Here is a 72089-nt window from a genome sequence, read left to right as displayed (position 1 = left end):
TCTTCTGAGTATAAGAAGTCTCAACTATCTTAGAATTATCGAAAACCTGAGAAAAAGCCCAAATTGGAAACTCCGAATTTTAGATGTTATAGTATATATAGGACACCTCCATAATTCATGCCAGTCTTTGACCCTTGACTGTCCAGGCTCGTTTAATAATCACAGGGACAGTCAGGAAGCATCTAAATAAAGAACTCGCATATGAGTTATTAGAATGTATGTGCCAAAAAGTGAGGAGTTACTACTGTTGGTGTGCCATTTAGTTTGCAAAATTATACATTTTTTAATATATTTTTCTTATTAATTATATAACTGTTTGGGTGTTAACTATTATATATTTTTGTTAATATCCCTTCATGCATATCTCATTATCTTTATTGCTGTTTGATCTTAACGCCCCAAAGAGCGCCACGCCTCCAAACTCTTATGGGGGCACCTCCTCGGGGCACCTTACCTCATGTATCCCTCTGTGGTCACAATTTCGACCTCGTTCATTGCGCACACTCCTCAATGGACAAGCCTCGCTCATGAGCCATCCCTCTCTTTCACGTACGAGCACCTCACTCGAGATTGATTAGGCCAATCGCGCCTCATTGGGCACATCCTCATGGCCATTGCGCCTCCAGGGCACCTAACACGTCAGGGCACCTCCTCAGGGCACCTTGCCTTGGTTGGGCACCGGCCTCATGGGCCACTAAGACTCCTTGCGATAAGGACATGGCCGCCCATGCTCTACAAGGGCCAGCACTCCTATGGGTCAGCTGGAGCTTGCACCTCCCTCCTCAGTGTCGCGCCGCCTGCACCCAAAGGTTGGAACACCTGATCTGTCGTTCTTCCCCCTCAGGGCAACCTCTGGCAAAGCCCAAGCAGGTTGGCACCCTACTCGCTTTCCCCCAGGCACCTCCTCAGGGCACTCCCTATGGGCCACCTCCTCAGGCACCTCCTCAGGACACGCTCCCAGGTGCCCGACAAGCACTTTCGCTGCGCATTGATTGAGCAGCGCTCCGTCAGCGGGCAATCCTCCCTCCCTCTCACGCACCTCTGCACCTCTATTTCCAGACGGGTTTCTCAGAAGCGCCAGGCACCTCCACTTTTTTTCAGTTACAATGGGGCAACACCTCCTTCAGTTTCAGTTGGTTAGACACAACCAGTCGCTGTACTAGCTTACTTCCCCCACGTGTTCCCTGGCAGTTCTGCTCCTCATGTGTATACTGGAGCACAAGGCTCCTCATGGTACATAGTGTCCGCAAAATATAGACTAACCGTTTTCATCCCAAGCAGAGGCTCTTGTGAAATAAATCTGAGTACACTTCAGGCGGCCCCCCCCAGACTCTCGTGTCCCGAACCACAGAGCCCTGCCTCGTACATCTCGCTGATGAATGTTTCGGGCACCTCCTCATGGGCATGACACTTCCCCAGACAAGGGCAGGCCCACTCCAACTCTATGCTGGACACCTCAGGCTCAGAGGCCCCCTCCTCAGCTTTTGGCAGAGCATTCTCCTGCTCATTCTAGGCCAAACGTGTATTCATTGGCGCGCAACTTCTAAAACAACAGTCAGAAGACAAACCTTCCACCTGGCAGAGCCTCTCCATAGAAAGGCAACCACAACTGTTCCAACTACAGCACTCACATGAATTGTGACACACTCCTCCCAGCGGTAACACGTGATTTGAGACTTACCTCCTGCTATAGTTTTTTAAGCAAGCCGGGCACCTCCTACCAGGGGCCAAAATCCTCCCCATCATTCTTTATAGTGTGTTGATCTCCTCGTCTCAACTGCTTAGAATGATAGATGGGCGTCACCATTCTCTTACAGTCTTTCAAGTGCTCCAGCTCGGACCTTCTCATCTATATTGAAGCAGCAGCTACCACCGTATCGTTTCCTTGTATGCACTGGAGAGGCACCCCTCTCGTCTGAGTTGGTTAGTTCCCTCCTAGTGAACTTTAAAGATGAAGGCCCTCGCCTCGTGCACTCTTCCTCACAGAGATACTGGGCCCAAACACATCCTTCCGAAGTCTGGGGGCACCGTCGATATTGAGCCCTCTTATGGGCACCTCCTCCATGGGAACAGCCCTCCTTCAGCGCTAAGGCAGCCTCCTCAGTGGTTGGCAGTCGACCTCTGCTCCGTTACAGTCCAGCAGTTCTTCTCATGCAGACACATACCACCTCACTACCAGAAAAAAACTAGGCACTCTCATCCTCAAGTGCGAGCTCAACATAGGACCCATTGGCTCATTCGTTGACACAGCGTAAGACTTGTCATCTACAACAATGTTATATAGCTGCGGAATTTCTAATTCACTTACATTTCTCGTGGAATTACGCGCCTCAGTGGCTTCTCGCGGCGAACACAAACACTACAATCTCCTAGGTCCAGACACACGCAAATAAAGTGACTCTTTTTTGTGGTTCCTTCACTTTGGACCCAAAGCCCTACTTGTGCATCTCAAAGCGAATAGGGCTCTTCGAGTTTTCCATTCGAGAGCTGAGCTCGCGTCACCCAAAAAGCTGTGACTATAAGGGATCATGACTCAAAGGTCTACGGACCTTTGTCTTGATGAGGACCAAAGGTTAACTTCAAAGTCTAAACATTGAGCGGCCTCACTTCTAAGCTCTCGGAGCAACCAAGCTTACTCTTCTCATCCAATCAGTCTCTATCTCTAGGGACCCAAAACTACATTAGTTCCTAATAGGCATATTGTTCGTTCGGCAATCGCAAATACACATTTCATTCCTCAAGCATTGCTTTGGAACGCAAATACTTTCATTCCTAATTTAGCACCCTACTGTCGGATGAGGTAAAATGGCCTTATTTCAGTGGTACAGCCAATTAGCCATTTATTGGTTTCTTTCCGCTCTTCTGAATTCTGACTCGTCATCATTTGATTTAGACAGTTCATTAGATCATTGTGATTTTCTTAAGTTTAGCATTACAACTTACTAGTTGGCTAAACCTAATATATAAGCATGTTGTTATAGTCTGAATTCAATAGTTTCAACTTAGGGTGTGTCTGGTTTACAACAGATAGCTCATTCATGACCAATAATCACTGTGGCCAGTAATGGCAAAGCTTGTGGCAATCTTTTTGTCTCCGGTTTAGAGGATTTACTTTTATGTACGCTTTGTGATTTAACGATTTTACGTAGGACCAGGGCAGAGTTGCATCTGTGTCGAATAAGATGTCGTGGACTGATTAATGTAGAGTTCGCGTGAGCGCCCTTGACATTGTATTAACGCTCGTCGAGTAAAGATGTAGATAGTTTTTTAGGGTTCGATGTGTGTTGGCAGATTGTGTGTAGTAGAGGTTCAACTCTGAATGCTTGTAGTTATGCAGAGTGTGTGCACGTTTTGTAGTTCAATTCCTCTCAGATGTTTCAGCCTAAGATCGCACGGTGCTCTTGGTTGTGTGCCCAGATCTAAGCTCTTCAGGCAAGACCATGATTGGGTTAAATGAGACCCATTCTTAGGGAAGTCTGTCTGGCTACGGCTGAATTTCAAAACTTCGTCGACTTTGTAAAACACATCTGACCTCATGGAGCTGATTGGTTGTGGGGACTGTGAACCACTGTGCCTTATGGATAGAACCACATAGTTGAAATGAGGAATGTCACAAAGGGATTAAAAATATATACAATTTGTCTTTTCAGCATCTATCCCTGCCTTTCGAAGAGACAGAGTCTCTACCTCCCTGTGACAAGTAATGGGATGTGAGGCGAGTATAGGCAGTTTGCAATGGCAACTAATTCATTCAGTGGAAAAAATGTGAGGGTTAAAACATTTGGAGGGGATTTCCCCTTCTATCAATCTCTTAGGCACAGTCATAGCTGTGTGATTGGTAACAGTGACAATACGCCAATGAGTTCCCTTAAAAAGGCAGCGAAAATAAGTTGGCGCTGGCTAGGCTTTACCCTCAAATCAAAGGTGAGTCTGGGGGTTCTTAATCTAAGAGCCATTAGAATTGTGTGAAAGTTCATTTCTCTTGATCTTATTAAATCTGAATAAAGCACCATTATTTATTGCCTTTGTCCATTTAGGAAATCCTCAGGCCTCCTAAATTGAAGAGCTTGAGCCAAATTTGGGACACACACGATGACCATCACAGAGCGCTGCAGGACTGGAACAACAAATGGATCCTGACAGCCATTTGTAATCAGGACTCAGAGTATAATTTAACCTCAAGCAAACATTGCTTGTTTATGAGATTGGTTGCCGGGTGGAGTCTAAGATGAAACTTCTGTAAATCTCGGATAACATTTTACAGCATGTAGACACAGATGTAGACACACTGGCTTGATTCAAAGTTGTGCGGCTCTCCAGATTCCACAGGAAAGCAGGCCTTTCATATCAAGCAATTGGCATTGGTATGATAAGCAATTTGGTTTATTGTCTATGAATCTTGCCACGGAGGCGGTATCGGGCATGATTTCCCACTAGAGTATGACCCAGCATGCGCATGTTAAAAACAGGCTATTGTTATACGGTTAAAAATTCATGAAAACAAAAATTGTATCGTTTTCGGTCTTCAGTTTAAATGGTTAGGGTTAAGCATTGGGGGTCTTGCATTGTGGTTAGGTTAAATCAACAAATCAGTTTATTTTATATAGCCCTCGATACATCAGCTAATTATCTCGAAGTGCTGTACAGAAAACCCGCCTAAACCCCACAACAGCAAGCAATGCAGTGCTGTAGAAGCACGGTTGGTAGGAAAAACTCATAGATAAGGCTAAACCTAGAAGAAACCGTAGAGAGGAACCAGGTATGACGGGGTGGCCAGTCCTCTTCTGGCTATGTGCCGGGTGGAGATTAAATGGTAAGGGTAGGTTTAAAATCAGATTGTATGGCTTGTGGCGTGTTGCCAGCTAGTGGACCACTCTGCAGAGGTGTTTCCCAGAAGAAGGAGGCATGATGGGAAAAACTAATGAACTGTATAGGATGAGCTCTCCACAAGCCAATTCTCGGTCATGGTGTGCTCCTTTTATGGGGTGGAGATACCTAAAGCACTTCTAGTCACTTAGCGTCACTCAATGCATTCTAGGAGTTAAGAAAACCCGAACGAGGTTACTTGACTAGGAGAGGCTGTGCAGAGAATTGGCATACGTTTCCTGTGCCCTTACTTATACACACTTTTGCAGTAAACTATATGCTGTAATCCAGCAGCTTTAAGGTTAACTGCGAACACTTATGCATCTTTACCGAAACGTCTATTCATACTCTTGTTCAACATTCTAGTATGCATCTACGGCGCTCACGCTTTCAATGTAGCTCCGGAGTTTGTTAAGTTTAGCATTCTCAGACTTGTACTTGCTGTTTTGCAGGTTGCTAACGGCGACTCCCGACTCACATAAACAAAACATTCTCTAGTTAATTGTTGCTGATCTACTGCTCAGAGAGTGACAACATTACAATATACCCCTAGAAACTCATTAAACTCACACGTGACTGATTTGAATCTCACATACAGCCCTGGCATTAGCTGGTCACTCCCTGCACTCTTATATCTTCCCCCCTGGATGGTCCCTCACCCTGGCGTAGCTAACGCACCTGCCTTGCCCATTTCCCATTTCACAGCAGCCTGGCTGAGACATAAAACGTCACTGCAGGTTTTTAATTCAGGTGTATTCCCGGGGTCTTTCTCCTCGAACCGCTGTTGACTGACCTTCTTGCTTAGTCGTATCAATACTTTCCATACTCCCATCTTTTCAGATCCTACATCCACCTTCATTCAGGCTCACTATACAACCAACATGTACATTTCTTCCCAGTGCCTACTAAACACAGATTCTCGTATAATACTACTCAGGCTACTAAACACCGGATGTAATTGTCAGGCTACCTTTAAAACACCCAGGATGTAATATTCGGCTACTAAAACACCAGATGTACATATTCCTAGGGGCTTTACTAATACCGTCTGGAATCACCTCTTGACTAATTTATTCGAGGCTTAACTAAATAACATCATTGTAATATATCTAGCGCTACCTTTAAACCCAACCTGCGTACCCTTGTTCTTCCATACTTGTACCCACAGCCTAATGTACCAGCCATAATAGCCTCCATCTCACTATAGCACACCATTACTCTTCTACTCCATTTCTTCCATATTCCTCATTCACGCTTCCTCACCTCCTCTTATTTCTCCTCCTTTCATCTCTCATATTCCTCTATTTCCTTTCAAGGCTTCTAAAATGTATTCTTACTTGTTCTGCGGCCTGCCACCTCCTGTCTCACTTCACCATAATCACGAGCTCTCTCGTCCCCTTTCTCCTCCTCATTCCTCCTTCACCCATTCCTCCTCTCCCTCCACACTTTCCGCATTCCTGCTCACTCCTACAGCAACTACCCACAAATGCATTAGATGTTTGAGAAATATTCATTAACAAAAACCTCAACCATACAATAGCGATTCTATTTCTCTCTCTGTCCCCCTTCCCTTTTCACGTTACTTCCCTGACACCTATGGTTCCTGCAGAGGCCGACTCCCCGCTCAGCGCTTGTTTTTGGAGGTTTTTCTCTATTCACATAGCGCTAACTTCCCCAGTCCGACTTTAAACCCATCCATTCTGCACATCGCTCCTCACCTCCTTCCCTCCTTCCTCCTCCTCCTCCTCACCTTTTGCCCTCACTCTCAGTAGACCTCTTGCACTAGCTTCTGCCCCAACTTTCCACTTCTGACTTCCTCTTCACCTCCTCCTCACCTCGGTTATCCTACTCATCTCATTTTCAATAATCCATGTTAGTGCCATTGGCATCCCTTAGAGGCATGCTGTCTTATACTACTTGTTAGAACGTTCCAGATCAACCTAGCCCATGTTCACACCTAACGGGTTTTATTCAGGTTTTTTAGAGATCTTTTCTGTCTGCATTAACCCAAGACAAAACTCACGGTTTCTCATCTCCACTCATTGTTATGATTCTTCTTTGTGTGCAAATTCCACTCTTCACACACAGCTTCCTCCACTCGATCCCAATGTCCTTCTCCAATGTGACTCACCGTTCGTCAAGCACTCCTGAGTGAGTTTCGGGTGCGTAATTATGCTCTCGGTACCTTCTCTTCCCCTCCCGACCTAGGACCGACCTTAACAAACTGGATTCGTTATTCCCCTTTCCCATGCCTTGCCCCCTCCTACATTCCACTTACACTACCTCTATCGGAACTAGCAAGAGCCCTCCTCCTATCGACAATTCTCGCCACACAAGTCACGTTCTGTTGACAATTTCTTATCTTAACTCTCAGACCTCCTGGCCACCTGCCCGATTTTTTTGGATAGCGCGGTGCGACTCCCAGCACTTCGTTCTCCCTATCACCATGCCCTACAACTCTATTCTGTTAAGACCCCTAGTCTTCGCTTTGCCAACCTACATCATCACTCATGTGACCGTTGGTACTTCTCCTGGCCCTTCCTCAGCCATTTGAAACACGCAAATACCATGCGCATCAGACTAGCTGTGTGGAACTATAAATTTTTCTAGCTGAGACTACCTCTCTTCCCTCCTACTCACAACAAGCGCCACTACTCGTTCTTCCATCTCACACCTGGGCTGTGAATTATTCACATTTTTGCTTTGAACAAATAAGATTTTATATGTAAATTGGCCTAAGTAACAGAGCCCGAAATTATTTCGTCATACTCTATCCTTACTCCTCATCCATTCTATTATATGCTTCTTGCGTCCTCTAATAAGAGCTCTTCCTTCGCTTCCACACTTCCCACGAGCCGGGTTCTTCTGTGCACTCAAACTCCCCACACCTCCCTCACCATCTCCTTCATGTCTTCAACTCAACGTGTATTCCGTTCTCCTCCATCGTGTCTGTGTGGCAGGCTTACACATGCTCTGGCCAAAAACCACATTTGACGATGTCACCCACCTTGCCCTGGTGCCTTAAGACCGTCCGTGGGTACCCTTCACGCTAGCCGCTGACCGTGTGAATGCTCTTCGCATAGCACGGGAACGCGGTACCTATAAAAACTTTTGTGGAAACCCACTGCCTCTTAACCCTTATCCTGCACTGTCGTTAACACACTTATCCTTCCAGTCCTTTACTCTAGCGCTCTTGGCGGATCCGCTATTTTGCCTCCTCGTATTATTGAAACGGCTCCTCAAACGAACCTTGCCCCAAACCTACTGTCGCTCACCTTCCTTTCCACCCATTTGTCCCCTGTCCGGATGTTTCCTCTGTCTTTACGCACTAACGCTTTCACGCTTCTTTCTGACTAGTTGCGCCTCTCCTACCCTGTGCCCAGAGCACATCGCTCCACCCTCTGCTCCCTCCTCCTGCTCTCCCAAACGTGCCTGCTGCTGGTTGCTAGTGGAGACATAACCTGCTGCTGGTTGCTAGTGGAGCCATGGCCTGCTGCTGGTTGCTAGTGGAGACATAGCCTGCTGCTGGTTGCTAGTGGAGACATGGCCTGCTGCTGGTTGCTAGTGGATACATGACCTGCTGCTGGTTGCTAGTGGAGCCATAACCTGCTGCTGGTTGCTAGTGGAGCCATAACCTGCTGCTGGTTGTTAGTGGATACATGGCCTGCTGCTGGTTGTTAGTGGAGCCATAACCTGCTGCTGGTTGCTAGTGGATACATGGCCTACTGCTGGTTGTTAGTGGAGCCATAACCTGCTGCTGGTTGCTAGTGGATACATGGCCTGCTGCTGGTTGCTAGTGGATACATACACTTCCAGTGTTGTGTAACACAGTATGTGGTATTGGGATGTGCTTTTGTTCTGGACTCTAATGGCCTTTGTGGCTTTAAAACTTCAGGGTCCTCCCCAGAAAACAAACAGGGTGTTATGACTGATATTTTATTAAAACTTTAGGAGTGTGTCCCCCTCTGGATGCGGCGGAGGAGGAGTGAGACGAATTAATGTTGACAGTAGCCACTTAAAGCAGGAAAATCACAGGCCCTCTGGGAGCCAGCAGCCACATGGGGCTCCCCGCCTGGGCAAAAAAACACTCCATTTCACTTGAGATGCAGTCGCCTTTTTTAACAGGGCAGGGGGAATGTCAACAGACCCTCCTGAATGAACCAATGAAATCACTAGGGGAAGAGGATTAACCAGCTGATATCACAAAGTGCTGTGTTTTGGGAACCACCTCCCCTAATTGGATCAAGGCCCAAAACACAATGTGGACGGACTACATGAGCAAAACCTTTCCATTTTTTTAGCACGTTACCAATGGACAAAAATAGTGTGCTTAGTATTTCTAATGCCATGTTGAAGTCACTGCAGTCTACCAAATAATYATGTTACAATTGTACTGTCCTTTAAAGATGTGGTGGCTTTGTAAACAAAAATCTTAAGCATGGATGACCGTCTCTCCTGGCCACATAAATCGTTTTCAGGGTAGGTGACAAGTCTAAAGGGAAGTCTATAAGACGTGAAGATATCCTTTAACCTTTCGTCTCCGAACATCTTATTTTCCAATTTTGATCTGATAGGAAATCTACTTCCTTGTTTCTAAGCTTGCCCTCTAACCTACATTCACCTCTGAAATCATTGCCACCCTTGATAAAGATGAGCAAATAATACTGTATAAAATAAGCAACGGACATACATCTAACATACATTTAATTCCCGCTTAATTCGTTGTCTGTTGGCTCCTCCATTATTATTTTACTGTCCATTTGGTGCAGAGCTTAATGGTTCGTAAATGACCATGTAAAAACCGAAGCAGTAATTACTGACATCAGGGGCCTTTAATCTCCAACTCATTTCTCAGCAGCTGTGAATGAGAGCACAATTTAATGCCTCGATAATCTGAACAGGCAATGTCAAGGCCTCCTCAGTACCCACCCTCTAAATGCTGAACAAAACGAAAGCTAACCATGATGTGTATTAGATTTGAACTATAGCATTTGTTTTGGTTGCCAAAAAGCTTTCGAGGATTGGTCATCTATTCATGTTGGTGTTTAACTTTGACCTCGATCCTCATCTGCCACTAAAGCAAACCCAGCCAAATATAGGTATATCTCTGTGATTTGACGTTTCAAAGGGTAAGCTCTCTCTACAGAGAGATTGGTTAATGGATGCGGAAGGTAGCCTAGTGGTTAGAGCGATGGGCCAGTAACCGAAAGGGTTGCTGGATTGAATCCTTGAGCTGACAAGGTGAAAATCTGTCGTTCTTCCCCTGAACAAGGCAGTTAGCCCACTGTTCCCTGGGTGCCGAAGACACTGATGTTGATTAAGGCAGCCCCCCCGCGCATCTCTTATTCAGAGGGTTTAAAGCGCCAGACACATTTTCAGTTCAAGGCATTCAGTTGTACAACTGACTAGTTATCCCCCTTTCCTTTAATGTATACTGAAACAAGAGAGGATACATAGTTCAATATAGCTACGTTCATGCCAAGCAGAGGCTCTGTGAAATCCTCTGAGGAACTCAGGGGCCCCACCCAGACTGTCACTGTCCACAACAGGCCTGTGTACACTGTGTGACATGTCCTGAACAGAAAGCACAATCCAATAGCTAAGTATCAAGCCAACACTTTGGCATTTCTGTATAGGCAACTGTGATTATTGCCATTAAAAGAAAACTAACTGTATAAAAACAAACTGTCCAAAACACTCAATGAATTGTCACCACTCTCAGGAAACTATTAAATTAATGGTACTTTTTAAGCAAGCCTGATACGGCAAATGATCCATGATTTTTGTTGTTCGTTAATAGAACATAATGCTATCATTACAGCTTAACTCACTGGTTAATATACAAGCTACAGTAGTTCCTGTCATGCACCAAGAACATGTGTGTGTCATGAATTTAAAATGAGCTCGCTCTTCTCCAGAAATACTGCCAAATGAAGTCGGGTATATGAGCTTGGACCACCAGCGCTAACAGCTTGGGTTGTGACTGTGAGTCCATGTTTATTCAAATCCAAACAAAAAACTACTTACATCCAATAGGCATTGTCTTGGGACCAAACTACTTCATCTAATAGGCCTTGTCTTGGGACCAAACTACTTCATCCAATAGGCCTTGTCTTGGGACCAAACTACTTCATCCAATAGGCCTTGTCTTGGGACCAAACTACTTCATCCAATAGGCATTGTCTTGGGACCAAACTACTTCATCCAATAGGCATTGTCTTGGGACCAAACTACTTCATCCAATAGGCCTACTTCGAGAGTAAAATGCATTATTTCAAGTCAGCAAACATTATGTTTCCCCTCTGAATCTGACTGTGGTCATCATTGATTAGACATTGATCATTAATTAAGATATTACTTGTACATGTACTATCTAATTCAAATTTCAACTTAAGGGGCTGGTTTACAAAGATAGCTCATTCTGACCAATAATCACTGTGTGCAGTAATGGCAAATGCTTGTGCAATCTTTTTTTTTCTCCAGTTTAGAGATTTACCTTTTATGTACGTTATGAACATACAGGACCAGGGAGAATGCACTGGGAAAAGACTGACTGAAATTAGAGTCGGAACGCACCTACATATTACCCCAGAAAATATAGATATTTTTAGTAGAGTTGGCAATGTTAGTAGAGTTCAACTAACTTGAGTTAGCAGATGCACCGTTATTTTAGTAATTCCTCTCAGTTCACCTAAACAAACGTATCTTTGTGTGCCAGATCTATAGCCTCTTCTAGAAGACATGATTGGTTAAATGAGACCATTCTAGAGAAGTCTGTCTGGCTACGGCTGAATCAAAACTTCGACTTTGTAAAACAACTGACCTCATGGAGCTGATTGGGTGGGGATGTAGAACCACTGTGCCTTATGGAATAGAACACATAGTTAATATGAGGAATGTCACAAAGGGATTAAAACATATATACAATTTGTCTTTTCAGCATCTATCCCTGCCTTCAGAGACAGGTCTCTACCTCCTGTGACAAGTAATGGGGATGTGAGGCGAGTATAGGCATTTGCAATGTGCAACTAATTCATTAGTGGAAAAAGTGAGGGTAAAACATTGAGGGATTTCCCTTTAATCAGATCTCTTAGGAATCCATGTGGTGAACCAATACCCCAATGAGTTCCCTTTAAAAAGGCAGGAAAATAAGATTGGCGCTGGCTAGGCTTTTACCCTCAAATCAAGAGGAGTCTGGGGGTTTACTTAAATCTAAGAGCCATTAGAATGTGTGAAAAGTTCATTTCTCTTGATCTATTAACTCTGAATAAAGCCACCATTATTTATGCATTTGTTCATTTAGAAATCCTCAGGCTCCTAAATTGAAGAGCTGAGCCCAAATTTGGAACACACGATTGACCAATCACAGAGGCGCTGCAGAACTGGAACAACAAATGGATCCTTGACAGCATTGTAAATCAGGACCTCAGAGTATAATTTAACCTCAAGCAAACATTGCTTGTTTATGAGATGGTGCCTGGGATGGAGTCTAAGATGAAAACCTTCCTGTAAATCTCGATAACATTTTACAGCATGTAAGACACAGATGGAGACACACTGGCTGATTCAAAGTTGTGCAGGGCTCTCCAGAATTCCACAGGAAAGCAGGCCTTTCATATCAAGCAATTGGCATTGTATGATAAGCAATTTGACGTTTATTGTCATGAATCTTGCCCTGGAGGCGGATCGGGATGATTTCCACTAGATGACCCAGCTGCATGTAAAAACAGGCTATATATACGGTAAAAATTCATGAAAACAAAAATTTACTTTTGGTCTTCATTTAAGGTTAGGGTTAAGCATTGGGGTTTGCATTGTGGTTAAGGTTAAATCAAATCAAATCAAGTTTATTTTATATAGCCCTTCGTACATCAGCTAATATCTCGAAGTGCTGTACAGAAACCCAGCCTAAAACCCCAAACAGCAAGCAATTGCAGTGTAGAAAGCACGGTGGCTAGGAAAAACTCCCTAGAAAAGGCCAAAACCTAGGAAGAAACCTAGAGAGGAACCAGGCTATGAGGGTGGGCCAGTCCTCTTCGTGCTGTGCCGGGTGGAGATTAAGGTAAGGTTAGGTTTAAAATCAGATTGTATGCTTTGTGGCGTGTGCCAGCTGTGACCACTCTGCAGAGGTGCTTCCAGAAGAAGGAGCATGATGGAAAAAAAACATGAACCTGTATAGGATGAGCTTTCTCACAAGCCAATTCTCGATGGTTGTGCTTTATGGGGAATCCAAACATGTTGTCACTGGTCTCAATGCATTCTGAGTAGAAACCCACGGTACTGACAGGGAGGCTTGGAGAATTGGGAAACGTGTCCTACTATAACACTGTATAACTATATTAACAGCAGTTAAGGTTAAACTGGAACACTAATGCACTTACCGAAAACGTATTCATATTTGTAACATTTAGTATGCATTAGGGCGCTTTCAAAATGTAGCCTACCGGAGTTAGTTAAAGTTAGCATTCTCAGATGTACTTGCTGTTTTGCGAGTTGATAAGCGGACTGCTCAATAAACAAACATTTCTAGTTAATTGTCTGATGTACTGCTCAGAGAGTGACACATTAAAAACCCTAGAAGATACATTAAACTCACAGTGACTGATTCTGATATCTCAATAAGCACCTGGATAGCTGTCACTCCTGCACTTCTATATCATTCCCTGATGGCCTCACTGGGAGCTCAACGCACCTGCCTTGTGCATTTCCCATTTCAGCAGCTGGGAGATAAACGTCATGCAGGTTTAATTAGGTGTATTCCGGGTCTTGGGAACGCTGTTGAGATTGTTATCAATACTTTCCATACTCCATCTTTTCAGACTACACACAATATTCAGGCTACTAAAACACAGATGTAATTTTCAGGCTACTGTAAACACAGATGTAATATTCAGGCTACTAAAACACGGATGTAATTTCAGGCTACTAAAACACAGATGTAATATCAGCTACTAAAACACAGATGTAATATTCAGGCTACTAAAACACGGATGTAATATTCAGGCTACTAAAACACAGATGTAATATTCAGGCTACTAAAACACTGGACAGTGCTAAAACACTTGTACACAGCTATGTACAAGATAAGATAGCACACATACCTTACATTAATATTAGTATTTCTATTATTTATTCTTTCAGAGGTAAAATGTGTTCTACTTGTTGGGTGTGTCATCAAAAGCTGTGCCTTATTCCACATTCCTCCACATTCCTCATTCCTGAAAAAGAACCAAATGAAGATGTGAGAAAAATCATAAAAACAAAAAGGATTTTCTTCCCCTCTTAGTATCTGACTATAGGTCTGCAGAGGCGAGAGGCGCTGTTTTTTGTGGGTTTTTTTTAAGGAACTCAGTCCGACTTTAAACTTACTCTTGAAAGTTGTACTAGTAGAATGCACAAGGTGCAATTTCGAAATTGGGTAGTGCATCATCATTTTCTCAATCATGTTAGTCATTGCATACCTTAGAGAGCTATGCTGTATAACTTGTTAGAAAGTTCCAGATCAACTAGCCCATGTCAACTAACGGGTTTTATTCAGGTTTTTTAGAGCTCTTTTCTGTCTGCATTAACAAGGACAAAACACAGGTCTTTCCATCATTGTATGATTTTTTTGTGTGCAAATGAACTCAAGCTTACGGACAATGTCAAATGTGACGTAGCAAGCACCTGAGTGAGTTGGGTGCGTAATTATGCAGGTACTTTCCCGAAACGGACGACATAAACAACTGGATTCGTTATCCCTTCCATGCCCTGCCTCCAGTCCACTTACAGATATCGGAACAAGAGAGCCTCATCGAAATTGCAACAAGCAGTTCTGTGAAAATTTTATTTAATCAGAAGCCACTGCCAGATTTTTGGATAGGGGTGCGCTCAGAGTTTCTTGCCATGCCAAATCATTCTGTTAAGACCCTGATTCCCTTTGCAACTACATACCTATGTGAGAGTGGATTCTCGGCCCTCACTAGCATGAAAACGAAATACAGGCACAGACTGTGTGTGGAAAATTATTTAAGACTGAGACTCTCTCCAATACAACACAGGCACACTGTTCTCATTAACCTGGGGTGAATTATTCACAATTTTTGCTGAACAAATAAGATTTTATATGTAAAATGGCTAAGTAAAGAGCGAAATTATTGATTATTATTATATTATTATTTGTGCTCTGGTCCTATAAGAGCTCTTTGTCACTTCCCACGAGCCGGGTTGTGACAAAAACTCACACTCATTCTTATGTTTAATAAAGGTATCGTCTAGTGTCTGTGTGGCAGGCTTACAATGATGGCCAAAAAAACAACATTTGAGAGTGCACTGACCCTGGTGCTAGAGGGGGTACGGCAGCAGGAGGTTGAATGTTTGAAGGGGAACGGGACTATAAAAAGTTTGGGAACCACTGCTCTAAACTATCTGATGGTTACCAATCCTCTAGTCTATCTGGTGGGACGCTATTGATTATGAGGTAAGAACCTGCCAAACTAGGTCCACCACATGTCAGTGTGTAATGCTACAGGTACGTGCATAGATAGGGCTCTACCTGTGCAGAGCACATGMCCCTTTGCCCTTCCTGTCTCCAAAGTGCCCTTCAGGGGGTGGTATAATTTTGGTTGTTTAGATTTTTTGTAATTGTTGTTCGAAAGCCACCAACACACTTGACAACACAGTCGTTGTCAAGTTCGCCACCCCACCACCCCGTCCGTTGGTTGTGCCTGTTGTTCTGCCCTGTATGAAGCTTGAGCACACCCTGTTGCCTTTTTCCCAGTCTGTCAGGTACAGTGATTGCACAAGCCCGGTATCCAAAACATGCATGGCTTGAGAAATGTGGTCACCAGGCTAGTGTGTGTAGCTAGCTGCCTAGTTTAAATATTAACAGTACTGCCAAGGGCAGCCCTATGTTCATTTTGAGAACCTGTCCCCTGAAAGGTCTGGCACGGTCCTGAACGCTGATGTTGCCTTGTGTCCTCCTATGATGATGTATCTAACATTACATGAGCAAAGTCCTCCTGCAAAATGATAACCCAGAGTGTCCTAATTATGGTTGTCATGAATATGAAATTGAGTGCAGTGTAAATGTGTAGCTCCAAGCTAAATCAACATCTCGGCACTACACTGTGACCCCCACATGTCTGGAGGATACAGCAGGCAGGCGTACCGAAACTTTGTTGCTTTTTCTAACCAGTCAGAGTGAGGGAATGAAGTGCATCGATTGCTTGTGATCAAACTAGACTGAGATAAATCCTCTGTTTATTATGCAGATTACTGAGGCTCCCTCCAGACTACTGGAGGCTCCCAGCTCCAGATTAGTGAGGCTCCAGATTACCGAGGCTCCCCGCTCCAGATTACAGAGGATCCCCACTCCAGATTACCAAGGCTCCCCACTCCAGATTACCAAGGCTCCCCACTGCAGATTATTTAGGTTCCAGCTTTCCGAGGCTCCCCACTCCAGATTACTGAGGTTCCAGATTACAGAGGCTCCCAGCTCCAGATTTCCGAGGCTCCCCACTCCAGATTACAGAGGCTCCACACTCCAGATTTCCCGAGGCTCCCCACCCCAGATTAAAGAGGCTCCCCACTACAGATTACTGAGGCTCCCCCATCGAGATTACTGTGGCTCCAGATTAGCAAGGCTCCCCACTCCATATTACTGATGCTCCCCACTCCAGATTACCGAGGCTCCCGCTCTAGATTACCGAGGCTACCGGCTCCAGATTAATGAGGCTCACCACTCCAGATTACAGAGGCTCCTCAATCCAGATTACACCCCACTCCAGATTACCGAGGCTCCCCGTTCCAGATTACCGAGGCTCCCCACTCCAGATTACCAAGGCTCCCCGCTCATGATTACAGAGGCTCCCTGCTCCAAATTACAGAGGCTCCCCATTCCAGGTTACTGAGGCTCCCCACTCCAGATTACTGAGGCTCCAGATTACCGAGGTACCCTGCCCCAGATTCCCAAGGCTCCACACTCCAGATTACCAAGGCTCACCGCTCATGATTACTGAGGCTCCTTGCTCCAAAATTACTGAGGTTCCCCATTCCAGATTACTCAGGCTCCCCATTCCAGATTACTGAGGCTCCAGATTACTGAGGCTCCCCGCTCCAGATTACCGAGGCTCCCCGCTCCACGTTACCGAAGCTTCCCACTCCAGATTATAGAGGCTCCCCACTCCAGATTACTGAGGCTCCCTTATCCAGTTTACTGATGCTCCCCACTCCATATTACTGATGCTCCCGACTCCAGATTACCGAGGCTCCCCGCTCCAGATTACTGAGGCGCCCCGCTACAGATTACCAAGGCTCCCCGCTCCAGATTACTGAGGCGCCCCGCTACAGATTACCGAGGCTCCCCGCTACAGATTACAGAGCCTCCCCGCTACAGATTACCGAGGCTCCCCGATCAAAATTACAGAGGCTCCTTGCTCCAGATTACAGAGGCTCCTTGCTCCAGATTACCGAGGCTCCCTGCCCCCGGATTACCGAGGCTCTCCGCTCCAGCATATTGTACAGATTTATTTATTTTATTTATTTATTTAACCTTTATTTAACTCGGCAAATCAGTTAAGAACAAATTCTTATTCACAATGACGGCCTACAGATGCAGCTTCTCTTCCAGATGGTGGGTACATAGATATATCATTATGCCTCCATTGTCTACACTTCAATTGTTTGGGGGACAAGAGAACTGCATCAAAGAGGAACCAGACTGCAATGAATTAAGAAAGATAAACAAAACCTATCAAATACATTTCTACAATGGCCGTCCCAGAGTGAAGGAGAGCAGAAAGCAGAAGCCATATCACAGCCATGGAGTCACCAATCATGTATACTGCCACCAAAATCTGTTGAATGCAACAGAGTGCACCAAACATATGTTGTTTCTTAATGGCTATGAAATTGTATGAAATACATTTACATTTGAGAGGAAAGCCTTAGTTTAGACAAAATAAATACTTAACCCCATTTAGAGTGTGATAAAAAATGTACATACTGTAAATTTTCCGTTACAAGCACAGATTTTTTTTTACAGCTTCCCAATATTCATTTAGATTTTGATGGGTTATAGCAAGAGATCTACAAGAGAACATTTTCCAGGGTTAGGTTGATCTAATTACACTAGATGAATTGCCCGTCCACTTGCTGTAATCCATATTTCAGTGCACGCTCAAACCCTTTCAGATAGTCGGCAACTGCAGTAGAAACATCGTATAGCAACATGCTGACATCATCAGTGTGGTTTCCAGGTGAACTTGGAGTTCATTTGACTGGCCACGCCTCCTTCTGTGAACAGCTGAGATCAGGACACTACAAGCAGAGGTAACGCCCCTGCCCTGATCAAACTTGACATTCCACTACGGGGAATAATACGCTTAAATTATAATAGAGAAGGTCACAACGCTGTTGTAAGTCATAAAGGCAGTCTCGCATGAGTGGTGGCGGTTAGCAAGGGTAGTATTGCTTAAAGAATTAGTGCATTGACACCAAACTGAAAACAATAGTCTTTATTTAATCTGCCCTCCGACATTCTATGATCTCCAAATTGAATTATATTGTCCTGCCTGATTAAAATTAAACTGTTAAATACCTTTTCAATGGCATTGCTATTTATGTTGTTTTTTAATTTGATGGTCCATATGCTTTGCTTTGATTTTCTTGGGTTACAAAAAAACGTTCTATTATAAATGTTCCCTGAAGTTTTCCTTTTCTTTTTTTACCCCTTTTCATGGTATCAAATTGGTAGTTACAGTCTTGTCCCATCGCTGCAACTCCCCTACGGACTCGGGATAAGCGAAGGTCAAGAGCCATGCGTCCTCTGAAACACGACCCTGCCAAGCCGCACTGCTTCTTGACACACTCCTCTTTTAACCCGGAAGCCAGTCGCACCAATGTGTCAGAAGAAACACCGTCCAGCTGGCGACCGAGGTCAGCTTGCAGACGCCCGGGCCCGCCACAAGGAGTTGCTAGAGCGCGATGGGACAAGCAAATCCCGTCCGGTCAATCCCTCTCCTAACCTGGAGGACACTGGGCCAATTTTTTTGCCGCCTCATGGGTCTCCCGGTCACAGCCAGCCTGGGATCGAACCCGGGTCTGTAGTGACGCCTCAAGCACTGCGATGCAAGTTCTCAATTTTCTCAATTTCAATAATAAGCCCAGGCTCATTTTCTGTCATATAGGATAATGGATTCTACTTTATGATCATTAACATAGACTTGGCAAAAGTTGGAGCAACAAATTAAAGTTATTGTAACAGTCCTTTGAAATTAACAAGAAAGTGGAAGTTAGCCAAATCAAGATAATTGCAAAACTGAATAGATATCAGTAACACAACTGGATAGGCCTAGTCCACCACAATAGGTGGTAAAACACACCAGAATAATATCAGTAACACAAATGGATGGCCTTAGTCCACCACACTATAGGTGGTAAAACACACCAGAATAATATCAGTAACACAACTGGATAGGCCTAGTCCACCACAATAGGTGGTAAAACACACAGAATAATATCAGTAACACAACTGGATAGGCCTAGTCCACCACAATAGGTGGTAAAACACACCAGAATAATATCAGTAACACAACTGGATAGGCCTAGTCCACCACAATAGGTGGTAAACACACCAGAATAATATCAGTAACACAACTGGATAGGCCTAGGCCACCACAATAGGTGGTAAAACACACCAGAATAACATCAGTACACAGCCGTGATAGGTGTGCACTACATAGGTGCCGCTACACAATCCCAGATAATAGTGAGGTAACAACGAAGCAGCACCACATAGAGTGAACCATTCACCAGATAATCAGTAACCGAACCTGGACCTGGTCCTAGTCCACCCACGAATAGGTGGTAATAGACACACCAGATAACATCAGAACACAACTGGAGAGGCTAAGGCCACCAAATAGGTCCGGTAGACAAGCACACCATGAATAAACATGTACACCACTGTACGGGATAGCCTAGTCCACCACAATTAGGTGGTAAAACACACCAGAATAATATCAGTAACACAACTGGATAGGCCTAGTCCACCACAATAGGTGGTAAAACACACCAGAATAATGGTTAGTAACACAACTGGATAGGCCTAGTCCACCTCCAGAGGTGATTAGCCCAACCTGAACAATATCAGTAAACAAAATGTTTATTTTGCACATCCAGACATTTAAAGGCAACCTCCGTGTTAGGATAAACAAGCTTGCATTTAAATGTCATGTCTAGATGAGGTCAAAGAGATCCTCTTCAGCATGATCTTTCTGAGAACACTAGGGCTGTCTAGGTCACATGCTCCGACCTGTGTGTATGGTGCACATGATGAGTCTTGAAATCAGACACCAGCCAGGAAAGGATCTTTACACACGGCTGTCATAACTACTCTAAGACAACAGGAAACCTCTACAGGGCTTTACATAGAGTTAATATTGTAAAGTTGTTTTGGCCAATAGTATCATAGATGTCACATGTTACTTCACTGGTTTTATCATAAATCAGCAAGAGTACTGTACGTTTCAAGTAAGTTTTTCCTCACAAAAAAAGAAATATAAGGGCTCAATTAAATCTGTATAGCGGAAGATCCGCATTATAGCTCTATAGAAATTTACAGGCAATGTTCCAGCATTCACGCAGACTGCATTCATTATAAACACAGCGTATGTCGGCTCACTTGGAAATTGCCTTTACATTTTAATGCGGATCTTCCGCGAATACAGATTGAATCCAGCCCTAAGATAACTAATACAGCTCAATATTGGTGTTCCATGAGTGCAGTGTAGGTAATAGTTAATGTAAAAGTAGCTATTGGGTCCAGTGTGTTTAGTTGAGATGGTTTATTAAACCTTTTCAACGCAATAGGAAACCCCTCTTCTCTGTCCTGTCTGATTTCATGCAGATATTCACTTTTGACAATGTATGGCATAAATCACTTCTTCCTTAACATTCAATCAACCCTGAAAGGAACCTCTGGTTAGCATGGGACATTAAACCACATGGTGAGCAGCAGAATAAGTGGCTGTATGCCAGCATGTGAAAAATCCACTCGCTTGTGTTTTACAATTCATTAATCTGCTGTATATATAAAAAAATATATATATTTTTAAAAAAAATGTTTGCCCATCTCCAGCAGAGTGTCTTGTCTGAGGAGAATGAGCCTGGGCAGCACAAAGCCAAGCCCCCCTCATAGAGTCCACTTTAACTTGCCTGTTGTTAGGACCAGGTCCACATGGGGCCAGATCTGATTGGAAAGCCCAGAGGGAGGCGTTCCGCCAAGCCACTGGGGCATTGTTAGTGGCTTCAAAATGACCAGAGAAGAATGGCTGATTATACAACCACAGCCAGTGTTACTAACAGGAATTCTATTTGAATTTCTAACATAACAGATGTTTGCTGGCCACCTCCATGAAGTGTGAATACAGAGTTATGCTAATTTGCCAGTGTTATTCCCTTCAAGTTAGCTCACACAGAACACACAGTTAGCTTGGAACCCTCTGTCAAACTAATCATTGGCCTTTATTGATATTAATTAAACATTTTTCTCCCCATCTCCTTTTGAGACCCCGGTATCTGTTGGTTGGTAAATGTAGTTACTGTGGCCTGTTAATAAGGAGCTGAAATCCAAAAAAAACTCTAATAGTCATGAACCATTTATCAGAAAGAGAACAATAGGCCAATTAGGTAGTGGGCAGACAGTTGTCTTGATTCTCCACTGTTTACGTTTTGATCACCATTATACATTGCTAACAAGGCTGAAACCGCTAAGCAGGGTAGTCCTTGGAGGGTTGCTATTGCTCACTCCCTGACTGTCTGGGTGACAGGTGAAAAGGGGCCAGCGATGGTTCTAAGCTTGGTGAGGTTACCCCATCAGTTTGGTATTTATTGCTAAGGCTCACCGTGTCACAGCTGCCCCCTTACTACTGGGATTCAATCATTAATTAGGCAAAGAAATGTACGGCAAGCAATCGTTATTTCATGAGCCCATTTACCATTAAATATCACAACACTTGACTAACAAGTCTACACCATTATGTTCCACTAAGTGCTGATAGGAAGGGATGTTGGTCACTCTAATAGGTGTATATTGACAGTTTTTTTTTATCTCTCAACACTCCAAGGGACTTGGTGAAGCAGGGAGATATATCAAAAAGCCTTTCATCACTCAGATCTTCTGTGTAAAATCAGTAGTTAGACATAGATGGCTTGAGTTTTCACAGTTCTCCCCGTCATATTTTTTTAAAAGTGTGCACCATGCAGAGTAAGGCCCCGAGATCATTTTGTAACTTAGCAACTATATTGTCATACTTGAGATAAAAAGTCAAGACACCTTAATAGAAAATGACTCAAGTAAAAGTGAAAGTGACCCAGTAAAATACTACTTGAGTAAAAGCCTAAAAGTATTTGGGTTTTAAATATACTTAAGTATCAAAAGTAAATGTAATTGCTAAAAAAAATTACGTAAGTATCAAATGTAAAAGTAAAAATCATTTCAAATTCCTTATAATAAGGAAACCAGATGGCACCACTTACTTTTTCTTGTCTTTTTCACAGAAAACCAGGGGCACACTCCAACACTCAGACATCATTTACAGATAGCCAGGGGCACACTCCAACACTCAGACATAATTTACAAACGAAGCATGTGTGTTTAGTGAGTCTGCCAGATCAGAGGCAGTAGGGATGACCAGGGATGTTCACTTGATAATTGTATGAATTTTACCCTTTTCCTGTCCTCCTAAGCATTCAAAATGTAATGAGTATCTCTGGGTGTCAGGGAAAATGTATGGAGTAAAAAGTGAATTATTTTCTTTAGGAATGTAGTAAAATAAAAGTATAAGTTGTCAAAAATATAAATAGTAAACAGATACCCTAAAAAACGACTTAAATAGTACTTGAAATCATTTTTACTTAAGTACTTTACACCACTGCGATTAGCTATGCTTTGCAGTTGTGCCTTTTGATGCAAATATTAAGCATGATATCACATGAAGTTCACACAAACACACGGGTGCTTTAATAATCGCATTAGCAAGGCTCCCGATCCCCCCTATTCACGGTGTACAATTATTACAAACTCTGGAATAGGTGTACGGAGTAGGTGTTTTTGTGATAAGGTAAGTGCAGAATAATAGCTTTTAAAAACATCATGCCAACATTACCTACATGCACGCATGGATGCCTGGAGCAGGGGAGTGATTTTCGGGTAGGATGTTGCACGCACTGACACATTTAACAATAATTGAGAGCCAAACATTGTCCAGTACGCCAAAGTCTTGTCCACATTATTATTTTTTATTTATTTAAAAAAATATATGTAACCTTTATTTAACTAGGCAAGTCATAAGAATAAGTCAGATTTACCGGTCCAAACTAGCCCATGCAATTGTGTCCCTGTCTAGTGTCTACTGTAGGCTACAGGATGGAAAATTCCAGTCCTGTGGGGTACCTGATTGTTGACAGGGCATTCACACTTCTTGTGCTTCACCGAGCAGTGCAGAGTTGTTCTGAAGGAAGTTGTCAAGGAAGTGAGTCTGTGTTTATACAAAACCTCGCACCCTCACCTACCGCCAACCAATCATGTCAATGCGGAGCTGTATGGAGGGAGCCCTCTGCACTGTCACAACATTTGAGAGGCGCATGGCCATGTGTAACTGATCTCAATTTGGCCTCTGCGTGCTGTCCAAGGCACAGCAATTTCTTCCCACCATCTATACCGCGCCTCCAACCACATTTTCGGATCGAGCATAAATTGTCTCTTCATCAGTTGTGTTTGCTAGGGATGGGGGGAAAGTGTGACACCACTCCGGCCCCAATGACTAGAGTTGCATGTCCAAGGGCTTGCATGTCCAAGAGCTTGGTTTTCCAAAAGCTTCTTAATAAGGCGAAGTTCATCGAAGTTCAGGCCTATTTACAGACAAAGGTAGCAATATCTCAGGGAGCTGATCCTTCGTCAGTATTGTGAAATAATTTTAATGTTAAGATAAGATTTGAATGGACAACACTGATCCGAGAGCAGCGCGCCCTTTTTTCCCGATCGTATCAGTATCGAAACACGACGCATCGACCGTTCTCTCTAACTTGTGTTTTGGGGAACGCATGTTACTGTTGTAGGAAAGGCTATTCCATCTCTATCGGGAAACCGGCCCTGGACTACTGGAATGCATTTCCACAGTTTTAATAATACATGTTCAGGGCCTCGTTTCCCAGCAGCGATTTAAAGCATTACGATGATCTTACCAGGTGTATCTTTATTTACCAGACAACTTTATAAGTGTTTCCCAAACAAGCATGTGGCGAGAACTCTCGCTAAGTGCGTTGTTAGGATATGTATCGATACTGAGCGTAGGCTATCTAAAGAAACGCAGCGCTGCTCTCGGACCAGCTTTCTCCATTCAAATCTCACTTTAATATTATAATTATTCCACAATACTGACGACGGATCAGCTCTTAACGAGATATTACCACCTATGAATGCAAATAGGCGTTTGATGCGGCTTATTAGTTTATGCTTTACCCAATAATAATGCACTGAATCACAGATTTGCCACATCATTGCGCACATGTTGTCACACATCATGAAGCACATTGAGACAAAACAATTACAGACAGTAGACTATAGTCGCAAAATGGAACTCAGTTGATTGAACATGAAATATGATTGAAATAGCCTATATATCTTTTAATGAAGTAATCTCGGTTTTCATTTGAAGCATAATTGTATTCTTCACTTGTTTGTAACAATTGCAAATACTTTCGCAACTTTGTATTTGTAGTTAACTTCGTTCTGAAACGGTCGGTAGTGAAGGTAAGACAGAACATCTTGATTCTGTTTAGCGGGGAACTTCTGTTAATTAAGTGAAGGGCAAAAAAGGGTAACACTTCATTTTAAGGGGTCGATATTACTGTAACAAGTACTGTAATTAATTATAATAATTCATAGCTACACTGTAATAACAACATTTAATTAATTGGTGGTAATTGCAGTCTGCAATTACTGGGGTGTCACAACGATTGCTTGTTACCATGCTTGTTACAAATAACGTTTCTGATAGCATCCCAACGCACCATATTTCAGCCTGCACAAATCACATAATTGTTACCGAATTGAAAACCGACCACCTCATTGACACAATTCTGCAATAAAGGGGTCTGGAGTCTGATGCTCAGGCCCAATGGCAAAAACGGCTTCACAAACGGTTCACATCAATGAATACTTTAAATTGTTAAACAATTTAACGATGCATTTGACAATGTCAATTCGTTTAACAATCGATTAGCATTTTTAGACACATTAATAAAAAGTTATGGTTGAAATTGTGAGTCATTCGGGCTTGTCAAATTGTAAGCCTATTAAGCTTGGTTGAATAATGGTTTATAAATGCACTTAAAATGGTCATAAAACAAACCCTTATTCCATCATACAACCTTGCAAGGCTTTCACTGTTGAGGAACATTCCTCATTTTGGGTGGGATGCATTGGTGCAATTATTTATTTATCCCAGGAATCAAGGCATCATGTCAAGATCTGCCCATCTGCACAACGTTTGAAATAACAACTACCTGACATGTAACAGTGCGCAATGAAAGTCGTGGAGAATGTCAGTGTGCAAAATACAAACATGAAAGATTGCTGCATAAGAAACAAAGTGTTGTAGATCAAAAATATAAACACATGAGAGAGAAAGTACGTTTTCCATTCAACTTGTTTTGCTTTTTTGGGTAAATTAATTCTGGATGATTTAGCATAGGTAGTTAGCTAGTGTTAGCATAGCAAACGTTAGCTGGTATTTTGTTGGGCCAACCAACTAACGTTATCCGTTACCCAAGAGTATTACGTGAGACACGCAGCATGTTAACGATAGCTAGCCAGCTAGCTAGATACTTGTGTCAACACACTGTGAGTAATGTTAGTTCCGTTTCAATGCAGTATCTACATAAAATTATTAACTGCAAAATCTAACTTCCAAGTAAATTTTGGTGGTTCATGATATACTGTAATGAAACAGCAGGGAGCAGGTCTCGAACCCTCGACCTTCTAGCCCGAAGTCCAGCGCGCTATCGACTGTGCCGCAAAAACATGCTCGTGCGCCAGAGTCGATTTCCGCGGTTATAAACCCAGGGTCGTTACAATACTATATTTGGGAAAAAGAAATACCACATTTGTCAGATTTTACACCAGGCCATTACAACAGATCAAAAAACGTTGACCAAAATTGTTGTTGCTGCACTTAGCCTTTGTAGGACAGTAGGCTGGCTATGAATTGACTATCATGACAAGAGTTCCTGTTTCAGTGAGGTATTTATTGAATATACCTTCAAGTGGAGGCTCTCCCCAGAGTAATACTCTCACAGCCCAATTACAAGTTCCATCATTAATCATACCCTTTATTTATTCAGCAAAATGCATTTATGATTAATAACTGATGAGCATTATGGCCTCAAAGACTTAAATTATTAAATATGGTTGGCAATGTCTGTAAAGGACTACCTGGCAAGTATTCATAGCAATTAGTAGCAAGGCAGCACAGAGTTAATGTCCATGAAGACAACAACATTAAATTGTTTCCCCATTGAAGCTTTATTGACATAATTACCTTCATGAATGTTGTCTTGGGGCCATCACACTGTAGTAATAAACACAACAGTGTTTACATGTTCAGAGCAGTACTGTACAGTACAGTGTGTGCAGGTAGAAGCAAAGTCACATTACAGACCACCGTTTAAATGTTTAACAAGTTCAATCAATACAGTGGCCTGTTTTTTACATTCGACATTATACTTGAAGCAGTTCAACCAAAGGTCAAGGACACAAGCAATGGACTCAATTATATTGGTTCCTGATTACCTGAAAGGTGTCACTTGTATGTTTACATTTTAGCAGACATTCTTATACCAGTGCACATCTACAGGATTGTCCCATAGTCGGCTTGGGGATTTGAACCAGCCGTCATTCAGTTACGAGACCAATGCTCTTATCCACTAGGCTACCTGCTGCTCTAAATGACACTGTGGTGATAAAGAACAATAACAAGCTGTAATTCTTTCATTTGGGAAATGAAAATCAGGGAAGCAGCTCTTAAATTTATCTGTTGGTACAATTCAGCACAATTTCTGCACATTTGTGGCACTTCTTCTCTATATCTTTATCTCATAAAATCTGTCTGCAACAAACAGAGATGGATTGAGTCATGCAGGTCAATGTTGCACATGTACATGACTACCATGTTGAATTGCAGCACAGTGTGTTAATCTGTACAGCTGCTCTCTTTAATGGAACACCCCATCAAGAGTTTGTAGCCACCGTGTCTGGGACTGAAATTACAAAAGCTGTTGTTTGTAATGTAACATTTTTCGCCTATCCTGATTCAAACTCAAGTTCCTGAAAAATATTGTCAAGGGATATGCAAAACACATTGTCAAATAATCAAATTGTGAATTGTGGAAAAAAATATAATTCATTGTTTCCATCCTAAATGTGAAATAAAGGCACATCGGATTGGAATTATTTTTCTTTAATAAATGGATTGTACATGTTGTTCACATCTAATGACAGAAATACCAGTACAGTGCACATTACAGTATGCCATTGTTAAGTACAGTATTGCAAAGGAGCACTTACCCATGGCAAGCAGCTATCCTAGCTCAACTGTGTCCCAAGGTGAGTGAGACATGTAAAATAGAATAGACAGGACCCTCCAAACCCCATAACGGTCTCTGATGATTTATAAAGCTATAACACACACACACACACGCACACACACTGAAGGAAAGCTTATTTTTTGTTTCCATCTGGTAAAGCGGCTGTTGTGATTGATTTGTGGATTTACACCCTCTTTTTTTCTATCCATTTAAGCGAAATAATGTATGGAAGCAATCTAGTGACAGACATTTTGGAAAATCTATTTGAAATCATTTCAGCTCAAACCATGGCAGTTTGTCTTCTAAGGGGAGAGGAGCAAAGGTCTGGTAAAACACAGTATAACCGCCATCACACTTGAGTGAGTTTATAGCCAGCTAGTCCCAGGGCCTTTAGGAGATGGAGCAGTTACTGTTCCCTTTTACTTTAGAGGAAATATCACATGTATCACAGATTTATACCAATGACACAGCAATGGATTATGGGGATGGTATTTCGTTTACCATATATTGTTTAGATAGGGGCTCATGTTGAATCGTTGCTAATTCGTTTTCTCATAGTCTCCTTAATCTTGCTGGTATTAGATTTGATCATTTTGTTTGTTTGTTAGGAAGAACATGTGGCAGTAACGGCTTCCTAATAGCTAACACAGGGGATACAAATCCAAGGAGCCTGTTATGCAGCGCTTCCATAGGCACCACTGATTTATAGAGGTCTTTATGACAGAAAGGAAAAGGATCTGCTGCAGGGATAAATCAGAAGAGGAGAAGAACATTGAACTTAGATATCATCTTGTTAGATGCCTAATGCTCTTCCTCCTGTCACATTCGATAGGGCCATTTTGGAGAATCCTGCAGAGGTAAAAAAATTAAAATAATAATAAGACAATTAACAATGACAGTGTGGTAATAGATGAAGCCATGAAATGAACTTGCTGCCTGAAGGATGCTTTGTGTGATTTCCACAGGAAGTACTGTCAGCGCTGTGTGTTAGTCCAGGCCAAACATTCTCCATTCCCTTCCAGAACCTTGAGATCTGTGCTACCTGATTCTGGAGCACAACAGGAGATTTGTCCATAAGAAAAAGTATCTTGGGTAGAAAAGTCTGGAAATTAGATTTTTTTTATATGTGCTATAATTATTACAATTATAGAACACATGAAGGCACTTTGGCATCTCATATATCAGCATACCCCAAATCCAATAGTTGTGAGTTCAAATCCCAGGTGAGGTCATATTGAAAAGTCCGTACTAAGTGATCATGTTAAATGTAATCATATTGTCCTTGATTAAAGATTTGTACACTATTTCAGATGAACAGCGTACCACTTACCTTAAACCCAATACGTCCTGGTTTAGCAAATGCAGCTAGTTTAGCCTACTCAAAACAGAGGGATGCTATGTTAGCTAGCTGGCTATGACTATCCAACACGTTTACCAAGTTCCAACTGAATCATCTGTTGTTGTTGTTTATTACTTTGTTGTTGTTGCTGCCAGGGTGTGCGTTGGTGGCAGCATTTTGGGTGATTTGCAAGAACAAAAACAGTTAAATTACAATTTTCTAACAATTGTATGAGCCATTGAAGTTCAAGAGTAGACATTTGTTTGCAGTATAATGCTAAATGCTACTTCATCCCTTGTTAAGGGATGTAGATCTATTCCGTTCGTTGGCCTCTGTTTACAATGGGCTATTTTTGTTGATTTATCCTTTGTTTTATCAGGGCATTATAGTTGTGTGTGTTTTGCCCACTTTTCTAGCTACAGTATAAGTATTGGGTAGAAACCCCCTCCGTGGTGTGTGTGAACGAACTCTGGAACTCTTCCGAGTTGTCACGACTTCCGCCGAAGTCAGTTCCTCTCCTTGTTCGGGCGGCGGTCGACGTCACCGGTCTTCTAGCCATCGCCGATCCACCTTTCATTTTCCATTTGTTTTGTCTTGTTTTCCCGCACACGTGGTTTACATTCCCTCATTACTTGACGTGCATATAACCCTCTGTTCCCCCCCATGTCTGTGTGTGGAATTATTTGTTGTAATGTGTTTGTGCACTTCAGACTGGTTTGCGACGGGTTATTTCAACCCGTATTTTGTTGGTCTGGGTGCAGTTTGTTTTGCCKCATTAAACTGCTCTGGTTGTTACCCATTTCTGCTCTCCTGCGCTTGACTTCCCTGCAGCCAGTTACTCACCTCTTACACAAGTCAAGGTAAGCTTTTGGTTTGACTAATTTATTGACACCGGTACCCGCCGGTGTAAGTGCTAAACTTCTTACTGACTGTACACTGTACTGCATGATTGTAGCGAGTTTACGGGCGCATTAGTTCTATTAGCTATGTTGACTATGACGTTACTTTAGCTAATATGGTGATAACGATGTAGGCTGTGTGTAGCGGTTATGATATGGTTTGGCTTGGAAAGGTTTTTTCGCCTGGTCACATACAGTTGATGTGTTGTTCATTGAAGTCCACAAGCGAAGGGAAAAGGTGAGAGGAGGATAGTGCATAGAGGCGAGAAGGAATACAACGTGGCATGCTATGAAAATGAACTATGTTTACGTGTGATCAGGGGTGTATTCATTCCGCAGATTCTGTTGAAAAGCGTTTCTTAAACGGAAGCAAACGGAACGAAACAGGGATAAACATACCTGACTTTGTCCAACAGAAACTCTAATTTGCAACTGTTGGACTAATGATTACACCCTAGATCAGCTAGATGCCGGCAAGTGTGCAAGGCGGTATTGAATGTGACAATGTCTGTCACCTCAAAACATTCTCTCGACTTGTCTGCACCTACGTTGTAAACTTTCATTCATAGGCTAGGTCATAACAACCTCATGATGGGTATAGGGAAAAATGTTGTATCATGTAGTAGCCTAAATCTATCGATGTTACATTGAACTGGTGAGTGGAATATGAATGACAGTCATCCAATATGATGTAATAGAAATAAGGCCATGTTCATGAAAAAAAAAAATTGTCCTCCATCTTAAACGTCACTGACCGCCACTGGTGTTGAAAATGCAGGAAAACTTCTGTTAAGAAAATCTTTATCATGTTTTCGAATGGGAGCCCCTAAATATAGCATTTAACCTTCATAATGTAACTGACTAGGCAGTCTAAGCTTCCATATGAGTTGTTGGGGGTAGAATTTAGAATGGAGAGTCTCCGTTTCTGTAAAGCCTTATCCCTGAAAGTCATTCTTTTGTATAAAATAGTTGCCAGTAGTTTATTGCTTATGCAATGCACTGTATGAGATGCATTCATTAATACATGAAATATGGAGAAAAAATAGAAGTGTGGTTACCTAATTGTATTTTGTGGTTTCAAATGATAATTGCATTTCTTAGATGGTGATGATCTTTTGTCAAATGTATTTGTCAAGTAGCATTTAAAGTCCAAGTAGCCAAGAACTATTGGCCAAAAATCAACTGTTCAGAAACAATCTCATATTATAAACCATCAAGGCAAGCTCTTGTATCATATTCTAATTTGATTTGAATGCTTCTCTGAAGGCGATGGCGCTGATATTACAGTGTAACGATGCTGTTGTCAACAACCCAAAGTCGATCTCTAATATTTCGGGCATGTTAATTGCTTTTGTGACACTCGTCTTCCCCTTTTCTTTTTCACATTGTCTCACATACACTCTTGGATGAAAAAAAATATAGAATCATTCATAAGTATATTTATATTTACATTTTACATTTAAGTCATTTAGCAGACGCTCTTATATATATCTGTATGATCTACGTTATGATGGACAGAAACATAGTGTATGTTTAAAAGTCAATTTTGTATTATCATTTTGTGACACAGTATGGTATTTTTTTGTATTCAGTACAGTGGATAGATGAATAACGATAAATGTATTTTTTTTTGTATTCAGTACAGTGGATAGATGGATAACGATTAAAAAAAATGTATTAAATACAGTGGATAGATGGATAACGATAAATGTATTTTTTGTATTCAGTACAGTGGATAGATGGATAACGATAAAGGTATTTTTTTGTATTCAGTACAGTGGATAGATGGATAACGATAAAGGTATTTTTTTGTATTCAGTACAGTGGATAGATGGATAACGATAAAGGTATTTTTTTTAGATGAGGAATATTATGAATTGCTCACATTCAGGGGCAGCATTGGAAAAGTGACAAGCCACGATGCACGTGTCTAGGTGACTTGTTCTGTGCCTCTGTTTAATATTCTACATCAACCAGCGAGGTTATTTTCCTCCAGGGTTCAGGAGGCCACGCTCTTTCATTTCGTCCGAAAATTGTTCCGCAGGATTTCAATCTCTGGCTGCTAGATATGACAAAATGAAATATCAAGAAAACGTATGTTTCTTATCTGCTATTTTTTTCCAGGGTATAAATAAAAGATCAGTATAAATTTGAGTCAATTGGATCTGAATGCCCGTGTGAGCGATGAGTATGAAAATAGCTGTAGACTTTGAGACAGCCTGCTGTAGGACTACATTTTGTTTCGCGCGGCACAGAATTAACCTTGGCACCGGGCCTTGTATGTCATTTGTCATCCTTGAAAATCAATTAGTGGCTCACTGATATCATAGAGCTGTGGACAAATGGAGACACAAAGCCTCCATACACTATGTATATCTATTGCTTGGAGTTGCTTACATAACATGTGAAAGAGTTTGCCCTTGAGGTCAGTTGTAGACAATTCTTATTTTCAACCAGCTGATAGGCTGTGACTTGTATGGTGGTCCGAGTCATTCATTAAACCTACAGAGAATGCCCATCAGGAGCATAAATCCATTCAACTGTAAGTGGTAAGAGAAAGTCATTCATATATTTTCTCTATTTTTAAAGTTTTTAGACATTATTGTCATATGCAAGGTTATGTTTTATTATTTAATGTGTTTTGAAAAAGTGGTAAGGGTGGATTTGTTCAAATCTCTATCTGTTCTCAGACAGATATTCCCGGGGTGAAATCTTCCGTAAAGGAGAAACTATCACTGAAACTGATGCGCATTCAAAACGCATTCTACACAGATAGTCATTTTACTGACTGTGCAGTCAGAAGTGACAGTGATGTACATAATGTAATGCAGCAGGTAGGAACACAAAATTAATGTTCAGTGTTCTACTCTGAATGTGAAATGTAGAGTTACGGTATTCAACATGCCACGCTCCCTGAATGTGAAATGTAGATTTACAGTATTTAACATGCTACGCTCACTGAATGTGAAATGTAGAGTTACGGTATTTAACATGGTACTCTCTCTGGAACCTTAGGGTGTGTTCTTAAATTCACTCTGGAGTGCCAGAGGCTAGGCGTTCATAAATTCAGGGTTTTGTCAGATTGTCCGTTCATAAATTCAGGGTTTTGTCAGATTGTCCGTTCATAAATTCAGTGTGTTTCGCTCTTGGAGCGATCAGAGCACACACTGGACGCTCTGACGGAGTAATAGGGTTTATCCGAGAATCCTGATTTCACAACGGCAGTCGAGCACCAAAGCTAACTGGCTAAAGTTGAGAGAACATCTCACTCTGACCATTTTACTCTCCCTAGCAGAGCTGGTTAGGCTGTTTTAATGTTATCTAGAGTGTTGGTGACTGTAATGCTGCGTTTAGACAAGGCACGCTAAAACCGCCATACCAGTCGGAATAGCGGCACAAGAAAGCAAAAAAGGTGACCGCTAAATCAAGCCAGCAAGAAAGTATGCGTTGCCTTGGTGATTTCAGTAAGCAATCAGTGTAAATCAACATCCGGTAGAAAACAACGCTAGGGCAGATGGCCAAAGTTTAAATATTTGAACTCTGGCAGCAAGTCCCTTCTACTGTGGCGGCTGACTGCATTCACCGCCAGACTCAATGGCATTTACCGTTGTGCTCTCATTGAAAACAAGGACATCCGGTTTGCCGTTTACCATCTACCTTGTACCATCTAAACACAGCATACAGGGCATTCGGGAAAGGATTCAGACCCCTTGAATTTTTCCACATTGTTACTTTACAGCCTTATTCTAAAATTGATTAAATACATTTTTCTCTCACCAATCTACACACAATGCCGCATAATGATAAAGTGAAAACAGGTTTTTAGCAAATGTATATATATATTTAAAAAAACATAAATACCTTATTTACATAAGTATTCAGCCCCTTTGCTATGAGACTCGAAATTGATCTCAGGTGCATCCTGTGTCCATTGATCATTCTTGAGATGTTTCTACAACTTGATTGGAGTCCACCTGTGGTAAATTCAATTGATTGGACATGATTTGGAAATGCACACACCTGTCTATGTCAGAGCGAAAGAATTGCCCATAGAACTCAGAGACAGGAATGTGTAGAGGCACAGATCTTGGGAAGGGTACCAAAACATTTCTGCAGCATTGAAGGTTCCCAAGTGTCACGTCTGGAGGAAACCTTGCACCATGCCTATGGTGAAGCATGGTGGTGGCAGCATCATGCTGTGGGGATGTTTTTCAGCAGCAGGGACTGGGAGACTAGTCAGGATGGGGGAAAGATGAACGAAGCAAAGTACTGAGAGATCCTTGATGAAAACCAGCTCCAGAGCGCTCAGGACCTCAGACTGGGGCGAAGGTTCACCTTCCAACAGGACAACAACCCTAAGCATACAGCCAAGACAACGCAGGAGTGGCTTCGGGAGAAGTCTCTGAATGTCCTTGACGGGCCCAGCCAGAGCCCGGACTTGAACTCGATCGAACATCTCTGGAGAGACCTGAAAATAGCTGTGCAGCAACGCTTCCCATCCAACCTGACAGAGTTTGAGAGGATCTGCAGAGAAGAACGGGAGAAACTCCCCAAATACAGGTGTACCAAGCTTGTAGCGTCATACCCCAGAAGACTCAAGCCTCTAATCACTGTCAAAGGTGCTTCAACAAAGTACTGAGTAAAGGGTCTGAATACTATTTTAGCTTTTTCATTATGGGATATTGTATGTAGATTGATGAGGGGAAAAAACATTTTAATCTATTTTAGAATAAGCCTGTAATGTAACAACATGTGGATAAAAAGTCAGGGGGTCTCAATACTTTACGAATGCACTGTAACTGTGCTGCTGGCAACAATTATGTTTTTTGGCCGACATTAACACCGATCATATTCATTGGGTGTTGTCGTTTCTTATTTTGCACTCTGGCACACTCAGAAGAGTGTTCTGAAATCCGAGTAGATAGCCAGAGTGAATTTATATGCACACCCTTGGTGGCAATACACATACAGTGTCTAAACTGAACAAAAATATAAACGCGACATGCAACAATTAACGATTTTACTGAGTTACAGTTCATATAAGGAAATCAGTCAATTGAAATAAATCAGGCCCTAATCTATGGATTTCACATGACAGGGCAGGGGTGCAGCCATGGGTAGGCCTGGGAGGACATAAGCCCATCCACTTGGGAGAAAGGACACGTGGTTGTGAGGCCGTTTGGACATACTGCCAAATTCTCTAACATTATGTTGGAGGCAGCTTATGGTAGAAGAAAATGGAATACAATTCTCTGGCAATTGCACGTTCCCTCAACTTGAGACATCTCTGACATTGTGTTGTGTGACAAAACTGCACATTTTGAAGTGGCCTTTTATTGTCCCCATCACAAGATGCACCTGTGTAATGATCATGCTGTTTAATCAGATTGTTGATATGTCACACCCGTCAGGTGGATGGATTATCTTGTCAAAAGAGAAATGCTCACTAACAGGGATGTAAACAAATTTGTGCATATGACACAATTCTGGGATATTGCCCCCCCCCCATGGAACATAGAACCAACACTTATTGTTCAGTGTATATATGGTGAAAGAAAGATTAAAACACTGTTCTATTGATGTCCTATTTTTCCTGTATGGCTCCTGTCAGAGGTCAACTTCAAGCAGCATGTGGTGGAATCAGGCGTTACTGTTTGTGTCACATTAATGCATTACTAAACACGGAAGGTCACGTCTCTGTAAACGTACATGATCAAAACCCAAAGGGGGAAAAAACGTGTGATGTTGACCCCACTAACAGTTGACGATGTATCTTCGGGGGGAAAGGGTCACGAAAAGGGAGTGGGCAACTTTGTTGCAGTGATGACTGTCAAGCCATCAAGAATGGCTGAGGTTGTCAACACCATTCTCTTACGCTGTCTGAAATGATCAACGAGCTAAAATAAGCTTGCTAATGAACATTGACTGTTTTACTGTGTTCTTCTAAACGTTCAATGGTGACAGGTGAATTGGAACAGGGGCAAGGTGGTTGACAAACCAGCAAACTAACAGCTCACAATAGCTCATTTCAACAAAGTTGGGACTATAGTTTTACCTGTTTTTGTCTAAGATGTAGTGACATGCAATACACATTTCTACAGATTCATTAATGAAAGTCTCCCCACTTCAAGATCTTACATGTGTAAGTGATAGTAAGAACAATCACTCAACTTTTATTTAACCATAAGTATCGATAGAAGCATAAACAAAATGTCCCAATCAAAAACTCCACCAGTTAAACGTTGCTTTGAACATTTAATCAAAATCATGGTCAAATTATGAAATTGGCATTTTCACAAGCACTTTAAGACACTTGGGTGCAGAGTACAGTAGTACATCTGTTTTCTCATGTTAAGCAATGCATAGATAAGTAAGCACTCATTGTACCTTTACTATGCAAACATGTGGTTAACTCCATATTGTGCTTGGAAAACCTGTTCAATACTGGTATACAACAATGACAATGTAGAGAATTACTTAGAAAATCGACCGCACCTGGTTCGATTGCAGGCTGTATCACAACTGGCCGTGATTGGGAGTCCCATAGGGCGGCGCACAATTGGACCAGCGTCGTTAGGGTTGGCCCGGGGTAGGCCGTCATTGTAAATAAGAATTTGTTCTTAACTGAGTTGCCTAGTTAAATAAAATGATTCTGACAAAAAACTTTGAGCACACTGCTAACCATTACATTTTAAAACAAAACAATATACAGCTCCAACATGTATTCACGTGTTGAAAACATATTCTATTCAACTTTTAAAATCCTATGTACTGTATAAGTAGTATCCTGGTCCGGAAGCTTTACCGATGTAATGCCTGCGTAGGATCTAGAATCACCGCAACATTTCACTAGGATTTGATTCCTGAAAATAATAAGGATATCTGACAGAGAACACCATTTGTAGCCAGGTTCTTGCCCATAATTAGGATCCTTGCCAGATCTTAAGGACAGTGCAGAAGCTTGCCGTTTTCTCAGGAACATTTATAAAACAGGGACATCCAGCACACCATTTGAATTCTCTGGGGGGGGGGGGGGGCTCCTGGATCTCCCCTTTAGCTGGGGGAGCAGGCTGCTTGGTCTCAAATGAAAATGAGGATCATTATCCCCCGTTTTTACAAGGCAGTCAGTCAGTGATTCTCCTTTCGGCTCACCATGATCCAGATAAAATTTATAGTAAATAAATACTTGCTCTACAACTGTCGTTTCTGTACCTTGACGTTTGAACTGAGTGAGCAAAGACATACCCGTAGCAGCATTGTCTGCATCAGCGGGAGGTAGGGTTGGTATTAGAGGTCGGCCGATTTCAAGTTTTCATAACAAATCGGTATTTTTGGATGCAGATTATGGCCGATTACATTGCACTCCACGAGGAGACTGCGTGGCAGGCTGACCACCTGTTACGCGAGTGCAGCAAGGAGCCAAGGTAAGTTGCTAGCTAGCATTAAACTTATCTTATAAAAAACAATCAATCTTCACATAATCACTAGTTAACTACACATGGTTGATGATATTACTAGGTTAACTAGCTTGTCCTGCGTTTCATATAATCAATGCGGTGCCTGTTAATTTATCATTGAATCACAGCCTACTTCGCCAAACGGGTGATTTAACAAGCGCATTCGCAAAAAAAGTTGAAAAACAGTTCCACCAATGTGTACCTAACAATAATCATCAATGCCTTCCTTAAAATCAATACACAAGTATATTTTTTTAAAAGCTGCATATTTAGTTAATATTGCCTGCTAAAAATGAATTTCTTTTAACTAGGGAAATTGTGTCACTTCTCTTGCGTTCTGTGCAAGCAGAGTCAGGGTATATGCAGCAGTTTGGGCCGCCTGGCTCGTTGCGAACTGTGTGAAGACCATTTCTTCCTAACAAAGACCGTAATTCATTTGCCAGAATTTTACATAATTATGACATAACATTGAAAGTTGTGCAATGTAACAGCAATATTTAGACTTAAGGATGCCACCCGTTAAATACGGAACGGTTCCGTATTTCACTGAAAGAATAAATGTTTTGTTTTCGAAATGATAGTTTCCGGTATTGACCATATTAATGACCAAACGCTCGTATTGCTGTGTGTTTATTATATTATAATTAAGTCTATGATTTGATAGAGCATTATTTCAAACAGCACTTTCCTGCGTTTGCCAGCAGCTCTTCGCTGTGCTTCAAGCATTGCGCTGTTTATGACTTCAAGCCTATCAACTCCTGAGATTAGGCAGGCAATACTATAGTGCCTATAAGAACATCCAATAGTCAAAAGGTATATGAAATACAAGTGGTATAGAAAGAAAGTCATATAATTCCTATAATAACTACAACCTAAAACTTCTTAACTGGGAATATTGAAGAACTGGGAATACTAAACCACCAGCTTTCATATGTTCTCATGTTCTGAGCAAGGAATTTAAAGGTTAGCTTTTTTACATGGCACATATTGCACTTTTACTTTCTTCTCCAACATTTTTTGCATTATTTGAACATGTTTAATTATTTATTTGAGACCAATTTGATTTTATTATATAAAGTTAAGTGTTCATTCAGTATTGGTGTAATTATCATTATTACAAATATATTTTTTACATTATTTTTTAAAAAGCCAATTAAATCGGTATCAGCTATTTTTTTGGTTCTCCAATAAATCGGTATCGGCGTTGAAAAATCATAATCGGTCGACCTCTAGTTGGTATAGCTGCTGAGGAGAATGTCAAAGACTCAACTCAGTCACATTCTGAAACTGCCATTTTCATAATGCCAAGCAAACACATGCAGCTTACTGAAAATGACTGTCTTTATTTCAAAGTACAAACGCACAACGCATCAAGGCACTCGGGTGCAGAGAACAGCAGAACATCTTTCTCCTTTTAAGCAATAAATAAGCACTCCTGATCGTACCGTTACTGTGTAAACATGTGGTTAGCCACATTGTGCTTGAAGTATCCAAAACCTATTCAATACTGATCAAAAGGCACTGTGTCCCAATACTGTAGTATCTATAAATATCATCACCTATAAATATACAGATTTCATAGAACACCGGACAGGATATTTTTTTGCATTTCTGTAAACATGGCCAGACATTCTCAAAAAAACAAACAGTGACAATGTAGCAAATAACTCACACAAAAAAACAGAAGAAAACGTAATTCTACAGACCAACTGCGTAGCTACATTTAGCCTCTGCATTATTATCATTATTATTATTATTAAGTAGTAGTAGCATGCATTAGCATGTTTACCTGTCTGTAGGCAACATGGACAGACATTGTCACACAAAACAGACAATATATTCATGTGGCAAATTGCTTATCCGCTTAATATTTAAAACAAAACACTAAAGAAAAAAAATATATATATATAAACATTCTACAGATGTGCATCAACGCCAAATACTTAGCTAGCAAAGCTAGCAAACCTACTCTTGATTCATGGATAGAAGTGCTGGAATAGTGAATGAACGTATTGACATCATGTCAAATCCAAAAAGTATTGCCTGTCCATTATCCCCTACCATCAGGATTCAGTTCATATGCCATCACTATAACAGACAGGAAAAATAAATCAATTTAAGTTCATACCAAACCCTTAGCCTGTCATTCTGCGATTCTTACTCACAGCATTGATGTTATTAAAGTTTACTTTAAAAACTGAGAAAAATAACTAAAAACAACATCCTATTGAACCTCCATGTCTGACATATCCAGCTCTTCGTCGGACTTCTCTGGGGTGGCTCCCAGACAGCCTGGGGTGGCTCCCAGACAGCCTGGGGTGGCTCCCAGACAGCCTGGGGTTTCTGACCCTTTTGTTTCAGGGGCACCCTCTGTTGGAGTAACTGCCAACTCCTGGATCTCCTCTTCAGCTGGGGGAGAAGGCCATTTCTCCTCAACTGAACATGACAGGATCAACATATCATCAGGTTTAACAGGCATTCAAGTAAGTAAGCAATTTGGACAATGTGATTATTCCACTGCTTGTTTTTTTTTTAAACTTGGGTTAGCAGAGACATACCTGCAGCAACGGGGCTCTCATCAGCTTCAGGTGGAGTTGCGACGGGTGCGTCGGTGAGGATCTTCGTCTCGGCACTGATCTCAGGGAGTCGGGGGGCTTGGGGTCTGATCTTTCTCGCAGGGTTCAGGAAACAACAATATGCACATCTAAAGGCTGAAACGAGGCAAACCACCATGGTCGAAGTGCACTGTCAACTGTATGATTGGCATATATTTCCATGTAAACATATTAATGTGAAGATGAAACCAATGATATTCCAAAAATAATTGCATCAGATCAATGGGTTGCCCTTATTTGTATATTCAATCTAGATGCTTTCTTTCTGCTTACAGAGGCCAGTAGTGGCAGAGGCGTTTAAGAGCCTGATGATACACAGTGCTGCCAAATGCTAGAGGGCAAATGAAGGGCATAGTGGTTGATGGAGAGAGTGACAGTTGTGTTTCTCAAAATCTTACCAATATATTCAAATTCCTCCTTTAATGCCATGCCGTTATGGGTGAGACACTGCTGACATATGAGGGCATATCTGGAGGGAGAAGGTAATATATGTTGCATACATGCAATGAAATCAGAAGATCATTTTTGCAGAGGATTGAAAAATGATCACAGTAGCAATACATTGCCAGTGTAAAAAAACAATAGCGCTGACATCGGTTCAAATCACACCTGTGTAGGTGACAAGACATCACCGCCAAGAAGCTACTCTACCTATTCTGAGGGCCATCGCCGACAAGGTACTCAATAACCCTGTCCATGGTGCCGCGATCCCGGGGGAGGACAGGTCTGGCCAGGGGAGGGCCTGTGGGGGGTGCAGAACACACGTAAACATTAGCTGCACATACAGGTCTCTAATACCAATCACACTGAGGACGAGAAGCTTCATAAAAAAAACAGCAAGACCCAAATCTAGTTTGCTGAAGAGGTCCACTATAACATGTTTGAAATGGACACATTTTAATAATGACTTGGAAATGGATCTCACTTGCACAGCACGTATACAAGAACCCCTGCTGTGTTACTGAGCGGTAATTAATATACACTAACAGAAAGCGTTTCCTAATGTTTATTCATATGGAAACTGTAGTGACTATCAAAATGTATTTTTACAAAAGTGTCTGATAGTATCAAGCCATATGAAACATATGAAACATTTGCAAGGTGAAACCATGACAAATGTTTCCAGCATTAGAAAGACATTTATTAAGTTTTCAGTACCAATGCCAGAGAACAAAATGCAGGCCTTCCCTAATTAATCATGGTTCAACTTATCCTGGTTCTTGTTATACCTCACGTGGTAATTACGCCATGTTGCTTGCTCTGGGAGAATGTCTGTTTGCATTTCCTATGATGTGTCCAAGGCCAGACGATTGACATAAGAGTAAACGTACACTACTCACTGACAGTGTAAGCATCATATTTTTTAAACAGTCTTGGTCAAAGTTTGTATGGTGAGAAATCTTGGTGAAAATAGTTGTATTTTTTTCCACCAAATTCACTAACTTCTATTAAAATATATATTTTTTTTTAAAACACATTTTTCAACTTAGTTACTGATCATCTCTTTTCTGGAGCAAACTTGACCTTCAGTTTGTTTTAAGGCAACCCCTACCATAATGGATTCAAATACTACTCAATTAGCCAGAACTACCACCTGTAAAACAAAATATTATTCCTGCAAAAATTTCATAAAATTAAAAAATGTATCGAAAAGTCCCATCCGTGAAGGACTGGTGAGACTAGGAGACAGGGATGGCAAAAAAATGTTTCGATAAAAAAACAAAAAAAAAAACACCTTAAGTCGAGCACATTATGATGTGGTCCCCGTGTGCAGCCACTCACCCACTCCTGGAACAAGTGTGCCAGGAGTCATAGGCCTCTTCATCAAGTTCTGCTGAGCAGCCTCAGACAGGATCCTCTCTGGGGGTCCTCCAGGAGCGGAGTGGAGGGGCGGCCCTGCATGGGTGGCCCCTGGGGCCAGAAGAAGACTGGCTGCGGCAGGAGTCACCGCCACCGGGGGACGAGGAGGACGGGCTGCGGCAGGAGTCACCGCCACCGGGGGCCGAGGAGTGACATGACGCTGACGGAGTTCTAACGGAGGACACCATGCAGGGATGTTTATCAATGGAAAGCCATGCAAGCACATGAAAGGCCTTTAAATAAATACAAAATAAAGATAGCTGAGCAACTACATTACCCTGGTGAGGTTTTGGAGTCATAGGCATTTCATTTGGAAGGGATTCTGGCACCTTCAAATTGAAAAAAAAGATTGAGACAGATGTACTTTCAAGGTTAGTTCACAGAATTACTGGGCTCATAGGCAGATGTAATTGGGGCGGCAGGGTAGCCTAGTGGTTAGAGCGTTGGATTAGTAACCGAAAGGTTGCAAGATCAAATCCCCGAGCTGACAAGGTAAAAATGTGTTGTTCTGCCGCTGAATAAAGCAGTTAATCCACTATTACTAACCCACTGGCCCTCATTGAAAATAAGAATTTCTTCTTAACTGACTTGCCTGATTAAATAAAAGGTCAAATAAAAATTCTCACCTTTGCTTTTGAGTCAGGATCAAATCTCTCCAGAATCATTTTTGCAGTTTTATAGGTTTCAGTTTCCATCACCTCTAACAGCTGTTGGACAAGAGCAGTTCATATTTTGAAAATGTTAAGGAAATGAAATGGGACAAATTGAAAGTCAGGTTGATTCAGTAGAAGTTATTTCATCAGTCAAGTGCCATAGTATTGGTCTTCCAGGAAACTCAGTTGAGTATGCAGGGTTCTGTTCTAATAGCTTATGTTTGATCGATCTGTTAATTGACTAATGATGTTGATATGACATGTCACCATTCCACACAAGTAATTCTGTTAAAATCCAATGACCGTAATGAGACAATGATAACCAATGTCATATCTTCCACATCGTGATTAATCAAATTGAAAAAGAGAGCAAGTGAACAACCAATTAAGTGACTGGAATAATTAACTGCTTTAACAGGTGGGTCCTACGACCGCATAGACTTCCTTGTATCTGTACATATGATCAGATCTTTACAATACGTGTAAAAAAAGTCTTTAACACCACATCAATATGATACAACTACTCAATAAAACTGCACAGAAACCGAATTGTGAACTACTATGTTGGTGTTTAAAGTCATGACTGATATTCTCAACTAGATGGTCTTTATAGTGTTTCCTTAGAACAGAGAAGAAACATCTACCTACAAACAGTCAATTGACAGCCAGACCCACATTCTACCATCAATGAGATATTAAAAGGTTTTCAGAATAAAAGCAGATGTAGTAGGTCTACACATCCTTCAATTAGTTTTTTTTTGTAGAAACTTAATTTAAAAAGGGAAATACCAAATAGCTTATTGTTTAGACATAATGAGAATAATAATTACATGCACTACTTCCATAATGGAGTGTGAAAATCCATCAGCCATAATTATTGAAAGTTATTAGACATGACAAGCAATTACTCAGATGTATTTCCTTCTGGCACTAAACGCTGTTAGTTTAAGAGACGTCAGCAGAGTGCTTCACCAAGTAAAGTCTTTAGGCCAATTAACAGCTGTCTGCATAGACTTTAGATTATTTATTAGGAGTAGTAATTATCTAAGCAAAGTGCTGTAAAAGCTCGATAATAGCAGAACAGAGCATGAAGACTCCGGCATATCGTCAGTACGCCACCTTGTAAAAGTGTTAATCTCAAGGAGGTAAATGGCTCAAAATGGCAGATTAAGTCCACTTACAAATTAGTTACGGGGTGTAAAAAAAAGTACAAGGAAAGTATATAAAGTGCTGACATCTCAGCGCTTTCATTTGACCCCTTCATGATTGATTAGGGGATCCACATTATGTTCACCCTTATCCAGGTATAAGGGGGCAACTATGGCAGATTCTAACGGCTATGGAGGACTCTAATAGCAGCCCAGTCCATGTTCTCCATATCAAAAGACAACCACTGAAAAGGTTAACTTACAATTTTTCGTTTTTGTGATTTGAGATCGTCCAATTTTTCATCTAAAAAAAAAGAAAATTAAATACATTTGACTGATTACACCACATGAAAGCAGCATGTCATGATGAGGCAGACTAAAGGCTAAAGCACATACTGTTATTTTCTGTTCTTCTTTTAAAAAGAGCAATCAGCCCCTTTCGAAGGAGCCATACACTGCGGAAAGAACAATTAGAACAGACGGTTAAGCAACAAACTACAAATAGACATAGTGATCTCTCTCTAGAGAGAAAGATAAATATATACTTACAACAGTGGAAATATCACACACGGAAGGGCCAATATGACCTTTCCAATCGTCTGTTCAGGGAGGTACCAGAGATACACAATGATGCTGGCCATCAGGTAGAGAAGAGATGAGTACAGCAGTAGTCTCCATAGCCATTGCTTCAACTGTCTTTGATACAGTTCTCTACATTCCTCACCAGTCTGTATATCCTGTAAATAAAATATTAACCATTAATATAAAAAAAAAACTGACACATTAAATATAGCCAAACTTACTCTCTCTATAATGACAAAAGACGTTTCGTATTCCACAATTTTCTTACTAATAATGTAACTTTAAGTTTGCCCAACATAACCCTATAGATACATGTAATAGTACTGTACCTTGTGTATAATAAATAAACAACCAGCAGAGAGCCACATCAATGTTCAATCCCAGACACATCATATGACTTCTCCATGCATCCCGCTGGTAATCTGGACAAAAGCCTATTTATTCAATGTCCGGGTGCATTACCAACTTATCTATCCTTTTTATTAAGAGGGGAAGAAAACACCCGTTGGTTCTTCGTGCGATTAGCCACACCCCAAAAATATCAGTTGGTGGACAGTGTAGTGACCTATCCTCTGCTGATGCTAGGAAACATACGTCCGTCACTCTGCTGGACATTGCCTAGAGTGACCTCAAGCTCAAGATGGGCTGTATAGTGTAACCAGGCCAATCTCTAGAGTGACATACCAAAATACTCCTGCACAACACCTTCTTGACACAACCACCCCCCCCCCCCTAAAAAAAAAAGCAACATACCTTATCAATTCCTTCCAAAACCTCTACAGTTGATGGCTTAGTCTGTCAAAAGAACAAGTTAAATGTATCAGAGAATGAAGACTTGTTTTGAGTGTAGAAAGCTGGGAACTATCCATAGGCTAGGACTATCAGAGCACAGGACTATTCTCTGGAATTTAGAGGTTCGCCGCATACTTCTGCCGCCCGTGACAAATAAATAAATTTATTTTATATATATATATATATATATATATATATATATATATATATATATATACACACACACATACATACACACACACAGCGCCTTCAAAAATGATTCATACCCCTTGACTTATTCCACATTTTGTTGTGTTACAGCCTGTATCCAAAATTGATTAAATATACACTCCCCCCCTCTCACACAACCCCATAATGACAGAGTGTAAACATGTTTAGAAATGTTTTGTTAATTTATTGAAAATTAAATATAGAACTTTAATGTACATAAAGTATTCACACCCCCGAGTCACTACAAGTTAGAAGAAATCACCTTTGGTAGGGATTACAGCTGTGAGAGTGAGACATTTCAGATTTTAATTGAATTAATACAAATCTCAAAACATAATTCCAATTTGACATTCTAGGTTATTGTGTGTAGGCCAGGGACTAAAAATCTTTCCCCCATCTACACACACAATACCCCATAATGACAAAGCAAAAACAGTAAGACGTTTTTGCAAATGTATAAAAAAATAATAATAATAATGAAATATCACATTTACATAAGTATTCAGACACTTTACTCAGTACCTTGTTGAAGCACTTTTGGCATCGATCACAGCCTCGAGTCTTATTGGGTATGACGATACAAGCTTGACACCTGTATTTGGGGGATTTTCTACCATTCTTCTCCGCAGATCCTCTCAAGCGCTGTCAGGTTGGATGGGGAGCGTCGCTGAACAGCTATTTCAGGTCTCTCCAGAGATGTTTGATCAGGTTCCGGGCTCTGGCTGGGCCACTCAAGGACATTCAGAGACTTGTCCCGAAGCCACTCCTGCATTGTCTTGGCTGTGTGCTTAGGGTTGTTGTCCTGTTGGAAGGTGAACCTTCGCCCTAGTCTGAGGTCCTGAGCGCTCTGGAGCAGGTTTATCATCAAAGATCTCTGTACTTTGCTCCGTTCATCTTTGAAAAACATCCCCACAGCATGATACTGCCACCACCATGCTTCACCGTAGGGATGGTGCCAGGTTTCCTCCAGACGTAACACTTGGCATTCAGGCCAAAGAGTTCAATCTAGGTTTCATCAGACCAGAGAATCTTGTCTGACAGTCCTTTGGGTCCATTTTTGCAGACTCCAAGCAGGCTGGCATGTGCCTTTTACTGAGGAGTGGCTTCCATCTGGCCACTCTACCATAAAAGCCTGATTGGTGGAGTGCTGCAGAGATGGGAGAACCTTCCAGAAGGACAACCATCTCCACAGAGGAACTCTGGAGCTCTGTCAGAGTGACCTTAAGATTCTTGGTCACCTCGCTGATTGCTCAGTTTGGCCAGGCGGCCAGCTCTAGGAAGTCTTGGTGGTTCCAAATTTCTTCCATTTAAGAATGATGGAGGCCACTGTTCTTGGGGACCTTCAACACTGCAGACACTTTTTTTGGTACCCTTCCCTAGATACAATCCTGTTTCGGAGCTCTACGGACAATTCAGTCAACCTCATGGCTTGGTTTTTGCTCTGACACGCACTGTCAACTGTGGGACCTTAGACAGGTGTGCACATTTCCAAATCATGTCCAATCAATGAATCTACCACAGGTGGAATCCAATATATAGTTGTAGCATCATCAGGGATGATCAATGGAAACAGGATACACCTTAGCTCAATTTCGAGTCTCATAATAAAAGGGTCTGAATACTTAGGTAAATAAGGCATCTGTTTTTTGCAAACATTTCTAAAAACCTGTTTTCGCTTTGTCATTATGGGGTAGTGTATAGATTTTTTTTAAAGTATTTAATATGTTTTAGTTTTGTACTTCCTCAGAAAGGGGAAGGGGTCTGAATACTTTGCATATCGTGTGTGTGTATTAATAATTAAACACAACATGGAACAATTTCATAGTCATAGTTCATAAGGAAATAAATCAATTGAAATAAATTAGGCACTAATCTATGGATTTCACATGACTGGGAATACAGAAACCCATCTGTTGATCACAGATTGCAGAAAACCAGTCAGTATCTGGTGTGACCACCATTTGCCTTATGCAGAGCGACATCTCCTTCACATAGAGTTGATCAGGCTGTTGATTGTGTTGTTCTTCAATGGCTTTGCGAAGTTGCTGGAAATTGGCGGGAACTGGAACACGCTGTCAAACGCATTGATCCATAGCATCCCAAACATGCTCAATGGGTAACATGTCTGGTGAGTATACAGGCCATGGGGGAACTGGGTCATTTTCATCATCATCCCACATGATCATCCAACATGGGGCGGTGCATTATCATGCTGAAACACAATGTGATGGCGGCGAATGAATGGCACGACAATGGGCCTCAGGATCTCGTCACGGTATCTCGGTGCATTCAAATTGTCATCCTTAAAATGCAGTTGTGTTCGTTGTCCGTAGCTTATGCCTGCCCATACCATAACCCCACCGCCACCATGGGGCACTCTGTTCACAACAATTTCATCAGCAAATCGCTCGACCACACAAACGCCATACACATGGTCTGCGGTTGGACATACTGCCAAATTCTCACATTTAGAAATAAGCTATTTGAGCATTTGAACAATTTTGGGCATCTGTTATATGTTGTTCTATATAAAACCATGCCATTGGCCATACCCTAACTTTTCTAATGCTGCATAAATGTTTTTCTAGGGGAAACACTGGTGCATACAGTTTATGTATGGGTGACCCCAGGATTAAAACCCACCATGTTCTACCAACAACCATACAGGACCACTAAAATGAACAGGTTATGCAATACATACCCTAAACCGGGATATTATAACCCCCATATTGAGGTCCAAATAAAGTAGGTATTTTTAACGCCTCCGATTTGTCAAGTCCCTCAGTGAAATATCTCTCCACCTGTTGACAAAAACGTTGTGTTAATAATGCATACTGGGATGATCTATTAAAACAAAAAGATTACCAAACCATTCTTGTGCAAGGAAGTTAGTTATGATGACACTGCATGTTTGGGTCCAACTACTGACAGTAAATGTGTGTGGGACTCAAGACCAAAATGGTAGCTACCGCGAAAGCATTATTGATTGACACATGACATAACTACATTAGCTAGCTAAACCCAAAGTGGGTACCATGATGCATGTTTACCAATTGACCTGGCAAGGATTTAGCTATCAAAACTTGTGTAGTTTATGAAATGAAAGGAGCAAGCAAAAGTTTGATGCGTGTACACAAATTCACAGTTTAATAACACTTTGCTATTATGGGCTGTCTAGGCTTGCTAACTAAGCGTCCAATGCACCACTGACTTTTGAACTTCGCTTGACCACAGCGTGTTGCTGAACATGTTTAATTCATTATCATACAGACTAAATTGGTATTACGGTGACATTCACATTCTGCAGAAAAACAAGCAAATGCACCCTGTGCTACTATCTACCAAACGTGTGCATGAAGTATCTTATAGTTAGCTAACTAGCTGGCTAGCAAACCAACTAAGTTAAATAGTTAGCTTTCGCTAGCTACGGTAACTAACTATGGCTAATAATAGGAAGGCCATAAAACGTGTTCAGCGTCAAGCGACTGTAAACTTGGAAACCAATTTCACATTTTTGCAGAGAAAAGGGCAACCTAGCGACTAAATTTAACAACCAAACAGTTCTGACAAGTTGCAGCGTGCTAGGCTAGCCAGACTACTTTATTTAGCTTCCTGCAACTTCACGCTAGAACTGCAGCCACTATCTAGCTAGCCACTTCATCGGAAACGCGATTCAATATCAGCGAAAACACAACAAATCTGCTAGCATTAGCGTTTACAACTCTTTTTTTTTTTAGCAATTTACCTGGACAGTATTTGAGTCCGAAGTTCCTCATACAGAAACAGCATTTCCTCTATGTTGGTTATATTAGGGGGTGAAGAAGAGGCGTGGCACGACCCAAGCACGATACCACAGACAACGTCATATACACCATTATTTTTACAATTTATCTTCTTAAAATTAGATTTTAAACCTAACCTTAACCATATGCCTAACACTAACCTTAAATGAAGACCAAAAGTTTTTATGATTTTTTTTACGAAACAGCAACCCCCTTTTGACGTCAGAAGCCGCGCATACGTGGAGCGTTTGCCCCTAGGCTACTTCAGGATGTTCTTCATTAATCTGAACCTGAAATGGATGGGTATTTTCAATTGATTTAATTTACCTTTATTTAACTGGCCAAGTCAGTTAAGAACAAATTATTATTTACAATGACGACCTACAAAAGGCCTCCTGCGAGGACTGGAGCTGGGATAAAAAATACTATAATAATAATAATATAGGACAAAACACTACATAAAGAGAGACCTACAGTGGCTTGCGAAAGTATTCACCCCCCTTGGCATTTTTTTTGCCTTTTTTTTGCCTTACAACCTGGAATTAAAATATATTTTTTGGGGGGGTAGTATCATTTGAATTACACCACATGCCTACCACTCTGAAGATGCAAAATATTTTCCATTGTGAAACAGACAACAAATAAGACAAAAAAACTGAGCGTGCATAACTATTCACCCCTCCAAAGTCAATACTTTGTAGAGCCACCTTTTGCAGCAATTACAGCTGCAAGTCTCTTGGGGTATGTCTCTATAAGCTTGGCATATCTAGCCACTGGGAGTTTTGCCCATTCTTCAAGGCAAAACTGCTCCAGCTCCTTCAAGTTGGATGGGTTCCGCTGGTGTAAAGCAATCTTTATGTCATACCACAGATTCTCAATTGGATTGAGGTCTGGGCTTTGACTAGAACATTCAAAGACATTTAAATGTTTCTCCTTAAATCACTCGAGTGTTGCTTTAGCAGTATGCTTAGGGTCATTGTTCTGCTGGAAGGTGAACCTCCGTCCCAGTCTCAACTCTCTGGAAGACTGAAACAGGTTTCCCTCAAGAATTTCCCTGTATTTAGCTTCATCCATCATTCCTTCAATTCTGACCAGTTTCCCAGCCCCTGCCGATGTGGGGATGGTGTTCTCGGGGTGATGAGAGGTGTTGGGTTTGTGCCAGACATAGCGTTTTCCTTAATGGCCAAATAGCTCAATTTTAGTCTCATCTGACCAGAGTACCTTCTCCATATGTTTGGGGAGTCTCCCACATGCCTTTTGGCGAACACCAAATGTGTTTTCTTATTTAAGCAATGGCTTTCTTCTGGCCACTCTTCCGTAAAGCCCAGCACTGTGGAGTGTACGGCTTAAAGTGGTGCTTTGCAGCTCCTTCAGGGTTATCTTTGGTCTCTTTGTTGCCTCTCTGATTAATGCCCTCCTTGCCTGGTCCGTGAGTTTTGGTGGGCGGCCTTGTGGTGCCATATTCTTTCAATTTTTTAATAATGGATTTAATGGTGCTCCATGGGATGTTCAAAGTTTCTGATATTTTTTTATAACTCAACCCTGATCTGTACTTCACCACTACTCTGTCCCTGACCTGTTTGGAGAGCTCCTTGGTCTTCATGGTGCCGCTTGCTTGGTGATGCCCCTTACTTAGTGGTGTTGCAGACTCTGGGGCCTTTCAGAACAGGTGTATATATACTGGGAACATGTGACAGATCATGTGACTTAGATTGCACATAGGTGGACTTTATTTAAGTAATTATGTGACTTCTGAAGGTAATTGGCTGCACCAGATCTTATGTAGGGGCTTCATAGCAAAGGGGGTGAATACTTATAAAAAACTTTACTTAAAAAATAAAAAAGATAACAAGTAATTTTTTTCATTTCACTTCACCAATTTGGACTATTTTGTGTATGTCCATTACATCAAATCCAAATAAAAATCCATTTCAATTACAGGTTGTAATGCAACAAAATAGAAAAAAACTTTTGCAAGGCACTCTAAGACAACATAGCATGGCAGCAACACAACAACACGGTAGCAACAACAACACGGTAGCAACACAACATGGCAGCAACACATGACAACAACATGGTAGCAACACACCGTGGTAGCAACACAACATGGCAGTAACACAACATGGCAGCAGCAAAACATGGTAGCAGCACAAAACATGGTACGCACATTATTGGGCACAGACAACAGCACAAAGGGAAGAAGGAAGAAACAACAATACCGCACACAAAACAGCCACAACTGTCAATAAGAGTGTCCATGATTGAGTCTTTGAATGAAGAGATTAAACCATCCAGTTTGAGTGTTTGTTGTAGCTCGTTCCAGTCACTAGCTGCAGCGAACTGAAAAGACGAGCAACCCAGCGAAGTGTGTACTTTGGGGACCTTTAACAGAATGTGACTGGCAGAACGGGTGTTGTATGTGGAGGATGAGGGCTGCAGTAAATCTCTGATAGGCCTCACTCCCCCATAAGAGGGTTTTATAAATAAGCATCAACCAGTGGGTCTTGTGACGTGTATACAGAGATGACCAGTTTACGGAGGAGTATAGAGTGCAGTGATGTGTCTATAAGGAGCATTGGTGGCAAATCTGATCGAATGACTGACAAGTTTTGACCTCATTTGAATTTCCCATATTGGTAGCCTAAATAATTAACATCTATCTTTTGCAAGAGTCGTTTATTATTCAATTCCATTTTAAAGTGGCCATTGACCATGAAAAGCTAAACAAATTATATTTGTTCTATGCGCCGAATACAACAGGTGTAGACTTTACCGTGATATGCTTACTTATGAGCCCTTTCCTAACAATGCAGAGTTTAGAAGTATGACAAATTTGCACACAAAAAAAGGAAATAGTAACAATAGAATAACGAGACTATTTATTTATTTTACCTTTATTTAACTAGGCAAGTCAGATAAGAACAAACTCTTATTTACAATGACACCTACCCCGGCCAAACCCGGGCCAATTGTGTGCCGCCCTATGGGACTCCCAATCACGGCCGGTTGTGATACAGCCTGGAATCGAACCAGGGTCTGTGGTGCCTTAGACCGCTGCGCCAGTCGGGAGCCCCAGTACCGTGTCAATGTGCAGGGGTACGAGGTACGAGGTAATACAGTATGTGCATGTGGGTAGGGGTGAAAGTGACTAGGCAATCAGGATACATAAACAGAGTAGAAGAGTGTGAAAGGGTGTCTATGTGTGAGTGTATGGTGTCAATATGCATGTGTGTGTGTGTGTTTTGTGTGTGTGTGAGCGTGAGCGTATGTAGTTGTTTGTAGTCTGTGTGTGTATGTTGTACTGTCAGTGTAGTATATGTGAATAGAGTCCACACTGTAAAATATTTGTTGTTTCAACTTATTCTTTCCAGTGATCTAGTTGCGTGGCCTTTTTCAAGCTCAGAGTACTTTGCATTTCACGTTGTCCTAGCTTTTTAAACATGTATTTTAACTAACAATTAACGGTTAATTTGATGTTTGTTCATTTGATATTACTTTAATCAACTTAAACCTTTATGTTAATGTAACAGTTTAACTTTATGGCGTCCCCTCGCCCCGGGCGCGAACCAGGGACCCTCTGCACACATCAACAACNCGGGCGCGAACCAGGGACCCTCTGCACACATCAACAACGGTCGCCCACGAAGCATCGTTACCCATCGCTCCACAAAGGCCACGGCCCTTGCAGAGCAAGGGGCAACACTACTTCTAGGTTTCAGAGCAAGTGACGAAACTGATTGAAACGCTAGTAGCGCGTACCCGCTAACTAGCTAGCCATTTCACATCCGTTACATTAACAATAAATGTGGAGTTCTAATAACTAAAGCTACACTATTGTTGACAAATAAGACAGTTAAGTCCACTGCTTCATTTCAGTGCAACTTACTATTCTCATTTGAGTCAACAATAAATGTTGAATTCTCATAGCTAAAGCAACATTTATGTTGACAAATAAAAAACACTTAAGTCCACATCATAACCAACCATTTTTTGTGGAATTAATTTCACATTTTGTTAAGTCAACTTTCAATTAAGTTACTGTAACTAGTAATACAGTTATCATAACTACATTTTAAGTTTACGTAACAAAACGGTCTGTGCAAGGATTACGTGACACGGTTAAGTGCTCTGAGCTTGAAAAAGGCCACGCAACTAGATGACTGGAAATAACAAGTTCAAACAACCTTAAAGCTAGAGGTTATCTGAACTAAAGCCAGTTACTTAATTTATAAAATAGTTAACCATTGATTGTCCGCTATAGTGCTGCAAAGGCCCATGGTCACACAACACTGAAAATGAGGGGGGAAACCATGTAAAGCCTCATCTGTCATTCAGTGCTGTTTTGGCAATGAGTTCTTTCTACAACATTCATTATATTAAAAAGTTGCACTGTGTGGAATTCTGCCTCTACCGTGCTTCTACACCTGCATTGCTTGCTGTTTGGGGTTTTAGGCTGGGTTTCTGTACAGCACTTTGAGATATCAGCTGATGTAAGAAGGGCTATATAAATACATTTGATTTGATTAACAATGTAGTTAAACAGTAAATTGTGCAGGTAGCCTAGTGGAAGGGGGTGCCTAATCTTCCAGTGCACCAAAACAATCAGCCAGAGCACTAAGGCCATCAAGCAAAATAGCCAATTACATTGCTACAAAACAATAAATTGACATTTTGGATATATATCGACGGAATTAATCGAACAAAAGGACCATTTGTGATGTTTATGGGACATATTGGAGTGCCAACAAAATAATTTCGTCAAAGGTAAGGCATGATTTATATTTTATTTCTGCGTTTTGTGTTGTGCTTGCAGTGTTGAAATATGCTACTCTCTTTGTTTACTGTTGTGCTATCATCAGATAATAGCATCTTATGCTTTCGCCGAAAAGCCTTTTTGAAATCTGACATGTTGGCTGGATTCACAACGAGTGTAGCTTTAATTTGGTATCTTACATGTGTGATTTAATGAAAGTTTGATTTTTATATCATTTTATTTGAATATGGCGCGCTGTATTTTCCCTGGCTATTGGCCGGTGGGACGATTGCGTCCCACCTGCCCCAGAGAGGTTTTAACATTACAGGGCTCAGAAAAACTGTTTCATGAACATTTCTTCGGGGGGTTGAGTCAAATGCTTCTTGAGTGCTATTTCTGTTTTAAAGGTGCACGGACAGTCTTGATGGATACATGGTAATGGACAGGTCTTGATGGATACATGGTAATGGACAGGTCTTGATGGATACATGGTAATGGACAGGTCTTGATGGATACAGTGGTAATGGACAGGTCTTGATGGATACATGGTAATGGACAGGTCTTGATGGATACATGGTAATGGACTGGTCTTGATGGATACATGGTAATGGACAGGTCTTGATGGATACATGGTAATGGACAGGTCTTGATGGATACATGGTAATGGGCAGTCTTGATGGATACATGGTAATGGACAGGTCTTGATGGATACATGGTAATGGACAGGTTCTTGTATAACGTCCATGCTTCAATTTGTAATGTCTAATTAGGATGTGTTGATTTGATGTGTCAAATCTGTAGTACTTACAGTTCCACTTTATCCATTGAAGTAATAACGCTTTTGGATTTCCAAGAATCTAAAAAAGAATGTTTACATAAACATGGTTTTTTCACTTTAGTTATTCATATGTTAATTATTAACAAATTATTCTGAAATTGAAAAAAAAAATCTAAATATAAGTGTTGTCTAGGTAAACCTGTTTACTAACTGCAAAATTCATTTTTATAACATGGTTTGTTTAACATAATATCTCATTACACCCAAACTAACAGTTGTAAAATAACAAAATATGTACTAACATTACTACTTGCAAGATTAGGCTAATTAATCATTAGAATATTCTTAGGTTTTTAAATCATATGTTTTGAAAAAAATAAGGGTTTAAAATCCAACACTAATTAGAAGCATGGCTAGCAAACATCTTTCCTTTCTACTATTATGCAGGTTATCAAACTATTTCCAAGCTAGCCAACAAGCAGCTTTTATCAGCACATGTGCAATTCCGACCACGTGCTATCTAGCTCCATGCTAACTAAACGCACTTTAACTAACCAGCACATTCCGTGCAATTCCGACCACGTGTCCTAACGGTCCTAACCAACACTATGCTAGATAGTGCGATGCTAGATAGCACGATGCTAGCTAACAGCATACCAGCTAAATGCCACAACATAGCCTGGATAATTTACTTAGCTACACATGCCTATATCTCATGTTTGGCTAGCAAGTCACTGAATACAATCACAATAGTAAAATAAACTGATAACAGCTCCTTACCACCCAATCTAATAGTAATAATAACTACAAGCATAGCTACAGTAGCAACAGTTGTATTTTGTAGCTTGCTAACATTACTGTTAAAACCAGTTATGGACAGGGGGCAGCATTTCCACTTTGAACGAATTGCGTACCCAAACGGAATTTCCTCCTACTCTGCCCCAGAAGGTAATATATGCATATGCATATTATTACTATTGTATGGAAAACACTCTGAAGTTTCTAAAACTGTTTGAATTATGTCTGTAAGTATAACAGAACTCATTTGGCAGACAAAAACCTGAGAAGACTTCCAAACAGGAAGTGAGAACTCGATTTTCAAAACAGTGCCAAATGATACCCCTTATAGTTATGGATAAGCAAACACTTCCTAGGGCTTCCACTAGATGTCACCGTCTTTAGATTTTGGTTATATGATTCTACTATAAAGGAGGGGCTCATAGGAGCTATTTTACTGAGTGGTCTTCAGAAATTCTCAGTCTCATTTTGCGTGCGTGCGAGAGAGAGTGCTCTCGTTCCAATGCTCTTTCTTCAGACAATGAAATTCTCCGGTTGGATCCTTATTGATGATTAATGTTAAACACATCCTAAATATGGATTGCATACATCATTTGACTTGTTTCTACGACCTGTAACGGAACTTTTTGAGTTTGTCTGGAGGGATTGCTTGTGCGTAATGAAAATGGATTCGTGGGCTGAACATGCTAACAGCAAGTGGCTAAATGATGGGCTTTATGGAACTTTTCAGTCATTTATTGTCGAACTGGGAATCCTGGGAGTGCCTTCTGATGAAGTTATTCGAAGGTAAGTGCATATTTATAGTGTTTTTGTAGCTTCTGTTGACGCCAAAATGGCGACTATTTCTTTGGCTGGATTGTGCTCTGAGAGCCGTTCTCAGATTATTCTTTTTCCGTAAAGTTTATTTTGAAATCTGACACAGCGGTTGCATAGAGGATAAGTTTATCTTTAATTCTGTGAATAACACTTGCATCTTTTATCAATGTTTATTATGAGTATTTCTGCAAAATCACCGGATGTTTTGGAATCAAAACATTACTGCACGTAACGCGCCAATGTAAACTGAGATTTTTTTTATATATATATATGCACATTATCGAACAAAACATAAATGTATTGTGTAACATGATGTCATATGACTCATCTGATGAAGATGTTCAAAGGTTAGTGATTAATTTTATCTCTATTTGTGGGTTTTGTGAAAGCTATCTTTGCTGTTAAAAAATGTCTGTACTTTTTTGGATTTGGTGGTGAGCTAACATAAATATATGTTGTGTTTTCGCTGTAAAACGTTTAAAAAATTGGATACGTTGGCTGGATTCACAAGATGTTTATCTTTCATTTGCTGTATTGGACTTGTTAATGTGTGAAAGTTAAATATTTCAAAAAAATATTTTTGAATTTCGCGCGCTGCCTTTTCAGCGGAATGTTGTGGGTGTTCCGCTAGCGGAACCCCTGGGCGAGAAAGGTTAAACAGGTTATCAAACAATTGACAAGTGAGTCAGCATGTCTGCAAGTTGGCACCATGCGTGCTGCTGGCTAGAGCGGTACTATTTAACAGCATGGTGACATCAAGTTTAGCTACAATTATACTACAGTAAACGTAGCAGAATTGCACAAGTAATCCGATTTTAAACTGATATAGTAAAATACTATTTGCCAAACGTAACCAAATATCAGATTTTCTTAATTTAACCAAATTGCCATTTTAACATGGTGTGTGTGCGGTGCTAACCAGCTAGCTAGCATGTAACATAGTGGCTAATGTCCTTGCTATTCTTGTGCTGAAAGTTGTCATTATTTTTATAAAGGGCACTTGTTAACTGTATACCGTGTAGGTTACCAAGTAGGTAAATAACATGCTAGTGGTTGTATTGTTTTAAAGGAGATACTCACCTTTTGCCAAGCTACTCACTCCTGCTTGGAAAGCTGTTGAATACAGTAGAGGAGTCGCCGAAGCACGGTCTTGATCACGGTCTTGATCAAGCCACTTCCTAAAATGCGCCGCCGCCAATAAATTATCACTGAGTTCAAAAATAAATTGTGCTAGTACAACAAGTCTTAAGTAAATAACAAATATGTTCGATTCTAAACATTATACCCGTTTGTTTAATAATTAATTGATTACTAGAGTTACAAGGAGCAAGTGCTAAACCAAATTAAATTTGATCTATATCCCTTATCAATGCGCAAACAAGGAGCAAACTCTACACAAACATCACACAATGGGATAGGTGATCTGATGCATTCCGAGTGTTTTTGTTGTTGTTGTATTTAATCTCTTTTATAACCAATTGCCTCACCAAACACGAATTGCTAGATGGCTAACCATGAAAGCTTAGGCCCAACATTAGGATCGCTATTACATGTGAATGCATAGAGAAATAGTATATGTTAATCATTCTCCTACAGTTTACTCAGTTAGCAGACACTGTTATCCAGAGCGACTTACAGTTAGTCTTACAGGAATAAGCAATAGGCCTACTTGCTAAGCAAGCAGCTTGGCCTTAGTCACACATGTGTAGACCTTCATGCAGTTAAAACCTGTAACCCTCAGCTAACATAATATGAACCCATAGCCCATACAATTGACACAGTTCATGCTATGTGGCTCCATATTCTTTAACATTTGCTGCATTGCATTAGTGGCATTCCAAAGCAATTTTCAATCAGCAGCATGTATTTTTCAACACTGCAGAGAAATGTGTAGATACATGAAGTAATGGGCTATTCCAAAGAAAAGCATATTACTTTTATAGTAGCCTAATCACATTTCTGTCATGGTCCTACCAAATGGAGTGCAGTGTCCAACATCAATAACAAAACCATAATATTATATATCAATTATGTTTCATGTCCCCTAAAACAGGTTTGGTCCTTAGATTAAAGAGTGACTTCCTGCCACCCCATCAACAATCAACTCCATAAGATGGAAACAAGACTGAGATTTGAGTTCTGGGTTACATTGGGTTTGTTTGATTTCCTTCAGATTAATGCTGTGTGCGTTTTGCTGCAAAGTCCGAAAGATGTTCTCTGTTTATAAGAAAAACAAGTGGTTTAACCTCTCCAATATTGTCAGCTTGGATTGGTTATACAGAAAAAATAGTCCATTTTAAATGAAGAAAACTGCCTTCTCAGGAAAATCCTAAACTAAGCTTTTTAATGGTTTATTGAATATTATAAACTGGGTGGTTCGAACCCTGAATGCTGATTGGCTGACAGCCGTGAAATGTCAGACCAGTATACCACAGGTATGACAAAACATTTATTTTTACTGCTCTAATTACGTTGGTAACCAGTTTATAATAGCAATAAGGCACCTCGGGGGTTTGTGGTATATGGCCAATATACAACAGCTTTGCGTCGTGCATAAGAACAGCCCTAAGCCGTGGTATATTGGCCATACACCACACCCCCTCGTGCATTATTTCTTAAATATAGTTGTAGTTTGGGTCCTGGTTGCTGATTGGCTGAAACAGCATTTCATCCGCTCTTATATTCAGTTGTGGAAAAAGTACCCAAATTTCATACAAAAAATGACTCAAGTAAAAGTGAAAGTCACCCAGTAAAATACTACTTGTGTAAAATTCTAAAAGTATTTGGTTTTAAATGTACTTAAGTATCAAAAGTGAAAGTATAAATCATTTAAAATGTCTTATATTAAGCAAACCAGACGATAGAATGTTCTTGATTTTTTTATTTGCGGATATCCAGGGGCACAGTTGAACACTCAGACAATTTACAAACGAAGCATTTGTGTTTAGTGAGTCCACCAGATCACAGGCAGTAGGGATGACCAGGGATGTTCTCAGTTTAGTGAGTCCACCAGATCACAGGCAGTAGGGATGACCAGGGATGTTCTCCTGATAAGTGCGTGAATTCGACAATTTTCCTGTCCAGCTAAGCATTCAATATTTTTCTGTCCTGCTAAGCATTCAAAATGTAACGACTACTTTTGGGTGTCATGGAAAATGTAAGCAGTAACAAGTTCCTAATTTTCTTTAGGAATGTAGTGGAGTAAAAGTAAAAGTTGTCCAAAATATAAATAGTAATGTACAGATACCCCAAAAAACTACTTAATTAGTACTTAAATGTATTTTTACCCAAGTGCTTTACACAACTGTATATATCAGACAATATACCACGGAATTACGCAAAAATACTTGTTTATAATATAATACCAGTTTATAATAGCAATAAGGCACCTCGGGTTTATGCTATATGGCCAATACACCGTAACCACACCCCCTTTGGCCTTATTACTTAAATATATGGCACTGAACAATTACATTATGTGATTGACAATAGTCACAACTTTCACCCCTTGTATATATTGACGGGACACAGTAGAAACCAGTCCGTTTCAGCACTGGTCAGCTCCTTTTCCTGCCTCATTGCAGATAGTTATGTTAAAGCAATAGTGAATGTAATGCATATTTCCAATAGGTATGTTCCTGATATTGTCACTATAACCGTGCATGTCACAAGTTAATTGCACTATGAGTTTTCTTAGGACACAGAGTACTTTCTTTTTTATTGCCTAGTTCTTATGTGCTTTGGATTATTCTGTGGCAACTATCCTGGACTGAGAGGCTCATAGGCTAGAGTTTACATACACCGTATGTACAGATGAAGTCGGAAGTTTACATACACTTAGTTTGGAGTCATTAAAACTAATTTTTCAACCACTCCACAAATTTCTTGTTAACAAACTATAGTTTTGTCAAGTCTACTTCTACTTTCTGCATGACACAAGTAATTTTTGAAACAATTGTTTACAGACAGATTATTTCACTGTATCACAATTCCAGTGGGTCAGAAGTTTACATACACTAAGTTGACTGTGCCTTTAAACAGCTTGGAAGATTCCAGAAAATTATGTCATGGCTTCAGAAGCTTCTGATAGGCTAATTGATATAATTTGAGTCAATTGGAGGTGTACCTGTGGATGTATTTCAAGGCCTACCTTCAAACTCAGTGCCTCTTTGCTTGACATCATGGAAAAAATCAAAAGAAATCAGCCAAGACCTCAGATTAAAAAATGTAGACCTCCACAAGTCTGGTTCATCCTTGGGAGCAATTTCCAAACACCTGAAGGTACCACGTTCATCTGTACCAACAGTAGTACACAAGTATCAGCACCATGGGACCACGCAGCCGTCATACCGCTCAGGAAGGAGACACGTTCGGTCTCCTAGAGATGAACGTACTTTGGTGCGAAAAGTGCAAATCAATCCCAGAACAACAGCAAAGGACCTTGTGAAGATGCTGGAGGAAACAGGTACAAATGTATCTATATCCACAGTTAAACGAGCCCTATATCGACATAATCTGAAAGGCCACTCATCAAGGAAGAAGCCACTGCTCCAAAACCGCCATAAAAAAGCCAGACTATGGTTTGGGAACTGCACATGGGGACAAAGATCGTACTTTTTGGAGAAATGTCTGGTCTGATGAAACAAAAATAGAACTGTTTGGCCATAATGACCATCGTTATGTTTGGAGGAAAAAGGGGGATGCTTGCAAGCCGAAGAACACCAACACCACCGTGAAGCACGGGGGTGGCAGCATCATGTTGTGGGGGTGCTTTGCTGCATGAGGGACTGGTGCACTTCACAAAATAGATGGCATCATAGGGGAGGAAAATTATGTGGATATATTGAAGCAACATCTCAAGACATCAGTCAGGAAGTTAAAGCTTGGTTGCAAATGGGTCTTCCAAATGGACAATGACCCCAAGTACACTTCCAAAGTTGTGGCACAATGGCTTAAGGCCAACAAAGTCAAGGTATTGGAGTGGCCATCACAAAGCCCGGAACTCAGTCCTATAGAAAATGTGTGGGCAGGACTGAAAAAGCGTGTGTGAACAAGGAGGCCTACAAACCTGACTCAGTTACACCAGCTCTGTCAGGAGGAATGGGCCAAAATTCACCCAACTTATTGTGGGAAGCTTGTGGAAGGCTACCCGAAACGTTTGGCCCAAGTTAAACAATTTTAAAGGCAATACTACCAAATACTAATTGAGTGTATGTAAACTTCTGACCCACTGGGAATGTGATGTAAGAAATAAAAGCTGAAATAAATAATTATCTCTACTATTATTCTGACATTTCACATTCTTAAAATGAAGTGGTGATCCTAACTGACCTAAGACAGGGAATTTTTACTAGGATTAATTGTCAGGAATTGTGAAAAACTGAGTTTAAATGTATTAGGCTAAGGTGTATGTAAACTTCCGACTTCAACTGTATATGTGAATCCGGAAGACAGGTGTATCCGATAAGCTGTGTGAAGTTCAGTAGGCCATACTGTATAGGCTACACTACAAATTTTAAAGCACAGGGATAGTTCTGTATTTCAATCAAATGGATTTCTAAATGCATTTATGAAGAAAAACGTGTAATGTTGATTGCATGAACAGAGTTGAAACGCAAACCTGAGATGTATGCTAATATAGGCAAATCCTTTACGAAAATAAAATAATATATTGGCAAACGGGCGTTTGGTGCAGGCGGTAGAAGAACAAAGTCACGTTAAAAACAATGCTTTGTGGATCATAACACTTTAATAGTCTCCAGCAAGAAAGACCGTGCAAGAATTTATGTTTAATCCAGTGAAGGTTATTTCCAAAGATAATTGCGAACATGTTTCAATACATATTCATGAAAAATATATATATATATTTTACGAGAGACCGAATTGCATGCTTATATTGATTGAGGGGATGACTTGCTATTCTAAATGTTATTTAAGAACTATCAAAACGCGTCAAAATTCGTCAAATTGCCAGGCTTGAATCTGAATTCATATCTCATTCATCATCATTATGGCCTGATGAGTTAATTGAACTATTTAATTCTGTCTTAATAGGTTATAGATACATTTATATCATGTAATATGTTAAAGTAACATTTGAACAGAAGCATTCATTTGAGACAAACAGGGGTGGAGATTATTTTACTTCAGTAGGCTAATAATAGCATAAATCTCCCTTTTTGAAAGCCATGATAGGCCTACAATTATACATTTAGCCTGCACGGCAAATATGGCAACATCTGGCATGTCATTAGACTGTTTACAGCATCAGACTGAAATAAGGACAATGTGTTCGTAACATGATGCCAGAGAAGGCTCTCCAAATCTGATTTAAGTCAAGTTGTCATGTGTCTGTTTATGTGAGGTCATGTTTGTAAATGAGTTGGATGCCAAAATGCAAAAATGCAACAAAAAAAATGTAGATTTTCTGTTATTTAGATAGATCTATATTACTGTGGTGATAGAGGTCTATTTTACCACGCTATTATAACCAAATTACTATCAGAAGTCTCAGTACTGATGCAGAAGGCAACATAACGCATTATTCAATAACTTCAGCAATAACATGTTTAAACAATTTACAAATCCATAGATGAAGCAGTCGGGTCCGTTTCTTATTTTGTATTTCCACCTTAACGGTGGAGTGTTTTGGCCCCACTTGCTCCCTGTAGTTTATGTTTTTGTCCTCCCGCAGCAGCTGTCACCCTACATTACTTGCAGTCAGCTAAATGAAACATTATTCTAAACATATGCATCGTAATCAGTTCGGTCACACTTACAAGAACACGCGTTAATAAGGCAATCAATCACTCTGGAACAAGCAAGTTTTTCTGTAACAGATCGTAAACTGTATGTAATGAAGAATTGGAGGTTAGCATGACGGGCTGATCAGATAGTCAATGTCAAAAAATGCGATGAATGTCAGTAAATGTAGTGTTCGCGTCGTTTCTGTAACATCTTCAATTTACAACAAGCAGTTCAATTACCCAGAAAATACAGTCACTTAAATAGGGGTGGTTGGACAGTAGAGGCAGGATCATCGATCTTTGTATTTCATTCTCTGGTGGACATTTAATTCCTTGTTTTCTATTAGCACCGAAATAAAGAAAGTATACAATATATTAAACAACTCACAGATTCATTTTCTTGTCAAAAGCAATTCGGCAAAGGTGACAGTTTTTTTTGCATTTTATGATTAATTATTTTTTCAGTCTGCACATTGAATACAAAACTGATCGTGTTATTGTGGGCAGTGTTTTTCCGCTGTCTTTTCCTGTTTATATCTCCATCTAACTCAATGCCTTTGTTGTATAGGTTGAAACCTTCGCCATGGAAACATGGCGATATATCACGCCCAAATCTGCTGCCCTAATCTTATTTCTTTAATGGGGACGATCAAAAAATGTCACTTATCTCAAAGTCCCTTGAAGGCACTCTGGTATATATTTAACCAACTGTAATTAACGACACTATCAGCTTGTATAATTTAGAGGTCAAATGTAAAAAGGAATGGTACATTTTAGGTTCGGAATGACCCGTGATAGCAGTCTTCATATTCCCAATAGTTTTCCGCGTCGTATTAATTGATGCCAGACAGACTTTCCGGAGAGGAAATAGTGTCAGCGTACCCAAGTAGCCGGCCAGTATGACCCTGCTTCATATATGCTACAGATACAGCTTCCCTATTGATTTTATTTTATTTAACCTTTATTTATCTAGGCAAGTCAGTTAAGAACCTATTGATTAAACATGTGAATAGATAAAGCGCATAATAAACATATTGCACGAAATGTAAACACATGATATCCATAACCAAAGATGATCTCACTTTTATCTCACTTTTATCATACCTCTTCAAACCTGTGATTTAAACAATAATATAGACATTTATTCATATATCTCAAACAAAGATAGGAAAACGTTTTGACGATTTTTTTAAATATTTATTTCCCAAGAACAAACATCATCAATAAATTACATGATTTACATAAAGATATTGCAAATTTTTTCTCAAGTTAAAATGTGTTTAATTCATACAGTTGGTAATATTTTAAATACAGAGATATAATATACAGATCCATTTATCTCAGAGACCCTGGGGACGGACATAGGGCAATGCACTAGTATTTCATTATTTCAATCCTTTAAACAGCTCTCACTTATCGTTTATCAGCCCTCGGAGGCCTTGTTTAAATGTAGTACAACATGTACTTTTACATGTATGGACTTCTAACATGTTTTTTGCATGACATAAGACTTATTTGGTTTGTAGTTGCCATAGAACCATGTTTACCTTACAATATAATAGTCAAAAATAATGGTGAAATAGGCGTGTATGATCTCCAGTGTATTCTGATTTAAATTGAATAAACATTCAACAAGTCACATAAATTATTTAAAATATATATATTTTTTTAAATAAGTTATGTGACTTGTTGAATGTTTATTCAATTTAAATCAGTATACACCGGAGATCATACACGCCTATATTATAGCACCTGACAGCGGGTCTCAGAACGAGGAGTGAAGGTACAGGATTGGCAATTTTCGCCATAATCCTCTATTCTTAACATCATTACTGACAAGTTCAAAGCGGTGCAAAATTCTATGCACCTTACTTGAAGATTAGGAATATCCCTTGAGCTGTACAGGTCATTATTCAGTAGTAGTTGTGGCACATATTTTAAATATGATTCTCACCATAACCTACACTAATAACGAATCTACACGTAACAATATTTCATAGAGAAAAGCAATGCCCAGCATTGATTTGATAAATGCAGAGAACAATAATAAAAAATAAAAAATTGCTTACTTTTACAGTGCCTTAAAATAATACCAAAATATAACTGGGAAATTTGAAAAGAAGATGGAATTGATGGAAAATATATTTGATATAAGTGGATACATCACGAGTAGCGTGGGCCTATCACTGAATTAGATAGTTATGTCTAGGTTTTAAGGCACAGGAATCCAGTTGTGAATTAAGAAAAATAAAGCTTCGTCACCAACGCACTAACAAAATAGTCCTTTAAATTACTGTCAATTTAGCACTTACCAATGTTAACACTTTTGGCTTCTTAAAAAAAAACAAAAAAACGAATTATGCTAATTGTTTTGAAATTACCTTTATTTGTCCCCCAAATATTGGAGTCGTAGATGTAGGCCTATGTATAAACTAATAGCAAAGCATAAAACAGAACCAACTGCACTTGATTTAGATCTTCCAGTGATGAAGTTATCTGTTTAGTGAAGATTCCTCTCTCTGATCTGGTAATGGAACCGAGGTTTTGCTCAGGACAGCTGCAGAATACGGAAAAAATCCACTTTCGGACCTCTGCCCGGATGCGGTGCAGGTGAAGTCAGTGTTGGTACTTCTGGAGCCTAGCGCGCTGGCCGCCTGGCTGCTGCGACAACTGAGGCACGAGCATAGCCCAGTGGCCGATGGTGCGCTGACCGCAGCTGCACATGCTGCTGCTGCCGCTGCTGCTGCCGCCGAGCTATTGAGGCCTGCGGGTGACTGATAAAGTCCTGGGTGCCTGAAGCCACAGAGAAGCTCTGGGCGTGAGTAAGGATGGGAGAGTGCACGGAAAGTATCGAGAGGGCGAATGGAGGTAGTGAAAGGTGACGATGCAACACCAGACGCAGCTGCGGCAGCGGCAGCTGCTGTGACACCAACATGCGGGTAATAGTGCAGAGGCATGTGGGAATGGAAAGGGTATGGTAGACTTCCGGTGGCTGCCGCGTGCGTCATCATGTAGGTGTAAAAGCTTGGATCTGCTGGATGGGGCCAAGACATCGCCAAACGTTGCCTCTTGTCCTTCATCCGCCTGTTCTGGAACCATACCTACAGACAGAGAATCATCATTCATGTTTACTTTAAGACCCTATTAAATCCAACCCGAATTGTGGCATTGAAGCATTACAAAATATCGGGTCGACTCGCATGCATTTTTCCAGTGTTCAGGACATGCGTGTGCCTATAACAATATTTACTGCGTGAACATTGCTAATGCAAGTTTGATACATCTAAGAGTTTAAAACGAATAGGCCAGTATACATGTATTTGTGAATAGTTATTTTTAGGGACCATTAAACAAATCAGCAAGTTGAAGAAATGTATTGACTTTTTTTTATAGTGACTTTTTTTCATGTATTCCTTTCAGATTCATTAATTAATTAATTACTTCATTTCAGATTCATTTCTGGAATAGATTCGAGTAGACCATTGTCTTGCTCACATTGTGAATTATACAAAACGGATTCGGTTATAGGTTTGCTCTCTGTGTGTGTGTGTTTGCTCTCTCTGTGCAGCCCAGCCTCACATTCAATTCGCGCATATATGTACAAAATGTATTTCAGCAGATTTCGTGCGTTTTTGTGCATTTTTGGGGTGGTTCAATTCGTTTGAAAATACACGAATTTCTGTGCTACTTAATTCGTGCGAAAATACACGAATTTCTGTGCTACTTAATTCGTGCGAAAAGACACGAATTTAACCAGTAGGCGACACACAAGCCGTTGCAACAACCATAGACGCGATCGCCTGTATTTATTTATTTTACGTTATGAATATATAGATATTTTGTCTTTTTTTAACCATTTAACCATAAGAGGTTATATATATATTGTCTTTATTTAATCCCTATTAAAACATTGTGGTTTTATGCCTATATGTACTGTTTTCGATTTTTCTGAACAGACTTTTCAGGATAGAATGAATGTAAGCAATGCATGATGGTTAATGGTGTTTTATTCGGTTGTAGTTCCATGTATTTCTTAAAAAATAAACGTGTAAACCATTTTTATTGAACAGAATGTAACGGAAAATACAATGGCAGCCTGTCCATCAATAACATTTGGGGAAACGTATGCAGTCATTGTAGTCTTACATTTWGTTGGCCAACCAAAATTACCAAAACGTTAACCCATAATAAGGCTAGGGTGGCTGAGTGTAAATACATGGCTCTGAGTGTAGCACCTTTTCACTAGAAACGTTCTTGTGTTCAAATTACCGTCAGTGCGAAATAGCTAGAAAGCTTTCGTATTYCCACTTGGCTGCACCTRCGGTTACGATAACGATAAATCAAGTGCAATACCTGCGTCGACCTGTGTCGAGCAGCAAAACACCGGAAAGCTTCTAGCCTACCGGAAAGTTACAAGAAGAACAAGAATAGTTACCTCATCCGGTCATGTGACACTCTGGATGCCCCCTAAAAGCAATTYCAACCGTTTTGAAAAATGACGCCTGGTAACCCCAAAAAAATACCAGGTGCAYGAAAAGTTTGGACTTAGAATATTTTTTGAAAACCTCCATAAATCACTCAGGCCATTGACTCGAGAAGAAAAAACATAAAATATTTTCCAGAAGAAAAAACAGAATATTTTTTGAAAACCTCCMTAAATCACTCAGGCCAGCACCCATTGATTTGGGGCGGTAGTATAGCGCTCCCAGAGCGGGTATGGAAGTCTGGATCCCCCCTAAAAGCATTTAAGGCTCTGTGTGTCTTTAAGCACCATACTTTTTCACTCCATCCTTGCTGTGTGTGTGTGTGAGAGAGCTTTTCTTTGACATCTGTTTAGCGAAATTACTGATTTACAGTTCATGAGGGTTGACCGATTCACACATTTAATGTTTTGGAAAGATCTGACTTTTTTAAACCTTCGAAACAGCACCTATGACCCCATTTTAAGGCACTTCCGGTTGGCACAGGAAGCTATAAGTAAATACATATCCTGATCGGGGTATGCTTTTACAGAATCCTGAGTTTTAAGTCTATACGTTAAGAACTGACTGATTTACACAGGGTTGAATGCACTATATATCATAAACTGCTGGTTGGGTATGGCAAAACACTTTTAGGGTGATTTTATCACTTCCGGTTGCTCCAGGAAGCTTAGAATCAACACAGGTAGACCTCATAGTGGCTTGATGGATTGTCATTGAAGACAGGTTCATAAGACATTCATAACCCACATAGGCTTCAGGTTGAATTTAGGGGTGCAGGCAATGTGTTCCTATGGGGTGAGATGTCATTGTAAACTGTTTGATGTAAACACCTTCTTTTAACTGTTAAGGGTTAATGCCACACGGTCAATGTTAGGCTTGCACAGAGACCTTAGGAACGTTCCTGAGGTCAAATTGTGCTTCTAACCTTAACGGTTCTCTCTCTATCTCCCAAAAGCAAAAAAATATGAAATTGAGGTCAAAGGGTCATTTGGGTCCTTCTTCTTGTCCCTGTCGCTGCACTCAGACCGAGCTAGCTACGGTCAAGCGGGGCATCTCGTTGAACTCGGCACGGCCTGGAGATAATGGCAATGCCATTGCAGGCTTTGTGTGTCTTTAAGCACCGTACTTTTTCACTCCATCCTTTTATCCCCTTTTCTTCGTGGTATCCAATCGCTAGTAATTACTATCTTGTCTCATCGCTACAACTCCCGTATGGGCTCAGGAGAGACGAAGGTCGAAAGCCACACGTCCTCCGAAGCACAACCCAACCAAGCCGCACTGCTTCTTAACACAGCGCSYCWCCAACCCGGAAGCCAGCCGCACCAATGTGTCGGAGGAAACACCGTGCACATGGCCCCCTTGGCTAGCGCGCACTGCCCCCGGCCCGCCACAGGAGTCGCTGGAGCGCGATGAGACAAGGATATCCCTACCGGCCAAACCCTCCCTAACCCGGACGACGCTAGGCCAACGGACCTCCCGGTCGCGGCCGGCTGCGGCAGAGCCTGGGCGCGAACCCAGAGACTCTGGTGGCGCAGCTAGCACTGCGATGCAGTGGCAGAGCTTCGAGACCCACTTAAAAAATGTTCGTCTGAACACACTGCAACTGGATCTGTAACTTTTTTTTTTTTAACTCCTTTTTGTGAACATGACCAATTTGTCAATGTACGATTTCTCTTAAATTACGATAGATAAATGGCTGGTTCTTTTTTTCCTGACACCGTATGCTTATGTACTTTGACGTGAAGCGGTCAAATTAGCACCCTACTTTACGTTTTTGACCTTTAATCCCAGAAAAATGGCCATAACTCAAAAAGCGTTGAGGCCTCGACGCCATCTTGTTCGGGGCCAACTGTCCATTACGTCTTCGAAATATTTTCCGTTTAGGAGAAAAGGCCACATGCATTTGCAATGTGCTTGTGCATTTGCAATATTATTTATTTTCCCTCTGGTGGGAATTTCCTAGACTGCGGAAAAATGACCAAAATGTGTTATTTTTATAAAACGGAAACCGAACGTCCGAGAGATTTAGTTTGATGACTTCCTGAAAGATCTCTCCCCCGCGCACGGCCCGACGCCGTCCGCAAATTTTAGAAACGTTGCAGGACGTCTAGTAAGGGACCTTACATTTGCAATGTGGCGTTTCTCACTAACCATATGGCGAGTGCTAAAATGTTCCCTTAAGGTATGGAAAGGCCTTGGAAAGGCCATAAGTGTAAGCCAACATAATTCATTATTTTACATTAACATGTAATACATGCATTATGAAGAAAATGGTGTAATTTAGGCTCCACGAAATATGAAATGGGTTATGAAGAAAATCGTGTATGGTTGCCTACATGACAAAAAGGCGTTCTGATTACAAGTGCACCAGTATCCAAAGTATTAAGCGAAATCAAGCACAGAAAACAGCATTGGCATTAATAAAACAATATTTCCCACGAATTAAGTCGCAGGTAAATGTGCGTCTTTTCTCAAAATTTCTGTTCAGCAAGTCTAAAACAGTACATATAGGCATACAACGACACATTTTAAAACATGGTTAAACAAAGACAACATTTCTGTATATTCATGACGTTGAATTAGCCATTAAGAAGAACAAAAATGAAATACAAATTATCGCGTCTACATGGTTGTTGCAACGGCTTGTGTGTCACCTACTGGTTAAATTTGTGTCTTTTCGCACGAATTAAGTAGCACAGAAATTCGTGTATTTTCAAACGAATTGAACCACCCCAAAACACCCCAAAAATGCACAAAAACGCACGAAATCTGCTGAAATACATTTTGTACATATATGCGCGAATTGAATGTGAGACTGTGTTGCTCTGTGTGTGTTTGTGTGTGTGCGTGTGTGTTCCGATGTATGCATGTTGACCAGCGTGTGTTTTAGTGGAGTGTGTAATATAATTGTAGCATATACATTCCTAACTATTTGTGATGTAACCTACATTATTATGTCATGTATTTAAAAAAAATAATTAAAGATTGAACCTTTATTTAACTATGCAAGTCAGTTAAGAACAAATTCTTATTTTACAATGACGGCCAACCCCTAACCCGGACGACGCTGGGATAATTGTGCGCCGCCTTATGGTACTCCCAATCACGGCAGGTTGTGATACAGCCTGGAATCAAACCAGGGTCTGTAGTGACGCCTCTAGCACTGGGATGCAGTGCCTTAGACCGCTGCACCACTCGTGAGCCCCTGTATGCATATAACAGAACAGAGGCCTACCTTTATTGTAGTTTCAGGTAGATTGAGTGATGCGGCAAGTTCACATCTTCTTGGTCTTGAGACATAATTTTCCCTGTAAAACTCTTTCTCCAGTCTTCCTATTTGTTCTCTGGTGAATGCAGTCCGGTACCTTCTCACCTGATCCGCATTTGACATGTTTGAACACATTCCATTCCCGTTAAAATTGGAAAGGAAGGATGAATTTGTGTTGGAGCCTCCAGTATTATTGTCAGAAAAACCTTTAGGAAAGAAATATGCAATTATTATTCGATAATCTCATCTAAGCTTTATAGGCAATGTTGTTTTGTATATCGGCTATTATATATTCTTATGATATCACATGAGATGATATCTATACGCTAAATAATACATCATTTTTGTAGCAATAGCTGTGAAATATTTGAAAATGAAAGACACATTTATTCTTTATTACTTATTATTTTTAGGCCTATTATTATTATTTATAATAGTGTTATATTATTATAATATTGGTATTGTTATCCATTATCCGTTTTAAGATATCAAATACATGTATTTATCTTTCATGATTTATTTCGATCATTACATTTGAGGTCCAAGTGAATATTACCTTTGCTGTTGTTTTCCTTGTGTTGGCTCGGCGAACGATACGATGGGCATCCCACCTCCACATCACTGTTCATGTCTGAGTCTTGAGAAACTTCAGGGTATAAGTGGATTTTTTTTCTGCTTTCTGACAATGAAATCTCCGCTGAGGAGTTTTTCTCGCTGTTGTGGTGGGCACCGAAAAGTCTGTCCGTCTCGAACTTGCCTTTGGTTGGAATATCCCCGAGACTTCCATGAAGCGAGGCGGAAGTCATTTTCGGGTTTAGTCGATCACCGTGCTGAGCATTTTCGAGGGCCTCCAACACGGGATTTCCAGCCGAGTCTGACAGGTTTGAGAGCCTTTTGCCAGACACGGGACTGTGTAGACCTCTCTCCATCAGAATCATCTATTTTCTTCTTCTCTCCATCATTAAGCCTTGTAGGAAAAAAAACTATTTCCGGGGCTGGTGCTCCGATGAGTTGTGGCGGAGTTCATCCGCATTCAGATCAGCAAACTGTCTCTAAATAATAGAACACCTTTTTTTATGAGAGAGAGACGTACAAATAAATAGAATGCCAATGCGAGCAACGAATGACCGTTCAAAATGACCCGTGAATCATTTTTAGGCCAAAATGTAAAGGTACGCGTGAAGCTGCTCGAATGATCATATATTGTAACAGGTTTATAAGCAAATAAATACGAGATGGCGTTCATTTGATGATGGATGCGGCCTGCGGTCAGACGAATGTATATACACGTGGAGCGGAAGAGAAGTGAGGAGTGGAGTGAGTGTGTGTTCCTGGACTGATCCGAGTCTGCTTTAGATTGCCCGTGGGTTTGGCCTCGCCTGAAATTGACAGCCTGATTAATAAAATGTGCGCCGCAACATCTCCCTCTTCTTTTGGGAATATCATTATGCTTTGATTCTCTGTTGTTTCTCCTTTCTCTTCTCTCTGCCCCTCAGTCTCCATCGATCATTTCCATCGAGGCATTTATGAATGATACATTATTACTGAAATAGTTATTTTGTGAGATCCATTTAACAGCATTTAAACAGCATTTAACAGCATTTAAATGCGAGT

General features: G+C 40.8%; 2 protein-coding genes across 2 annotated transcripts; both read right to left on the bottom strand.

Moving 5' to 3' along the window:
* Positions 1 to 38832: 38832 nt before the first annotated feature.
* LOC111959723 (endoplasmic reticulum junction formation protein lunapark-A) lies at positions 38833 to 48883 on the bottom strand. The gene is made up of 13 exons (XM_023981505.2): positions 48796 to 48883; positions 47752 to 47851; positions 44802 to 44843; positions 44016 to 44203; positions 43863 to 43921; positions 43730 to 43770; positions 42292 to 42372; positions 41943 to 41994; positions 41588 to 41836; positions 40457 to 40547; positions 40204 to 40274; positions 39749 to 39901; positions 38833 to 39626 (listed from the first exon to the last, which is right to left on the bottom strand). Exons 2-13 carry the CDS (start codon positions 47776 to 47778, stop codon positions 39415 to 39417), a joined length of 1266 nt encoding a protein of 421 aa, XP_023837273.1. The 5' UTR covers positions 47779 to 47851; positions 48796 to 48883; the 3' UTR covers positions 38833 to 39414.
* Positions 48884 to 63911: 15028 nt separating this feature from the next.
* On the bottom strand, positions 63912 to 71859 carry LOC111959396 (homeobox even-skipped homolog protein 2-like). Its single transcript, XM_023980911.2, has 3 exons — positions 71032 to 71859; positions 70443 to 70681; positions 63912 to 65824 (listed from the first exon to the last, which is right to left on the bottom strand). The coding sequence occupies exons 1-3, from the start codon at positions 71411 to 71413 to the stop codon at positions 65216 to 65218; spliced, it is 1230 nt and encodes a 409-aa protein (XP_023836679.1). The 5' UTR covers positions 71414 to 71859; the 3' UTR covers positions 63912 to 65215.
* Positions 71860 to 72089: the final 230 nt, after the last annotated feature.

This window comes from Salvelinus sp. IW2-2015, linkage group LG36 (assembly GCF_002910315.2).
Source record: "Salvelinus sp. IW2-2015 linkage group LG36, ASM291031v2, whole genome shotgun sequence".
In the NCBI taxonomy this organism is placed as follows: domain Eukaryota; kingdom Metazoa; phylum Chordata; class Actinopteri; order Salmoniformes; family Salmonidae; genus Salvelinus; species Salvelinus sp. IW2-2015.
Note: the sequence above shows the minus strand (reverse complement) of the source record. Positions and strands in the feature narration are given on the sequence as shown.

Excerpts from the sequence above, each read along its gene's own strand:
- LOC111959723 (XM_023981505.2), bottom strand. The coding sequence starts at position 47,778 with ATGGGGGTTATAATATCCCGGTTTAGG. Across the intron at positions 42,373-43,729 it reads AATCACAAAAACGAAAAATT|CTGTTAGAGGTGATGGAAAC; the intron begins GTAAGTTAACCT and ends CTTGTCCAACAG. Across the intron at positions 41,995-42,291 it reads ATCCTGACTCAAAAGCAAAG|GTGCCAGAATCCCTTCCAAA; the intron begins GTGAGAATTTTT and ends TTCAATTTGAAG.
- LOC111959396 (XM_023980911.2), bottom strand. The coding sequence starts at position 71,413 with ATGATTCTGATGGAGAGAGGTCTACACAGTCCCGTGTCTGGCAAAAGG. Across the intron at positions 70,682-71,031 it reads CAAGGAAAACAACAGCAAAG|GTTTTTCTGACAATAATACT; the intron begins GTAATATTCACT and ends TCTTTCCTAAAG. Across the intron at positions 65,825-70,442 it reads TACCTGAAACTACAATAAAG|GTATGGTTCCAGAACAGGCG; the intron begins GTAGGCCTCTGT and ends CTCTGTCTGTAG.